Below are 72,089 nucleotides of genomic sequence, written 5' to 3' on the forward strand. Positions count from 1 at the left end.
ATATTACAATAATTTTGAATATGTTTTACAGATAGACGGGAGCCAAGAGAGAAGAAGAAAAAATACAGTCCTAGACCTTGAAACGATTTAATTGTAGACGCCTAGATGATGATGTATGTATTTTGTCGTTACAATTGTACTTAAACTGTTAATAGTTGTAAGGTGATAAAATCAGACTTTTCCCTGGAGAAACTGCTTGAAAATTTATTACAAATTAGTCCAAAATTTCTTTTTCAAATTTATACTCTAATGAAAAAAGTATACTTGTACTCCAATTTAGGATTTGAATTAAAACATGCATCACATTAATTTCTGAATTAATTTTAACAGCAAATAGTCTTTTAACATTGACAATTTAGAAACCCTGTCTCTAATAGTCTCACCTGAACGAAAGTAAAGTTTCCGATTGTCAATTTGGATATCTACATATTTAGTTGATTTTTTAAAAAGTAATTTGGAAAATATGACTTGATTTAGATTGTTTGAAATTCAGTTGAATGTTATTCATTTCTGTTCTAAATATATACATCAGATTGTTTTGGTTAGCCACCAACTTCTGATAATTTGACGTGCACATTAATTTCAGAAATAATGATTATATCAATAAACCGTCTTCATTACTGATTGAAATATAGATTTAAAATGAAAATAAGTTAATGATATACAGTCAAAAAGAGCAACTGACCAATGATGATGGCTGCCATTAATGCCAGTTTTTCTTTATAGGTATTTTGAAAGAAAAAAAATTAAAGTAGCAAATTTTTTAAGTTTTATATTTGGTTCAATATTTTTGAACTTATTTTGTTTTTGTTTCAGATACCAGCCCCAGGATATTTACGTCAGGACAGGTAACATATGCATCGGAAAGTAAGTATATTTTTTTTTTCATTCATTAATAGTTGTCTGATAGATATTACAATAATTTTGAATATGTTTTACAGATAGACGGGAGCCAAGAGAGAAGAAGAAAAAAATACAGTCCTAGACATTGAGACGATTTAATTGTAGACGCCTAGATGATGATGTATGTATTTTGTCATTACAATTGTACTTAAACTGTTAATACTTGTAAGGTGATAAAATCAGACTTTTCCCTGGAGAAACTGCTTGAAAATTTATTACAAATTAGTCCAAAATTTCTTTTTCAAATTTATACTCTAATGAAAAAAGTATACTTGTACTCCAATTTAGGATTTGAATTAAAACATGCATCACATTAATTTCTGAATTAATTTTAACAGCAAATAGTCTTTTAACATTGACAATTTGGAAACCCTTTCTCTAATAGTCTCACCTGAACGAAAGTAAAGTTTCCGATTGTCAATTTGGATATCTACATATTTAGTTGATTTTTTAAAAAGTAATTTGGAAAATATGACTTGATTTAGATTGTTTGAAATTCAGTTGAATTTTAATCATTTCTGTTCAAAATGTATACATCAGATTGTTTTGGTTAGCCACCAACTTCTGATAATTTGACGTGCACATTAATTTTCGGAAATAATGATTATATCAATAAACCGTCTTCATTACTGATTGAAATATAGATTTAAAATGAAAATAAGTTAATGATATACAGTCAAAAAGAGCAACTGACCAATGATGATGGCTGCCATTAATGCCAGTTTTTCTTTATAGGTATTTTGAAAGAAAAAAAATTAAAGTAGCAAATTTTTTAAGTTTTATATTTGGTTCAATATTTTTGAACTTATTTTGTTTTTGTTTCAGATACCAGCCCCAGGATATTTACGTCAGGACAGGTAACATATGCATCGGAAAGTAAGTATATTTTTTTTTCATTCATTAATAGTTGTCTGATAGATATTACAATAATTTTGAATATGTTTTACAGATAGACGGGAGCCAAGAGAGAAGAAGAAAAAAATACAGTCCTAGACATTGAGACGATTTAATTGTAGACGCCTAGATGATGATGTATGTATTTTGTCGTTACAATTGTACTTAAACTGTTAATACTTGTAAGGTGATAAAATCAGACTTTTCCCTGGAGAAACTGCTTGCAAATTTATTACAAATTAGTCCAAAATTTCTTTTTCAAATTTATACTCTAATGAAAAAAGTATACTTGTACTCCAATTTAGGATTTGAATTAAAACATGCATCACATAAATTTCTGAATTAATTTTAACAGCAAATAGTCTTTTAACATTGACAATTTGGAAACCCTTTCTCTAATAGTCTCACCTGAACGAAAGTAAAGTTTCCGATTGTCAATTTGGATATCTACATATTTAGTTGATTTTTTAAAAAGTAATTTGGAAAATATGACTTGATTTAGATTGTTTGAAATTCAGTTGAATTTTAATCATTTCTGTTCAAAATGTATACATCAGATTGTTTTGGTTAGCCACCAACTTCTGATAATTCGACGTGCACATTAATTTCGGAAATAATGATTATATCAATAAACCGTCTTCATTACTGATTGAAATATAGATTTAAAATGAAAATAAGTTAATGATATACAGTCAAAAAGAGCAACTGACCAATGAAGATGGCTGCCATTAATGCCAGTTTTTCTTTATAGGTATTTTGAAAGAAAGAAAAATTAAAGTAGCAAATTTTTTAAGTTTTATATTTGGTTCAATATTTTTGAACTTATTTTGTTTTTGTTTCAGATACCAGCCCCAGGATATTTACGTCAGGACAGGTAACATATGCATCGGAAAGTAAGTATATTTTTTTTTCATTTATTAATAGTTGTCTGATAGATATTACAATAATTTTGAATATGTTTTACAGATAGACGGGAGCCAAGAGAGAAGAAGAAAAAAATACAGTCCTAGACATTGAGACGATTTAATTGTAGACGCCTAGATGATGATGTATGTATTTTGTCGTTACAATTGTACTTAAACTGTTAATAGTTGTAAGGTGATAAAATCAGACTTTTCCCTGGAGAAACTGCTTGAAAATTTATTACAAATTAGTCCAAAATTTCTTTTTCAAATTTATACTCTAATGAAAAAAGTATACTTGTACTCCAATTTAGGATTTGAATTAAAACATGCATCACATTAATTTCTGAATTAATTTTAACAGCAAATAGTCTTTTAACATTGACAATTTGGAAACCCTTTCTCTAATAGTCTCACCTGAACGAAAGTAAAGTTTCCAATTGTCAATTTGGATATCTACATATTTAGTTGTTTTTTTAAAAAGTAATTTGGAAAATATGACTTGATTTAGATTGTTTGAAATTCAGTTGAATTTTAATCATTTCTGTTCAAAATGTATACATCAGATTGTTTTGGTTAGCCACCAACTTCTGATAATTTGACGTGCACATTAATTTCGGAAATAATGATTATATCAATAAACCGTCTTCATTACTGATTGAAATATAGATTTAAAATGAAAATAAGTTAATGATATACAGTCAAAAAGAGCAACTGACCAATGATGATGGCTGCCATTAATGCCAGTTTTTCTTTATAGGTATTTTGAAAGAAAAAAAATTAAAGTAGCAAATTTTTTAAGTTTTATATTTGGTTCAATATTTTTGAACTTATTTTGTTTTTGTTTCAGATACCAGCCCCAGGATATTTACGTCAGGACAGGTAACATATGCATCGGAAAGTAAGTATATTTTTTTTTCATTCATTAATAGTTGTCTGATAGATATTACAATAATTTTGAATATGTTTTACAGATAGACGGGAGCCAAGAGAGAAGAAGAAAAAAATACAGTCCTAGACATTGAGACGATTTAATTGTAGACGCCTAGATGATGATGTATGTATTTTGTCGTTACAATTGTACTTAAACTGTTAATACTTGTAAGGTGATAAAATCAGACTTTTCCCTGGAGAAACTGCTTGAAAATTTATTACAAATTAGTCCAAAATTTCTTTTTCAAATTTATACTCTAATGAAAAAAGTATACTTGTACTCCAATTTAGGATTTGAATTAAAACATGCATCACATTAATTTCTGAATTAATTTTAACAGCAAATAGTCTTTTAACATTGACAATTTGGAAACCCTTTCTCTAATAGTCTCACCTGAACGAAAGTAAAGTTTCCGATTGTCAATTTGGATATCTACATATTTAGTTGATTTTTTAAAAAGTAATTTGGAAAATATGACTTGATTTAGATTGTTTGAAATTCAGTTGAATTTTAATCATTTCTGTTCAAAATGTATACATCAGATTGTTTTGGTTAGCCACCAACTTCTGATAATTTGACGTGCACATTAATTTCGGAAATAATGATTATATCAATAAACCGTCTTCATTACTGATTGAAATATAGATTTAAAATGAAAATAAGTTAATGATATACAGTCAAAAAGAGCAACTGACCAATGATGATGGCTGCCATTAATGCCAGTTTTTCTTTATAGGTATTTTGAAAGAAAAAAAATTAAAGTAGCAAATTTTTTAAGTTTTATATTTGGTTCAATATTTTTGAACTTATTTTGTTTTTGTTTCAGATACCAGCCCCAGGATATTTACGTCAGGACAGGTAACATATGCATCGGAAAGTAAGTATATTTTTTTTTCATTCATTAATAGTTGTCTGATAGATATTACAATAATTTTGAATATGTTTTACAGATAGACGGGAGCCAAGAGAGAAGAAGAAAAAAATACAGTCCTAGACATTGAGACGATTTAATTGTAGACGCCTAGATGATGATGTATGTATTTTGTCGTTACAATTGTACTTAAACTGTTAATACTTGTAAGGTGATAAAATCAGACTTTTCCCTGGAGAAACTGCTTGCAAATTTATTACAAATTAGTCCAAAATTTCTTTTTCAAATTTATACTCTAATGAAAAAAGTATACTTGTACTCCAATTTAGGATTTGAATTAAAACATGCATCACATAAATTTCTGAATTAATTTTAACAGCAAATAGTCTTTTAACATTGACAATTTGGAAACCCTTTCTCTAATAGTCTCACCTGAACGAAAGTAAAGTTTCCGATTGTCAATTTGGATATCTACATATTTAGTTGATTTTTTAAAAAGTAATTTGGAAAATATGACTTGATTTAGATTGTTTGAAATTCAGTTGAATTTTAATCATTTCTGTTCAAAATGTATACATCAGATTGTTTTGGTTAGCCACCAACTTCTGATAATTTGACGTGCACATTAATTTCGGAAATAATGATTATATCAATAAACCGTCTTCATTACTGATTGAAATATAGATTTAAAATGAAAATAAGTTAATGATATACAGTCAAAAAGAGCAACTGACCAATGATGATGGCTGCCATTAATGCCAGTTTTTCTTTATAGGTATTTTGAAAGAAAAAAAATTAAAGTAGCAAATTTTTTAAGTTTTATATTTGGTTCAATATTTTTGAACTTATTTTGTTTTTGTTTCAGATACCAGCCCCAGGATATTTACGTCAGGACAGGTAACATATGCATCGGAAAGTAAGTATATTTTTTTTTCATTCATTAATAGTTGTCTGATAGATATTACAATAATTTTGAATATGTTTTACAGATAGACGGGAGCCAAGAGAGAAGAAGAAAAAAATACAGTCCTAGACATTGAGACGATTTAATTGTAGACGCCTAGATGATGATGTATGTATTTTGTCGTTACAATTGTACTTAAACTGTTAATACTTGTAAGGTGATAAAATCAGACTTTTCCCTGGAGAAACTGCTTGCAAATTTATTACAAATTAGTCCAAAATTTCTTTTTCAAATTTATACTCTAATGAAAAAAGTATACTTGTACTCCAATTTAGGATTTGAATTAAAACATGCATCACATAAATTTCTGAATTAATTTTAACAGCAAATAGTCTTTTAACATTGACAATTTGGAAACCCTTTCTCTAATAGTCTCACCTGAACGAAAGTAAAGTTTCCGATTGTCAATTTGGATATCTACATATTTAGTTGATTTTTTAAAAAGTAATTTGGAAAATATGACTTGATTTAGATTGTTTGAAATTCAGTTGAATTTTAATCATTTCTGTTCAAAATGTATACATCAGATTGTTTTGGTTAGCCACCAACTTCTGATAATTCGACGTGCACATTAATTTCGGAAATAATGATTATATCAATAAACCGTCTTCATTACTGATTGAAATATAGATTTAAAATGAAAATAAGTTAATGATATACAGTCAAAAAGAGCAACTGACCAATGAAGATGGCTGCCATTAATGCCAGTTTTTCTTTATAGGTATTTTGAAAGAAAGAAAAATTAAAGTAGCAAATTTTTTAAGTTTTATATTTGGTTCAATATTTTTGAACTTATTTTGTTTTTGTTTCAGATACCAGCCCCAGGATATTTACGTCAGGACAGGTAACATATGCATCGGAAAGTAAGTATATTTTTTTTTCATTTATTAATAGTTGTCTGATAGATATTACAATAATTTTGAATATGTTTTACAGATAGACGGGAGCCAAGAGAGAAGAAGAAAAAAATACAGTCCTAGACATTGAGACGATTTAATTGTAGACGCCTAGATGATGATGTATGTATTTTGTCGTTACAATTGTACTTAAACTGTTAATAGTTGTAAGGTGATAAAATCAGACTTTTCCCTGGAGAAACTGCTTGAAAATTTATTACAAATTAGTCCAAAATTTCTTTTTCAAATTTATACTCTAATGAAAAAAGTATACTTGTACTCCAATTTAGGATTTGAATTAAAACATGCATCACATTAATTTCTGAATTAATTTTAACAGCAAATAGTCTTTTAACATTGACAATTTGGAAACCCTTTCTCTAATAGTCTCACCTGAACGAAAGTAAAGTTTCCAATTGTCAATTTGGATATCTACATATTTAGTTGTTTTTTTAAAAAGTAATTTGGAAAATATGACTTGATTTAGATTGTTTGAAATTCAGTTGAATTTTAATCATTTCTGTTCAAAATGTATACATCAGATTGTTTTGGTTAGCCACCAACTTCTGATAATTTGACGTGCACATTAATTTCGGAAATAATGATTATATCAATAAACCGTCTTCATTACTGATTGAAATATAGATTTAAAATGAAAATAAGTTAATGATATACAGTCAAAAAGAGCAATTGACCAATGATGATGGCTGCCATTAATGCCAGTTTTTCTTTATAGGTATTTTGAAAGAAAGAAAAATTAAAGTAGCAAATTTTTTAAGTTTTATATTTGGTTCAATATTTTTGAACTTATTTTGTTTTTGTTTCAGATACCAGCCCCAGGATATTTACGTCAGGACAGGTAACATATGCATCGGAAAGTAAGTATATTTTTTTTTCATTTATTAATAGTTGTCTGATAGATATTACAATAATTTTGAATATGTTTTACAGATAGACGGGAGCCAAGAAAGAAGAAGAAAAAAATACAGTCCTAGACATTGAGACGATTTAATTGTAGACACCTAGATGATGATGTATGTATTTTGTCGTTACAATTGTACTTAAACTGTTAATAGTTGTAAGGTGATAAAATCAGACTTTTCCCTGGAGAAACTGCTTGAAAATTTATTACAAATTAGTCCAAAATTTCTTTTTCAAATTTATACTCTAATGAAAAAAGTATACTTGTACTCCAATTTAGGATTTGAATTAAAACATGCATCACATTAATTTCTGAATTAATTTTAACAGCAAATAGTCTTTTAACATTGACAATTTGGAAACCCTTTCTCTAATAGTCTCACCTGAACGAAAGTAAAGTTTCCGATTGTCAATTTGGATATCTACATATTTAGTTGATTTTTTAAAAAGTAATTTGGAAAATATGACTTGATTTAGATTGTTTGAAATTCAGTTGAATTTTAATCATTTCTGTTCAAAATGTATACATCAGATTGTTTTGGTTAGCCACCAACTTCTGATAATTTGACGTGCACATTAATTTCGGAAATAATGATTATATCAATAAACCGTCTTCATTACTGATTGAAATATAGATTTAAAATGAAAATAAGTTAATGATATACAGTCAAAAAGAGCAATTGACCAATGATGATGGCTGCCATTAATGCCAGTTTTTCTTTATAGGTATTTTGAAAGAAAAAAAAATTAAAGTAGCAAATTTTTTAAGTTTTATATTTGGTTCAATATTTTTGAACTTATTTTGTTTTTGTTTCAGATACCAGCCCCAGGATATTTTCGTCAGGACAGGTAACATATGCATCGGAAAGTAAGTATATTTTTTTTTCATTTATTAATAGTTGTCTGATAGATATTACAATAATTTTGAATATGTTTTACAGATAAACGGGTGCCAAGAAAGAAGAAGAAAAAAATACAGTCCTAGACATTGAGACGATTTAATTGTAGACACCTAGATGATGATGTATGTATTTTGTCATTACAATTGTACTTAAACTGTTAATAGTTGTAAGGTAATAAAATCAGACTTTTCCCTGGAGAAACTGCTTCAAAATTTATTACAAATTAGTCCAAAATTTCTTTTTCAAATTTATACTCTAATGAAAAAAGTATACTTGTACTCCAATTTAGGATTTGAATTAAAACATGCATCACATTAATTTCTGAATTAATTTTAACAGCAAATAGTCTTTTAACATTGACAATTTGGAAACCCTTTCTCTAATAGTCTCACCTGAACGAAAGTAAAGTTTCCGATTGTCAATTTGGATATCTACATATTTAGTTGATTTTTTAAAAAGTAATTTGGAAAATATGACTTGATTTAGATTTTTTGAAATTCAGTTGAATTTTAATCATTTCTGTTCAAAATGTATACATCAGATTGTTTTGGTTAGCCACCAACTTCTGATAATTTGACGTGCACATTAATTTCGGAAATAATGATTATATCAATAAACCGTCTTCATTACTGATTGAAATATAGATTTAAAATGAAAATAAGTTAATGATATACAGTCAAAAAGAGCAATTGACCAATGATGATGGCTGCCATTAATGCCAGTTTTTCTTTATAGGTATTTTGAAAGAAAAAAAAATTAAAGTAGCAAATTTTTTAAGTTTTATATTTGGTTCAATATTTTTGAACTTATTTTGTTTTTGTTTCAGATACCAGCCCCAGGATATTTTCGTCAGGACAGGTAACATATGCATCGGAAAGTAAGTATATTTTTTTTTCATTTATTAATAGTTGTCTGATAGATATTACAATAATTTTGAATATGTTTTACAGATAGACGGGAGCCAAGAGAGAAGAAGAAAAAAATACAGTCCTAGACATTGAGACGATTTAATTGTAGACGCCTAGATGATGATGTATGTATTTTGTCGTTACAATTGTACTTAAACTGTTAATAGTTGTAAGGTGATAAAATCAGACTTTTCCCTGGAGAAACTGCTTGAAAATTTATTACAAATTAGTCCAAAATTTCTTTTTCAAATTTATACTCTAATGAAAAAGTATACTTGTACTCCAATTTAGGATTTGAATTAAAACATGCATCACATTAATTTCTGAATTAATTTTTACAGCAAATAGTCTTTTAACATTGACAATTTGGAAACCCTTTCTCTAATAGTCTCACCTGAACGAAAGTAAAGTTTCCGATTGTCAATTTGGATATCTACATATTTAGTTGATTTTTTAAAAAGTAATTTGGAAAATATGACTTGATTTAGATTGTTTGAAATTCAGTTGAATTTTAATCATTTCTGTTCAAAATGTATACATCAGATTGTTTTGGTTAGCCACCAACTTCTGATAATTTGACGTGCACATTAATTTCGGAAATAATGATTATATCAATAAACCGTCTTCATTACTGATTGAAATATAGATTTAAAATGAAAATAAGTTAATGATATACAGTCAAAAAGAGCAATTGACCAATGATGATGGCTGCCATTAATGCCAGTTTTTCTTTATAGGTATTTTGAAAGAAAAAAAAATTAAAGTAGCAAATTTTTTAAGTTTTATATTTGGTTCAATATTTTTGAACTTATTTTGTTTTTGTTTCAGATACCAGCCCCAGGATATTTACGTCAGGACAGGTAACATATGCATCGGAAAGTAAGTATATTTTTTTTTTCATTTATTAATAGTTGTCTGATAGATATTACAATAATTTTGAATATGTTTTACAGATAGACGGGAGCCAAGAGAGAAGAAGAAAAAAATACAGTCCTAGACATTGAGACGATTTAATTGTAGACGCCTAGATGATGATGTATGTATTTTGTCGTTACAATTGTACTTAAACTGTTAATAGTTGTAAGGTGATAAAATCAGACTTTTCCCTGGAGAAACTGCTTGAAAATTTATTACAAATTAGTCCAAAATTTCTTTTTCAAATTTATACTCTAATGAAAAAGTATACTTGTACTCCAATTTAGGATTTGAATTAAAACATGCATCACATTAATTTCTGAATTAATTTTTACAGCAAATAGTCTTTTAACATTGACAATTTGGAAACCCTTTCTCTAATAGTCTCACCTGAACGAAAGTAAAGTTTCCGATTGTCAATTTGGATATCTACATATTTAGTTGATTTGTTAAAAAGTAATTTGGAAAATGTGACTTGATTTAGATTGTTTGAAATTCAGTTGAATTTTAATCATTTCTGTTCAAAATGTATACATCAGATTGTTTTGGTTAGCCACCAACTTCTGATAATTTGACGTGCACATTAATTTCGGAAATAATGATTATATCAATAAACCGTCTTCATTACTGATTGAAATATAGATTTAAAATGAAAATAAGTTAATGATATACAGTCAAAAAGAGCAATTGACCAATGATGATGGCTGCCATTAATGCCAGTTTTTCTTTATAGGTATTTTGAAAGAAAGAAAAATTAAAGTAGCAAATTTTTTAAGTTTTATATTTGGTTCAATATTTTTGAACTTATTTTGTTTTTGTTTCAGATACCAGCCCCAGGATATTTACGTCAGGACAGGTAACATATGCATCGGAAAGTAAGTATATTTTTTTTTCATTTATTAATAGTTGTCTGATAGATATTACAATAATTTTGAATATGTTTTACAGATAGACGGGAGCCAAGAGAGAAGAAGAAAAAAATACAGTCCTAGACATTGAGACGATTTAATTGTAGACGCCTAGATGATGATGTATGTATTTTGTCGTTACAATTGTACTTAAACTGTTAATAGTTGTAAGGTAATAAAATCAGACTTTTCCCTGGAGAAACTGCTTGAAAATTTATTACAAATTAGTCCAAAATTTCTTTTTCAAATTTATACTCTAATGAAAAAGTATACTTGTACTCCAATTTAGGATTTGAATTAAAACATGCATCACATTAATTTCTGAATTAATTTTTACAGCAAATAGTCTTTTAACATTGACAATTTGGAAACCCTTTCTCTAATAGTCTCACCTGAACGAAAGTAAAGTTTCCGATTGTCAATTTGGATATCTACATATTTAGTTGATTTTTTAAAAAGTAATTTGGAAAATATGACTTGATTTAGATTGTTTGAAATTCAGTTGAATTTTAATCATTTCTGTTCAAAATGTATACATCAGATTGTTTTGGTTAGCCACCAACTTCTGATAATTTGACGTGCACATTAATTTCGGAAATAATGATTATATCAATAAACCGTCTTCATTACTGATTGAAATATAGATTTAAAATGAAAATAAGTTAATGATATACAGTCAAAAAGAGCAATTGACCAATGATGATGGCTGCCATTAATGCCAGTTTTTCTTTATAGGTATTTTGAAAGAAAAAAAAATTAAAGTAGCAAATTTTTTAAGTTTTATATTTGGTTCAATACTTTTGAACTTATTTTGTTTTTGTTTCAGATACCAGCCCCAGGATATTTACGTCAGGACAGGTAACATATGCATCGGAAAGTAAGTATATTTTTTTTTTCATTTATTAATAGTTGTCTGATAGATATTACAATAATTTTGAATATGTTTTACAGATAGACGGGAGCCAAGAGAGAAGAAGAAAAAAATACAGTCCTAGACATTGAGACGATTTAATTGTAGACGCCTAGATGATGATGTATGTATTTTGTCGTTACAATTGTACTTAAACTGTTAATAGTTGTAAGGTGATAAAATCAGACTTTTCCCTGGAGAAACTGCTTGAAAATTTATTACAAATTAGTCCAAAATTTCTTTTTCAAATTTATACTCTAATGAAAAAGTATACTTGTACTCCAATTTAGGATTTGAATTAAAACATGCATCACATTAATTTCTGAATTAATTTTTACAGCAAATAGTCTTTTAACATTGACAATTTGGAAACCCTTTCTCTAATAGTCTCACCTGAACGAAAGTAAAGTTTCCAATTGTCAATTTGGATATCTACATATTAAGTTGATTTTTTAAAAAGTAATTTGGAAAATATGACTTGATTTAGATTGTTTGAAATTCAGTTGAATTTTAATCATTTCTGTTCAAAATGTATACATCAGATTGTTTTGGTTAGCCACCAACTTCTGATAATTTGACGTGCACATTAATTTCGGAAATAATGATTATATCAATAAACCGTCTTCATTACTGATTGAAATATAGATTTAAAATGAAAATAAGTTAATGATATACAGTCAAAAAGAGCAATTGACCAATGATGATGGCTGCCATTAATGCCAGTTTTTCTTTATAGATATTTTGAAAGAAAGAAAAATTAAAGTAGCAAATTTTTTAAGTTTTATATTTGGTTCAATACTTTTGAACTTATTTTGTTTTTGTTTCAGATACCAGCCCCAGGATATTTACGTCAGGACAGGTAACATATGCATCGGAAAGTAAGTATATTTTTTTTTTCATTTATTAATAGTTGTCTGATACATATTACAATAATTTTGAATATGTTTTACAGATAGACGGGAGCCAAGAGAGAAGAAGAAAAAAATACAGTCCTAGACATTGAGACGATTTAATTGTAGACGCCTAGATGATGATGTATGTATTTTGTCGTTACAATTGTACTTAAACTGTTAATAGTTGTAAGGTGATAAAATCAGACTTTTCCCTGGAGAAACTGCTTGAAAATTTATTACAAATTAGTCCAAAATTTCTTTTTCAAATTTATACTCTAATGAAAAAGTATACTTGTACTCCAATTTAGGATTTGAATTAAAACATGCATCACATTAATTTCTGAATTAATTTTTACAGCAAATAGTCTTTTAACATTGACAATTTGGAAACCCTTTCTCTAATAGTCTCACCTGAACGAAAGTAAAGTTTCCAATTGTCAATTTGGATATCTACATATTAAGTTGATTTTTTAAAAAGTAATTTGGAAAATATGACTTGATTTAGATTGTTTGAAATTCAGTTGAATTTTAATCATTTCTGTTCAAAATGTATACATCAGATTGTTTTGGTTAGCCACCAACTTCTGATAATTTGACGTGCACATTAATTTCGGAAATAATGATTATATCAATAAACCGTCTTCATTACTGATTGAAATATAGATTTAAAATGAAAATAAGTTAATGATATACAGTCAAAAAGAGCAATTGACCAATGATGATGGCTGCCATTAATGCCAGTTTTTCTTTATAGGTATTTTGAAAGAAAAAAAAATTAAAGTAGCAAATTTTTTAAGTTTTATATTTGGTTCAATACTTTTGAACTTATTTTGTTTTTGTTTCAGATACCAGCCCCAGGATATTTACGTCAGGACAGGTAACATATGCATCGGAAAGTAAGTATATTTTTTTTTTCATTTATTAATAGTTGTCTGATAGATATTACAATAATTTTGAATATGTTTTACAGATAGACGGGAGCCAAGAGAGAAGAAGAAAAAAATACAGTCCTAGACATTGAGACGATTTAATTGTAGACGCCTAGATGATGATGTATGTATTTTGTCGTTACAATTGTACTTAAACTGTTAATAGTTGTAAGGTGATAAAATCAGACTTTTCCCTGGAGAAACTGCTTGAAAATTTATTACAAATTAGTCCAAAATTTCTTTTTCAAATTTATACTCTAATGAAAAAGTATACTTGTACTCCAATTTAGGATTTGAATTAAAACATGCATCACATTAATTTCTGAATTAATTTTTACAGCAAATAGTCTTTTAACATTGACAATTTGGAAACCCTTTCTCTAATAGTCTCACCTGAACGAAAGTAAAGTTTCCAATTGTCAATTTGGATATCTACATATTAAGTTGATTTTTTAAAAAGTAATTTGGAAAATATGACTTGATTTAGATTGTTTGAAATTCAGTTGAATTTTAATCATTTCTGTTCAAAATGTATACATCAGATTGTTTTGGTTAGCCACCAACTTCTGATAATTTGACGTGCACATTAATTTCGGAAATAATGATTATATCAATAAACCGTCTTCATTACTGATTGAAATATAGATTTAAAATGAAAATAAGTTAATGATATACAGTCAAAAAGAGCAATTGACCAATGATGATGGCTGCCATTAATGCCAGTTTTTCTTTATAGGTATTTTGAAAGAAAAAAAAATTAAAGTAGCAAATTTTTTAAGTTTTATATTTGGTTCAATACTTTTGAACTTATTTTGTTTTTGTTTCAGATACCAGCCCCAGGATATTTACGTCAGGACAGGTAACATATGCATCGGAAAGTAAGTATATTTTTTTTCATTCATTAATAGTTGTCTGATAGATATTACAATAATTTTGAATATGTTTTACAGATAGACGGGAGCCAAGAGAGAAGAAGAAAAAAATACAGTCCTAGACATTGAGACGATTTAATTGTAGACGCCTAGATGATGATGTATGTATTTTGTCGTTACAATTGTACTTAAACTGTTAATAGTTGTAAGGTGATAAAATCAGACTTTTCCCTGGAGAAACTGCTTGAAAATTTATTACAAATTAGTCCAAAATTTCTTTTTCAAATTTATACTCTAATGAAAAAGTATACTTGTACTCCAATTTAGGATTTGAATTAAAACATGCATCACATTAATTTCTGAATTAATTTTTACAGCAAATAGTCTTTTAACATTGACAATTTGGAAACCCTTTCTCTAATAGTCTCACCTGAACGAAAGTAAAGTTTCCGATTGTCAATTTGGATATCTACATATTTAGTTGATTTTTTAAAAAGTAATTTGGAAAATGTGACTTGATTTAGATTGTTTGAAATTCAGTTGAATTTTAATCATTTCTGTTCAAAATGTATACATCAGATTGTTTTGGTTAGCCACCAACTTCTGATAATTTGTCGTGCACATTAATTTCGGAAATAATGATTATATCAATAAACCGTCTTCATTACTGATTGAAATATAGATTTAAAATGAAAATAAGTTAATGATATACAGTCAAAAAGAGCAATTGACCAATGATGATGGCTGCCATTAATGCCAGTTTTTCTTTATAGGTATTTTGAAAGAAGGAAAAATTAAAGTAGCAAATTTTTTAAGTTTTATATTTGGTTCAATATTTTTGAACTTATTTTGTTTTTGTTTCAGATACCAGCCCCAGGATATTTACGTCAGGACAGGTAACATATGCATCGGAAAGTAAGTATATTTTTTTTTCATTTATTAATAGTTGTCTGATAGATATTACAATAATTTTGAATATGTTTTACAGATAGACGGGAGCCAAGAGAGAAGAAGAAAAAAATACAGTCCTAGACCTTGAGACGATTTAATATAGACGCCTAGATGATGATGTATGTATTTTGTCGTTACAATTGTACTTAAACTGTTAATAGTTGTAAGGTGATAAAATCAGACTTTTCCCTGGAGAAACTGCTTGATAATTACAAATTAGTCCAAAATTTCTTTTTCAAATTTATACACTAATGAAAAGAGTATACTTGTACTCCAATTTAGGAATTGAATTAAAACATGCATCACATTAATTTCTGAATTAATTTTAACAGCAAATAGTCTTTTAACATTGACAATTTGGAAACCCTTTCTCTAATAGTCTCACCTGAACGAAAGTAAAGTTTCCGATTGTCAATTTGGATATCTACATATTTAGTTGATTTTTGTCGAGCCTTCGACTTTTGTCGAAAAAGCGAGACATAGCGATCCTACATTCCGTCGGCTTCCACAAATATTCACTCTGTGGTTAAAGTTTTTGAAATTTTAATAACTTTCTTAAACTATCCTGGATTTCTACCAAACTTTGACAGAAGCTTGTTTATGATCATAAGATAATATTCAAAAGTAAATTTTGTAAAAAAAAAATTCCATTTTTTCCGTATTTTACTTATAAATGGACTTAGTTTTTCTGCCAAGAAACATTACATTCACTCTGTGGTTAAAGTTTTTGAAATTTTAATAACTTTCTTAAACTATCCTGGATTTCTACCAAACTTGGAAAGAAGCTTGTTTATGATCATAAGATAGTATCCAGAAGTAAATTTTGTAAAAAAAAATCCATTTTTGCCGTATTTTACTTATAAATGGACTTAGTTTTTCTGCCAAGAAACATTACATTCACTCTGTGGTTAAAGTTTTTGAAATTTTAATAACTTTCTTAAACTATCCTGGATTTCTACCAAACATGGAAAGAAGCTTGTTTATGATCATAAGATAGTATCCAGAAGTAAATTTTGTAAAAAAAAAAATCCATTTTTTCCGTATTTTACTTATCAATGGACTTAGTTTTCCTGCCAGTTAACATTACATTCAATCAGTGGTTAAAGTTTTTAAAATTTTAACAACTTTCTTAAACTATCCTGGATTTGTACCAAACTTGGACAGAAGCTTGTTTATGATTAAAAGCTAGTATCTAGAAGGAAATTTTGTTAAAATTTTTTTTGATTTTTTCTGTATTTTACTTATAAATGGACTTTGTTTTTCTTCCAGTTAACATTACATACAGTCTGCAGTTTAAGTTTTTAAAACATTTATTAGATTCATAAACTATCCTGGATTTTTACCAAACTTGGACAGAAGCTACTTACAATCAAAAGATAGTATAGAGAGGAATATTTTTATTTATTTTTTTCCTCATTTTTGTTGAGCCTGCGATTAACAGCAAAAGTAGGCGAGACACTGGGTTCCGCTGAACCCTTACGAATTTTTTCAAAAGTAATTTGGAAAATATGACTTGATTTAGATTGTTTGAAATTCAGTTGAATTTTAATCATTTCTGTTCAAAATGTATACATCAGATTGTTTTGGTTAGCCACCAACTTCTGATAATTTGACGTGCACATTAATTTCGGAAATAATGATTATATCAATAAACCGTCTTCATTACTGATTGAAATATAGATTTAAAATGAAAATAAGTTAATGATATACAGTCAAAAAGAGCAACTGACCAATGATGATGGCTGCCATTAATGCCAGTTTTTCTTTATAGGTATTTTGAAAGAAAGAAAAATTAAAGTAGCAAATTTTTTAAGTTTTATATTTGGTTCAATATTTTTGAACTTATTTTGTTTTTGTTTCAGATACCAGCCCCAGGATATTTACGTCAGGACAGGTAACATATGCATAGGAAAGTAAGTATATTTTTTTTTCATTTATTAATAGTTGTCTGATAGATATTACAATAATTTTGAATATGTTTTACAGATAGACCGGAGCCAAGAGAGAAGAAGAAAAAATACAGTCCTAGACCTTGAGACGATTTAATTGTAGACGCCTAGATGATGATGTATGTATTTTGTCGTTACAATTGTACTTAAACTGTTAATAGTTGTAAGGTGATAAAATCAGACTTTTCCCTGGAGAAACTGCTTGAAAATTTATTACAAATTAGTCCAAAATTTCTTTTTCAAATTTATACTCTAATGAAAAAAGTATACTTGTACTCCAATTTAGGATTTGAATTAAAACATGCATCACATTAATTTCTGAATTAATTTTAACAGCAAATAGTCTTTTAACATTGACAATTTGGAAACTCTTTCTCTAATAGTCTCACCTGAATGAAAGTAAAGTTTCCGATTGTCAATTTGGATGTCTACATAAATGTATACATCAGATTGAATTGGTTAGCCACCAATTTCTGATAATTTGACACGCACATTAATTTCGATATAATGATTATATTATGAAAACTGTCTTCAATACTGAAGTCAAATACAGATATACCATAAGTTATATATATAAAGATATCCTACAATCTGTTCACATCACAAATTCATACTTTTGTGTTTCTCTTACCAAAGCAAACTACTGTAAATTCAGAAATTATTGTGTGCATTTATTATTGCGATTTTTACATTATGGACTAAAAGTAAGATTATTTTATTGAATTTCAGGAAAGTTTTTATACAGATATCGGAATAGGAGTTTCTTATTATTGCAAAACTCAACCTGTCACATTATTCAGATGAATAAAACCTCGCAATAGTGTTTCTGAATTAACGGTTAATTATTTGTGCCAGAAGTTATCCAACACATCACTCTTTTATAATTTTTGGTTTTGTTACAAATGCAGGCCTGAAAAGTTTCAGTGGTACAGCTTGAAGATGGTTCCATTGTACATAGAAGATGAAGATGAGTTAGGTTAAACCTTGTAAGGTAATAATAAAATCAGTTTCCCCTGGGAAAATTGCTTGGTTTTTTAATCACAACTGGGTTTAATATTTATAGCTTTCAAATTAATATTCTAATGATACATTCTTAAATAAAAATGTATTGTTATAATCTATTTTCATGTTACCGAATTGATTAGAGAGTATGGAACTTTTCGATAGGTAACTTACTCTGTGGTAGGATATTCTAGTACTCTGTGATGTAAGAAAGACTGAAAGAAGTAAAATCATGTAAGCTTACAGTCTGTGCAATTTGTCGAAAAAGTTGATTATTTTGGGTTTTTTTTGAGTCGTCTCATCTGTGTAAAAATTTTGACCGTTTGTGGCCTAAAAGTTTATTAGCCATTCATAAGGAGCAAACTTCAAAGACCGTGACACACCTTTCAATTCAAAGGAACACAGCATGGCTCCCTATAGCTTTAGATATGGCAGCCAAAAAAGTTGGAACTGAAGATAGTGACCAGACAACAGAATACTTGGGGGAATAAAAATAATTTGGTTTATAAATCCAGACAATAAAATTTCTTAAATGTCCAAAAACTCAGATGAGAATTAAGGAGAGCCCAAAGGATGATGTGAGATGCCCATCTGTCCTTTGATATATCAACACTAATATGAAATGCTTCAAAGACCTGTAGAATTAACAACTAAAACTGCATATGTGCAAAAGTAATATTTAAAAAAGTTAAATTGTAAATGTACAAACTGTTCAAGATTCAGTTTAACTTTGGTGAACATATTTAAGAGTAGTTGAAGAAATCATGATATATATGTAACACTCCCAAACGTTTCCATCCCCCCAAACATGTCTGATTCCCTAAAACGTGTCCTTAGAATCTTAAATCGCGCATACGTGACCGATTTCACTCCCCCAAACGTGTCTAATAATTGTTATTCGCCAAAACGTGTCCAGTTTAAAGCACCAGAACGTCTCAAAACTTTTAGCGCTTATATGTCTCCTGTGAAGTTTATGGCAATACAATGATGGGGGACATGATAGAAGACGTTGTGTTTGGGTTGGATTCTAAAAATAAATCGAAGCAGCTAACTAAGGACATCTGGAGGAAAGATATAGTAATCTGCATAGACAAATATCCAAGATATGGTACAATGTGCACAGGGACTTCTGCTTTCAAATAAACAGACACAGTGTAAGAAAAAGGATGACAAAATAAGCTATTTTTACTTACAGTGGTTTATTAATTTTTTATCAATAAAATTGTCATTGTTTTAAATTACAGTTGGAGGTACTTCATAATTAAGAAATCTAATACAATTTATATTGCATGTTTTCCCAGTGCTTCACTGTTAATACAGTGGTCATTTATTAGCATTAATTTGTCCAATGCCGGTTGTTTATATCAAGCATTATTGCAAGCTTAATTTAACTATTGACTGTTGATTGCTTAATGTCAGTGGCAAATATTTCAAGCATATTTAGAGCAAACAATTACACAGAAAACGCAATTAACTAGTTTTGAACAGTGTAAATCATCGTTTACTTAGTGAATTATTTTGTACTAATATACTCTGGTGATGCCTAAATATCTTTATAATGTATGAGGGTAATTGCACGACAGGCTTCCTGCAGAAGTTGTTTCTGGGCTTTTTAAAAGAACCCTTTGGTTCCATATAGACTGGATACGTTGGAGCTACATAAACAGAACACGTTTTGATAAACTTTAGCAACAAGTCATATTTTGCAGTTCATTGACGTCATATGGACACGTTTGGGGGAATCAGACACGTTTCTGATTGGTACATATATACAATAACTATCTGATTTCCATCTACATGCAGAGTGAAAAAACAAAACAAAGCAGTTCCAAGGAAAATGGTAACATATAGATCTTCAACTAACTCTGAGGCTCTGCCATGAAAAAAATAAAGAAGCAAGGACAGCAGCTCTAAGAAAGATTATTACATTGATAATCTTCCAAGTCTGATGTGTAGCCATTAAAGAAATAATGTAAGTACAATTAGGCAATACAATTTCTGTATATTCTCTAAAAATATGTGATAAAAGTACAGAAGGTAATATCTGTTTTCTTATTTTCCACATTTACAACACACAAAAAAAAAGAATTTATCAATTCAATATATGGTTTCCAGGAACATGAATAAAGCTTTCAAATCACGAAAAGTAAAATTCAGAGAGAATTTTTTCCTTCAAGGGGAGACTAGTACAACAAATGGCAAGACTGTTTTATTCATTGAGAGATTACTCATTGAAAATTTTAGGCTGGCAATTTCAACAAGATTTGTAAAATGTATAATTTATGTCTATTTTAATTCCTTTTTAGGTTATTTCTGAGTTTTACATATATACAATAACTATCTGATTTCCATCTACATGCAGAATGAAAAAAAAATAAAGCAGCAGGGATATAATAAGTAGTTCCAAGGAAAATGGTAACATAGATCTTAAATCAACTAACTCTGAGGCTCTGCCATGAAAAAAATAAAGATTAGCAAGGACAGCAGCTCTAAGAAAGATTATTACATTGATAATCTTCCAAGTCTGATGTGTAGCCATTAAAGAAATAATGTAAGTACAATTAGGCAATACAATTTCTGTATATTCTCTAAAAATATGTGATAAAAGTACAGAAGGCAATATCTGTTTTCTTATTTTCCACATTTACAACACACAAAAAAAAAGAATTTATCAATTCAATATATGGTTTCCAGGAACATGAATAAAGCTTTCAAATCACGAAAAGTAAAATTCAGAGAGAATTTTTCCTTCAAGGGGAGACTAGTACAACAAACGGCAAGACTGTTTCATTCATTGGGAGATTACTCATTGAAAATTTTAGGCTGGCAATTTCAACAAGATTTGTAAAATGTATAATTTATGTCTATTTTAATTCCTTTTTAGGTTATTTCTGAGTTTTACATATATACAATAACTATCTGATTTCCATCTACATGCAGAAAGAAAAAAAAATAAAGCAGCAGGGATAGTAGTTCCAAGGAAAATGGTAACATAGATCTTAAATCAACTAACTCTGAGGCTCTGCCATGAAAAAAATAAAGAAGCAAGGACAGCAGCTCTAAGAAAGATTATTACATTGATAATCTTCCAAGTCTGATGTGTAGCCATTAAAGAAATAATGTAAGTACAATTAGGCAATACAATTTCTGTATATTCTCTAAAAATATGTGATAAAAGTACAGAAGGCAATATCTGTTTTCTTATTTTCCACATTTACAACACACAAAAAAAAAGAATTTATCAATTCAATATATGGTTTCCAGGAACATGAATAAAGCTTTCAAATCACGAAAAGTAAAATTCAGAGAGAATTTTTCCTTCAAGGGGAGACTAGTACAACAAACGGCAAGACTGTTTTATTCATTGGGAGATTACTCATTGAAAATTTTAGGCTGGCAATTTCAACAAGATTTGTAAAATGTATAATTTATGTCTATTTTAATTCCTTTTTAGGTTATTTCTGAGTTTTACATATATACAATAACTATCTGATTTCCATCTACATGCAGAATGAAAAAAAAATAAAGCAGCAGGGATATAATAAGTAGTTCCAAGGAAAATGGTAACATAGATCTTAAATCAACTAACTCTGAGGCTCTGCCATGAAAAAAATAAAGATTAGCAAGGACAGCAGCTCTAAGAAAGATTATTACATTGATAATCTTCCAAGTCTGATGTGTAGCCATTAAAGAAATAATGTAAGTACAATTAGGCAATACAATTTCTGTATATTCTCTAAAAATATGTGATAAAAGTACAGAAGGCAATATCTGTTTTCTTATTTTCCACATTTACAACACACAAAAAAAAAGAATTTATCAATTCAATATATGGTTTCCAGGAACATGAATAAAGCTTTCAAATCACGAAAAGTAAAATTCAGAGAGAATTTTTCCTTCAAGGGGAGACTAGTACAACAAACGGCAAGACTGTTTCATTCATTGGGAGATTACTCATTGAAAATTTTAGGCTGGCAATTTCAACAAGATTTGTAAAATGTATAATTTATGTCTATTTTAATTCCTTTTTAGGTTATTTCTGAGTTTTACATATATACAATAACTATCTGATTTCCATCTACATGCAGAAAGAAAAAAAAATAAAGCAGCAGGGATAGTAGTTCCAAGGAAAATGGTAACATAGATCTTAAATCAACTAACTCTGAGGCTCTGCCATGAAAAAAATAAAGAAGCAAGGACAGCAGCTCTAAGAAAGATTATTACATTGATAATCTTCCAAGTCTGATGTGTAGCCATTAAAGAAATAATGTAAGTACAATTAGGCAATACAATTTCTGTATATTCTCTAAAAATATGTGATAAAAGTACAGAAGGCAATATCTGTTTTCTTATTTTCCACATTTACAACACACAAAAAAAAAGAATTTATCAATTCAATATATGGTTTCCAGGAACATGAATAAAGCTTTCAAATCACGAAAAGTAAAATTCAGAGAGAATTTTTCCTTCAAGGGGAGACTAGTACAACAAACGGCAAGACTGTTTTATTCATTGGGAGATTACTCATTGAAAATTTTAGGCTGGCAATTTCAACAAGATTTGTAAAATGTATAATTTATGTCTATTTTAATTCCTTTTTAGGTTATTTCTGAGTTTTACATATATACAATAGCTATCTGATTTCCATCTACATGCAGAATGAAAAAAAAATAAAGCAGCAGGGATATAATAAGTAGTTCCAAGGAAAATGGTAACATAGATCTTAAATCAACTAACTCTGAGGCTCTGCCATGAAAAAAATAAAGATTAGCAAGGACAGCAGCTCTTAGAAAGATTATTTCATTGATAATCTTCCAAGTCTGATGTGTGGCCATCAAAGAAATAATGTAAGTACAATTAGGCAATACAATTTCTGTATATTCTCTAAAAATATGTGATAAAAGTACACAAGGCAACAACCATTTTCTTATCTTTCACATTTACAACACAAAAAAAAAAAGAATTTATCAATTCAATATATGGTTTCCAGGAACATGCGCATGAATAAAGCTTTCAAATCATGAAAAGTAAAATTCAGAGACAATTTTTCCTTCAAGGGGAGACTAGTACAACAAACAGCAAGACTGTTTCATTCATTGGGAGATTACTCATTGAAAATTTTAGGCTGGCATTTTCAACAAGATTTGTAAAATGTATAATTTATGTCAATTTTAATTCCTTTCTAGGTGATTTCAGTGTTTAAATGGATGGGAGTAAGACTTGGTGGTATAATATTTCTAATATTGAAGTAGGTATATAATTCCTCTATTTAAACATGTTTTATTTTCATCATAAAATAAGTTTATAGGAAATAAAATATGCTCTATGCTTGAAGATGTAAGAGGTCAGAAGTTTGTTTTTTCATATCAGTACCAAAATTTGACCGTATGTTTTAAAGATTTTAATTAATTCTGTGGATGTCATATTTTTGTGTTGTTGGGATGTTGTCACATTGATGTATATAACTCATCTTCTGTTACTCACTTTTGTCGCGCCTTGACAGAGTCTAAAAGCGAGATATAGGTATGCTGTTTCCCGCGGCGGCAGGGTCAACAATGTATTAGTTTGTGATTAGGTCTAGTTCATGGTGAACCACTAGTGGTAGGTCAATGATATTTGGTATGCAGTTGTATTAGCATTGGCACATCTCATTATCATGGAGATTATTTGGCCCCGCCCCCTCAGTCAAGGTCTATTGACTTTGAAACTTTGCTTAGTTTACATGTATTAGTTTGTAATTAGGTCAGTTTATGGGGAACCACTAGTGGTAGGTCAATGATATTTGGTATGCAGTTGTATAAGCATTGGCATATCTCATTTCCATGGACAACATTTGGTCCCTACCCCTCAGTCATTGTCTATTGACTTTGAAACTTTTGCTAAGTTTACATGTATTAGTTTGTGATTAGGTCAGTTTAAGATTAACCACTTATGTTAAGTCAATGATATTCGGTATGCAATTGTATTGGCATTTGCAAGTTTCATTTCAATGGAGATTATATAACCCCACCCCCCTAATTATGGTTCATTGACTTTGAAACTTTTACATAGTTTACAAGTTGGTCCAAGTACACAGTTATTTCGTAGTGCATTTCTTTTAGACAATAAATGAAAATTAAAAAAATCCCACCTGCGCTTTATCAATAATATTTTTAGTGTGTTGTACTACTTTTGGGACAAATTATATCAAAATTATAGAAAACCTCATCGGCTCTAACTCAAAATATGGACAATTTTATGTTAAGGGGGTCTTCAAATCTTTTGACAGCTTCCGAAGTGCTAATTTTTAAAAAATTTCAGCTGGACCAAATCACTACTTTACTTTAAAATTCATAACCAAAATTTTTTACAGTGTCATTTCACCCCCTACTTGCTATTTGAGTCATAAAACATGGAGAAATAAATTTGGAAGGGGTATAAAAAAATTGGCAAGTAACACACTGTCCACACTAGGGACTATATTCGTGGACAAGGAAGGACGATAACTATGTACTCGGACTAGTTAATGTTTGTGTTTAGGTTTGTTTAAAGGGAACGACTTATGAAGTCAATGGTATTTGGTTTGCATTTGTATTAACATTGGCACATCTCAATTCCATGGAGATTGTTTAGCCCTGTACCTTCAGTCATGGTTCATTAACTTTGGATATTTGCATAACTTACATGATAATGTATTGCTATTTTAATTTCATCATTTGCATTATCAAAATAACAAATAGGCGAGACATATCTGTGTTAACAGTTTATGTCATATATAACCTATTTCCATATACTAGTACTCTGAATTTATTATCATTCTTTGGATACCAATTTTCGTGGATATAAAAGTGACCAACATATATAAATGTTCAATGTAGTACAAATTTTCTACCCCCCAAGGGTGACTGGGGAATAGAAGTATGGTCACCATTGGTCTTCCTCCGACCGGCAGTAAAACCCGTGCTAAAGTGGGGCGTCCGTTTGGCTGTGCGGGATGTACAAATTTGCAGCCACGTCCGGTCAGAATGGGGACGTTAAATCCGATGCCTCGTGTAAAGAGAGTGCCACGCTCTTTGCACGTTAAGAACCCTTGCAACAACTCTTTGAGGGGTCCGTAGGTGACCTGTTGCAAGGCTAAATTTCTGTCCCTATCCAATATACCCTCATTTCCCGTGGCAGTCTAAATTTCTCCGACCTTAATCCCTTAATCTATTACAGAACCTACCTATTGTATTTATTGTGAACTTGTTCTCGTCCTGAATATGCATGAAATATTTGCCACTGGACGTTAAGCAACCAACAATCAATCAATCAATCAAATTTTCTATAGGCTTGTATGCCAACTTTATCAAAACCCACAAAAATACAATTGTTCCTCAATCAACGAAAATGAAGAAATGTTCAGAATGTTGAGATCTACCTCCTGTACAATTACGTCAAAACTGTCAGACATTCTTAAAGGAGTTATTGCCCTTAAATGTAAAGTTTTACAATTTTTTTTCATTTTTATCCATTATTTTGAAAATAAAAATAGATGGAGAGAAATTTTAATACAAAAAAAAGCAAGACAATTTATGCACAAAAGTCAAATGACTGAAATCTTCTGAGGACTAGTTATTGGAGTTATTGATCTTCAATGACGATTTTTACCATTGATCAGCAAGTCAAGATTTACAAAAAAGCTGCCTTAGATTTTTACCAGGAAGTGGTTATTGTTGAAGATGAAGATGAGCGACACAGGCTCTTAAGAGCCTCTGTTTTGAACAATTTTGATTGCCATTTTACTTTTTACTTTCAGGTTAGCATTAGTTACTGCTTGTCAGTATGGATTGTTTAGAATCGTCATTGGAGCTGTCTTTTAAGGTAAGAACCATTGCATAGATTTATAAACTTGTCGATTAAAGATTATGTAAATGCACTTGAATTTTGCCTGTGACATTTTGTCGCAGAAGCCAGGCATAGCAATTCACATTACTTTGTTTTAGGCATCCAAATTTAGGTTCAGTATTATGGTCAAACATCAAAATCTTTATCAAACTTAGTAATTGTACATCAGAAGAATCCACAGCAAAATTTTGAAATTCAAATTGAAGGAACAAATGTGTGTAGGGTATGAGTTATTTAGTTATTATTGCTGTATATAAAATCAGAGAAGGGGAATTATCAATTTGTATTTAACTTGGAAATCAGTCCTTCATTGCACAGATGCAATAAATGGACTTTTTTCAAAGTTTTCACTAAGATAATTTTAAGGTTAAAATATTAGTTATCAATTACTTTGTCAAACCTTCATAGAATTGTATGAAAATACGACAAAAAACATTTATTTTCCACATTCAAAGTACCAAGAAAGTTATTTTATCAGTTTGATATTTGGTTTCCAGTAACATGAATAAAATAATATATCATTTGAAAAGTAAATTCTGAGATAGATTTTACCTTCAGGAGGAGACTAGTACAACAAACAGCAAGAATGTGTCATTCAATGGGAGATAACTCATAGATTATTGAGAAAAAAATTAATGTTAAAACAAAATCAAAACATGTTTTTTTTTCCGGTTTTATAGATATTAAACTGGTTTTGATGCTATGCGAAATCTTAAGTCAGAAAACTAATTTTTTGGCTGACAATTTAACACTTTCGTAAAATATATAATTTGCATCAATTTTAATTCCTTTTTAGGTTATTACAGTGACTGTTTTCATGGATGGGGAGTAAAACTTTGTGGTCTAATACTTCTCATAAATGAGTAGGTATATACTCTGTTGAAAACAAATTTTATTTTCATCTAAAAAAATAAAAATTGAGAGGAATATAATGTGCATTAGGCTTGATAGTTTTAAGAGATTGGTCAGAAGTTCTTTTTGTCTACTTTGCACCACAGGGGATATATGGTTATAGTCTTTGTCTAAGTGTCGTAAACACATTAATACTTAAAGATGGTCGCTCTTTTTTTTTTTTTTACTTTTTGCCAGATATTCAGAATCCTCTTGTTTTATCCATGAAGTGCCATTACAATTTTGCCCACTTACCCCTTCTTATCTTTTCATAATTTTATTACATATGGTTTAAAAACCCATGTTTGAAAATCTTATAAAATCCTTGTTATTTTTTCATAAATCTAATTTGCAATAATATAAATAAATGGAGAATGTTTCCATATAACATGTAAAAGTGACGCCATTTAAATTCAAAGCTGAACAGTGTTTTGTGGTAATTAGCATTGTGTATAAGTTTCAAAACATTTGGTCGAGGCAAACTAAAGTTAAAAACGGTAACCACTTTTTCGATGCACATACAGACAGACACTTGATGCCCCCTCAGCTTTGGTGCTGGCATAAAAAATGACCTATATGTTAACAACAAACAGAAACAAAAATTCTTTTTAAATCACACGCTATTGCCTTCATTTTGATACTAATTTTCAAAACCTACCTCAATTAAAATATGACCAATTGCCATGATTGCGGTTTGAATTCAGTTAAAATTAAAGAACCTTAGTGAGCGCGCTCACATACCCCACGTCCTCACATTGTCATTGGAGAAATAAAATATGTGTAAGAAAAAATAATTGAATCATAATTTCCTGTCAATATGCACATCTACATAGTATGTCCTTATTATCTACAAAGTTTCATGAAATTATGTTATGTGGTTTCAGAGGAGTTGCGATGAAAAACTGTTGCAGAAGACATTGAAGCAAATAAGTTCAAAGGGGCGTAACTCCTAGAAAAAATATTGAATCATAATTTCCTGTCGATATGCACATCTACATAGTATGTCCTTATTATCTAAAAAGGTTTCATGAAATTCTGTTGTGTGGTATCAGAGGAGTTGCGATGACAAACTGTTGCAGTAGTACATTAAAGTAAATAAGTTCAAAGGGGCGTAACTCCTAGAAAAAAAATTGAACCGTAATTTCCTGTCGATATGCACATCTACATAGTATGTCCTTATTATCTAAAAAGGTTTCATGAAATTCTGTTGTGTGGTATCAGAGGAGTTGCGATGACAAACTGTTGCATAGTACATTGAAGCAAATAAGTTCAAAGGGGCGTAACTCCTAGAAAAAAAATTGAACCGTAATTTCCTGTCGATATGCACATCTACATAGTATGTCCTTATTATCTAAAAAGGTTTCATGAAATTCTGTTGTGTGGTATCAGAGGAGTTGCGATGACAAACTGTTGCAGTAGTACATTAAAGTAAATAAGTTCAAAGGGGCGTAACTCCTAGAAAAAAAATTGAATCGCAATTTCCTGTCGATATGCACAACTACATAGTATGTCCTTATTATCTAAAAAGGTTTCGTGAAATTCTGTTGTGTGGTTTGAGAGGAGTTGCGATGACAAGAAACAGGACTGACGGACTGAGGTACTGACAGACGGACGGACAGAGGGGTCAAAAACATTATACCCTCCGCAACTCGTTGCGTGGGGTATAATGAAAATATATATGTGGTTCCAGTTACCAGACCCACCCTAGAACTTTTTTTTCATTCTGTAAAATAAATTTTGAATGATCCCATTTTATGGAATGTGAACTTCAATAATTAAATTCAAAGACTTCTGTCATATGAATTTCCAATAAAAGTATCCACTACGGCTAAAAATGCAACAAATTCTTAACAGAATGCAACAAAATTAACTAAAAACGTAACATGTCTGTTATTTCACAACCAAACATATAATATATGATATATAGTGTATAATACCAGAATCGGACTCCGTGAACACACCGACCCTATCTTTTTTTGAGAATGTAACTGGAACCACACATATATTTTAATTTGGACTTATGTTTTTTTTTATTATGCAGATGAAGATTTTGGATCCTTTTAGCTTGAAAGATTGTCAGGAACATGAAGAAACTGAATCCATAATAAACATGTGTACACAAACAGGTAGATATATATCTGTATATAGTTTTCAAATAAAACATGCTTCAGCAGTGTGCAAAATAACTGTTCCATTAATGTGTTATGTATTATAAGGAAAGATGGGGGGTACTTTTAACCACAATTTAAAAGCACTAATTTCTACTAATTCTAAATGTTTATGTATGATTTTTCAAGAGATTGCAAGAAAATACATGCAAGCCCAATTACATCCTAGTCAGTGCCCATGTGTGCCCTATATTAAAGTACATGTACACAAATATATGCACAGCTGCATGTGAATTGGGTTTGGAATGAAGCATTGCAGTTACAGTAAATATATCTAGAAAATTTACCTTTTTCATTACAGAAGAATCATTTATATGAGTTTTCAAAGGCCCATTCAATTAAATGAGAGAAATACTGTTTAACAAAATCGTGTTATAATGTAGTGTTCAGAGTCGAAAAATCATAAATGTCAACTGAATTGAACAGACCATCAGTATCAAAAACATCCAAAGATTTTTTTGACACTCCAAAAATAGTTAATTCCATTAATTTTGTATGCTTTGTTACACAAAATTGATAATAGTTCATTAACAGGGAACTAGTTAACAGCTAGTACAGAAAGATTAGTCGTAGAACACTTGCTATAAGTATATACTTTTATATTGATGTTCCTGATGATGGCCAACCCGGGTAAAACACTTCATACACCCCGTATTGACAAAGTGCTATTTTACAAACATACCACTTGGTTGTTGCCGCTGCTTATGAAATGTTAATCACGAGGTTGTCACAAGACCAAGTAGTCAATAACATTAGTTACTAGTACAACATTCATTTCTTTTTTCGTCGATCAATATTGAAATGATTAAGAAAATGAAGTTCAAATTTCCTTAGACAAAGTAAACCTTTATATACAAATACTAGTAAGGAGAGATGTGGTATGATTGCCAATGAGACAACTATTCATAGGAAACTAAAGAAATTTGATGTGATCAACAATAGATCATTGTACGGGCTTAAAAATATCGTGAAGTAAGCTATAAATGGTCCTGACATGACAAAGTGGAAACAGTTCAACGGAGGAAACTTACAGCTTCATTCATGCTGGATCAATAAACGAAAAAAATATGTCAGGCAGCAACCAACGACAACCACTGAGTTAGAGGCACCTGACGTGGAACATGCACGCAGAATTGGTATTTTGGATGATTTGTATATATATATATATATCCTTAACTTTCAAATATCTATTCTGAGCGTTCTTTGTGAAAATTAATCCCGACGCGCAATATACATTTTGTGTGCTCAATATAATTATATGGACTTTTTTCGTGTTTGTGAGTGAATTGGTTGAGTTTATACACCAATAAATTCCTTTAAAAAGGCGTTTAATCCTATAATATAAAATACTTCATTCTGACTGAACAGTATACATAAGAGCAGCATATCTCGTGAAAATTCTAAGAATTTGAGCGCACAATGTATTATATGGTGCGCATAATATAGCTATATCAAGCACACAATATGATATTAAATAGATCGCACAAAATAATTATTTGTGTGCACTATTTGTGCGTACAATATATTTGCATTGAGCACAAAAAATAAAAATTTATGCACACCATATAATTATATTGAGGACACAAAATGTATATTGAGCGTACAATATATTTTTTCTCTATACCGTACTTTGATAGGTATAAGAAAATAATGGCCGATAAGTTCAGGAACCACACTTTGATATGATTGGTCTGCCAGGTGAAATTACATTTTAGTTCATTTAAACCAGCCTGGCGTATTTGTTTAAACTTCTCCGTTTCACGACTGCCATTAGTAAGTGATATCCCGAGGAAGGAAGTTGTCTTGAAGTTACATCATGACCTTCCCTTTTCTTTGTTTTGATTCTTGTGCAGCTGATTGAGTCAACATTTTTCAGTTTTATTATACTTTTAATAGGTCGGGAACTCTAGATTTCCTGACGTCAGAATATATTTGCATAGTAATTTCCGAAATAGAAGGTAAACATGGCCTTGAAAAACTGACCAATTGACTCAATGAACTACAATGCATTGTGGGCTACTACAAGTTTACTACCGCTTAAAAACAAGTGAAGTTAGTGGAAAAACTGTCAACTAATATAGTGTCTGGGACTCACATAATAAATGTTTTTGTTCAGCGAATGTGTTTAATGTAAAATATATAACATAATCTTCAAATTGCATGCTCAGATTAAAAAAATATTGTTTACTGGCTTCACGATTCGACTTTCTTTTTCGCCTTGTAAAAGTAGTTGAACAGGCTTTGTCCATTGTTATGCATTGTACCTGTGGATTAATTTCACGTGAAACAGTGAAATTTCCAATGAAGTGACCGCTGTCCAGAATAGAAATATTTTGAGTCCTTATAAACCCGTCAAAACGGTTTGAATTAAGGAATGGGTTACATGTCTATCTCTATATAGATATAGGAAGATGTGGTATGAGTGCCAATGAGACAACTCTCCATCCAAGTGACAATTTATAAAAGTAAACCATTATAGGTCAAGGTACAACCTTCAACACGGAGCATTGGCTCACACCGAACAGCAAGCTATAAAGGGCCCCAAAAAATTACTAGTGTAAAACCATTCAAACGGAAAAACCAACGGTCTAATCTATATAAATACAAGAAACGTGTATGAACTACATAAACAGATGACAACTACTGTAATCAGATTCCTGACTTAGGACAGGTGCAAACATTTGCAGCGAGATTAAACGTTTTAATGGTACCAAACCTTCTCCCTTTTCTGAAACAATAGTATAACATCACAACATAGAAAAATACACTATAAAATATCAATCGGAAGGCTTAACTCAATCAAAAAACGTAAATTAACACATAATGAACGAATAAATTTGACCTGTGAGTGTGACATATATGCTTTGGGATTATTTTGTATCCTGTATAAGGGCATACAATACAGTTTTAATCTCACGGTAATTTTTTTACGAAAATTTGCATACAAGCTAATTTACACCTAGTCAATTCAAATATGTAATAAAAAATATACCTTCATGTGCTACTTTAAGAGATAAATAGGGTCAAAGTTTTAAACATTTGCACAAAATTTCGGTTTTGTGGACAATACTGTCAATACTATCCTTTTGAAAGGCATACCTAACTTTTTTTGTTTCAAAAGATAAACACAAGCGCATTTTTGTAAAAAAAAATAAACATTTGGAAAACCTTCTTTACATAAGTATGTTCTAAAATTGTATAACAATTCTTTGGAATTAATTAATTTTTATCAAAGTTTCAGGATTTTAGAAAAAAAAACGGATTTTTTTTTTGCTGTATATTTATCTTATTTTTAAAAATTTCATCGGTGACTTTTTCATAAAAATTAGTATAAATAATCTTAACACGTAATGATAGCACCATAAATGATTTTATTAAGATTGGCAAATATCCGAGTCCGTTAAAAATATAAAAAATTCCAATATCTACTTTAGAAGAAAACGAACTTTGCAAAGACGAAAACAAAACGAAACTACAGCTGCAATTGCGAGTTGCGATGACAAACTGTTGCAGTAGTACATTAAAGTAAATAAGTTCAAAGGGGCGTAACTCCTAGAAAAAAAATTGAATCGCAATTTCCTGTCGATATGCACAACTACATAGTATGTCCTTATTATCTAAAAAGGTTTCGTGAAATTCTGTTGTGTGGTTTGAGAGGAGTTGCGATGACAAGAAACAGGACTGACGGACTGAGGTACTGACAGACGGACGGACAGAGGGGTCAAAAACATTATACCCTCCGCAACTCGTTGCGTGGGGTATAATGAAAATATATATGTGGTTCCAGTTACCAGACCCACCCTAGAACTTTTTTTTCATTCTGTAAAATAAATTTTGAATGATCCCATTTTATGGAATGTGAACTTCAATAATTAAATTCAAAGACTTCTGTCATATGAATTTCCAATAAAAGTATCCACTACGGCTAAAAATGCAACAAATTCTTAACAGAATGCAACAAAATTAACTAAAAACGTAACATGTCTGTTATTTCACAACCAAACATATAATATATGATATATAGTGTATAATACCAGAATCGGACTCCGTGAACACACCGACCCTATCTTTTTTTGAGAATGTAACTGGAACCACACATATATTTTAATTTGGACTTATGTTTTTTTTTATTATGCAGATGAAGATTTTGGATCCTTTTAGCTTGAAAGATTGTCAGGAACATGAAGAAACTGAATCCATAATAAACATGTGTACACAAACAGGTAGATATATATCTGTATATAGTTTTCAAATAAAACATGCTTCAGCAGTGTGCAAAATAACTGTTCCATTAATGTGTTATGTATTATAAGGAAAGATGGGGGGTACTTTTAACCACAATTTAAAAGCACTAATTTCTACTAATTCTAAATGTTTATGTATGATTTTTCAAGAGATTGCAAGAAAATACATGCAAGCCCAATTACATCCTAGTCAGTGCCCATGTGTGCCCTATATTAAAGTACATGTACACAAATATATGCACAGCTGCATGTGAATTGGGTTTGGAATGAAGCATTGCAGTTACAGTAAATATATCTAGAAAATTTACCTTTTTCATTACAGAAGAATCATTTATATGAGTTTTCAAAGGCCCATTCAATTAAATGAGAGAAATACTGTTTAACAAAATCGTGTTATAATGTAGTGTTCAGAGTCGAAAAATCATAAATGTCAACTGAATTGAACAGACCATCAGTATCAAAAACATCCAAAGATTTTTTTGACACTCCAAAAATAGTTAATTCCATTAATTTTGTATGCTTTGTTACACAAAATTGATAATAGTTCATTAACAGGGAACTAGTTAACAGCTAGTACAGAAAGATTAGTCGTAGAACACTTGCTATAAGTATATACTTTTATATTGATGTTCCTGATGATGGCCAACCCGGGTAAAACACTTCATACACCCCGTATTGACAAAGTGCTATTTTACAAACATACCACTTGGTTGTTGCCGCTGCTTATGAAATGTTAATCACGAGGTTGTCACAAGACCAAGTAGTCAATAACATTAGTTACTAGTACAACATTCATTTCTTTTTTCGTCGATCAATATTGAAATGATTAAGAAAATGAAGTTCAAATTTCCTTAGACAAAGTAAACCTTTATATACAAATACTAGTAAGGAGAGATGTGGTATGATTGCCAATGAGACAACTATTCATAGGAAACTAAAGAAATTTGATGTGATCAACAATAGATCATTGTACGGGCTTAAAAATATCGTGAAGTAAGCTATAAATGGTCCTGACATGACAAAGTGGAAACAGTTCAACGGAGGAAACTTACAGCTTCATTCATGCTGGATCAATAAACGAAAAAAATATGTCAGGCAGCAACCAACGACAACCACTGAGTTAGAGGCACCTGACGTGGAACATGCACGCAGAATTGGTATTTTGGATGATTTGTATATATATATATATATCCTTAACTTTCAAATATCTATTCTGAGCGTTCTTTGTGAAAATTAATCCCGACGCGCAATATACATTTTGTGTGCTCAATATAATTATATGGACTTTTTTCGTGTTTGTGAGTGAATTGGTTGAGTTTATACACCAATAAATTCCTTTAAAAAGGCGTTTAATCCTATAATATAAAATACTTCATTCTGACTGAACAGTATACATAAGAGCAGCATATCTCGTGAAAATTCTAAGAATTTGAGCGCACAATGTATTATATGGTGCGCATAATATAGCTATATCAAGCACACAATATGATATTAAATAGATCGCACAAAATAATTATTTGTGTGCACTATTTGTGCGTACAATATATTTGCATTGAGCACAAAAAATAAAAATTTATGCACACCATATAATTATATTGAGGACACAAAATGTATATTGAGCGTACAATATATTTTTTCTCTATACCGTACTTTGATAGGTATAAGAAAATAATGGCCGATAAGTTCAGGAACCACACTTTGATATGATTGGTCTGCCAGGTGAAATTACATTTTAGTTCATTTAAACCAGCCTGGCGTATTTGTTTAAACTTCTCCGTTTCACGACTGCCATTAGTAAGTGATATCCCGAGGAAGGAAGTTGTCTTGAAGTTACATCATGACCTTCCCTTTTCTTTGTTTTGATTCTTGTGCAGCTGATTGAGTCAACATTTTTCAGTTTTATTATACTTTTAATAGGTCGGGAACTCTAGATTTCCTGACGTCAGAATATATTTGCATAGTAATTTCCGAAATAGAAGGTAAACATGGCCTTGAAAAACTGACCAATTGACTCAATGAACTACAATGCATTGTGGGCTACTACAAGTTTACTACCGCTTAAAAACAAGTGAAGTTAGTGGAAAAACTGTCAACTAATATAGTGTCTGGGACTCACATAATAAATGTTTTTGTTCAGCGAATGTGTTTAATGTAAAATATATAACATAATCTTCAAATTGCATGCTCAGATTAAAAAAATATTGTTTACTGGCTTCACGATTCGACTTTCTTTTTCGCCTTGTAAAAGTAGTTGAACAGGCTTTGTCCATTGTTATGCATTGTACCTGTGGATTAATTTCACGTGAAACAGTGAAATTTCCAATGAAGTGACCGCTGTCCAGAATAGAAATATTTTGAGTCCTTATAAACCCGTCAAAACGGTTTGAATTAAGGAATGGGTTACATGTCTATCTCTATATAGATATAGGAAGATGTGGTATGAGTGCCAATGAGACAACTCTCCATCCAAGTGACAATTTATAAAAGTAAACCATTATAGGTCAAGGTACAACCTTCAACACGGAGCATTGGCTCACACCGAACAGCAAGCTATAAAGGGCCCCAAAAAATTACTAGTGTAAAACCATTCAAACGGAAAAACCAACGGTCTAATCTATATAAATACAAGAAACGTGTATGAACTACATAAACAGATGACAACTACTGTAATCAGATTCCTGACTTAGGACAGGTGCAAACATTTGCAGCGAGATTAAACGTTTTAATGGTACCAAACCTTCTCCCTTTTCTGAAACAATAGTATAACATCACAACATAGAAAAATACACTATAAAATATCAATCGGAAGGCTTAACTCAATCAAAAAACGTAAATTAACACATAATGAACGAATAAATTTGACCTGTGAGTGTGACATATATGCTTTGGGATTATTTTGTATCCTGTATAAGGGCATACAATACAGTTTTAATCTCACGGTAATTTTTTTACGAAAATTTGCATACAAGCTAATTTACACCTAGTCAATTCAAATATGTAATAAAAAATATACCTTCATGTGCTACTTTAAGAGATAAATAGGGTCAAAGTTTTAAACATTTGCACAAAATTTCGGTTTTGTGGACAATACTGTCAATACTATCCTTTTGAAAGGCATACCTAACTTTTTTTGTTTCAAAAGATAAACACAAGCGCATTTTTGTAAAAAAAAATAAACATTTGGAAAACCTTCTTTACATAAGTATGTTCTAAAATTGTATAACAATTCTTTGGAATTAATTAATTTTTATCAAAGTTTCAGGATTTTAGAAAAAAAAACGGATTTTTTTTTTGCTGTATATTTATCTTATTTTTAAAAATTTCATCGGTGACTTTTTCATAAAAATTAGTATAAATAATCTTAACACGTAATGATAGCACCATAAATGATTTTATTAAGATTGGCAAATATCCGAGTCCGTTAAAAATATAAAAAATTCCAATATCTACTTTAGAAGAAAACGAACTTTGCAAAGACGAAAACAAAACGAAACTACAGCTGCTTGCATTGATTGAGGAAAATATTGCTTCATTACTTTCAGAACAAAGGGAACAGTTTGAAATAGAAAAAAGCCCCAAAAACTGAAATATGCCAAAAAATCAATACTTATAGATTTTGTTAACATTTTCAAAGAAGAATTAAGAAATGTCTTGAGTAGTTTTGATAAAATATGATAGATGATATAGGTTTTATACATGTTCTGTACCTGTCAAATTCTAAATATAAAAATATTAAACAGTATTCTATAGTAAATATCTCTTTTCAAGATAATGGAAAACCAATCAAGACATTCTGAAAGGTGTTAGTATATAAAAAAGAATAAGGAGGTGTGGTATGAATGCCAATGAGACAACTATCTACCAAAGTTCAAATGAAGTGGATATAAGCAATTATAGGCAACTACAATGAGAAAAACCCATACCGTATAGTCGGTTATAAATAGCCCCGATTGACAATTACACGTGTTTGTTTCTCAAAAACAAATTAATAAATAAATACCCTTCCTCGATTTAAATTTTTAATCATAAAAAAGGTACAATATCATAACATCAATTTTATGAAAAGTTTGGAAATTTTATTGACCCCAACAGATATTTGACACACAAAGGGTCTTCCTCTTTTTTACGAACCTAAACTTCAAGGATCCCTTATTTTTTTAACTATCTAAATGAAAGTTTGTCTTATGGGTAATTGTGTTTTTCACTGTTGTTTCGTTGTTGTCTTGTTGACGAATACCTGAAATCTTCGTGTAATTATTAATCATATAAATGGCTATATTTCGAGTAATTCAAACACTCGTTTCTTGGCATAAAAACAACTCTTTCTTAATCTGAGCATGGAACGAATACTTTATATCACGGACTATAAATGTGGATACAAAAAGTGAAAAACTAAGCGAAATTGTTAATCCCGCAATGCATGAAAAAATGTGTTGTATTTGAGTAAATAACACGTGTTCTCGGGTTGATCGTAAACACGTAGTAGTCCATCATGCATTGTTATTCATTTAATGGATTAGTCAAAAACGCATGAAAAAAAAATGCGTCATACGTAAATAAACAATTACATGTGAGAGGACATCAGTATGCTAATCTTTGCATATCCATATAAGGTAGTGTTCCCGACCTGTTTGAGAAAACCCTAAGTATATTAGATATTGTTTTTATTTCATGATTTTTTTTCAAATATAAAAACTGACAAATGCATGTAGAGATACATCTGTCTGTCTGTCCGGCCGAAAGACCTTGGATAGGAAACTTTTGTGAAAGTTATCTATAAAGGGGAATGGTTTAATACGTTTTTTATTTGGTAATCAGCTTGACAATGTTAAGTTAAATCGAGTAAGCAAATTTTACATCCACTTATAAAAAGAGTCGGAAGATACCAAAGGGACACTCAAAATGAGGGGGGGGGGGTCCAAAATGCATTAGTTGAAGAGAAACCGACAACACCATGGAAAAAAAGAAAAAATAACCAAAAGACAAACAAGATTCTATAAAACACTATATAGAAAACTTTAAAATTTATTTTGTTAAAAGTAACTTGTTAAATTAGTTTAGGAGCTACCTACAAAGGAGATATCAAAGAGTGGAAATAAAAAATAAACCATCTGTATTTAGTCATTTTTCTTAAAAGACTGAGCAACAATAATCCCATCGAACACTTGGGGTAATAGTAAGCAAATTCTGCTCTATATGTGACACTCGCTGTGATTTTCATGGTATTACTAAGTAACTTTTATATATCTAGTGGATGCCAGGCCTTAAGGAAAACTTTTCCAACTACATACGTTAGTTTTCAAGGTGTAAATACAGCCATTTTTGTCCATTTGTTATGGTGAACCGTCCGAATTCAAGCTTAATATAAAAATTTTATCATTTGCCACAAAACGTCGCTTTTCAGATAGTTTTTGTCTAAAATGGAAGTGGCCGCATTTGTGTTCAGTCTCAACCTTTATATATATGTTATGTATCATCATCAAATACAACATATATTTAAATGTTAAGATTGAACACAAGTGCGGTCACTTCCATTTTAGACAAAAAACCCGTCTAAAATAAGCACAAATGCTAAAATTGTAAAGATTTCAGTAATTTTGCATGAATTAATGATGCAAGTACCTGATGCATATATATGCATTGTTTTGTTAAAAACAGCCCATCTTTATTAAACACAATGATTCTTCTTTCCAAAAAAATAACTAAAAGTTTACATTTTTAACAACTTTTTGAAATGCTATATTTTGGGGCCAAAAAGGGGCCTTACCGGGCCTACTCCTAGTGAACATTGTAATGTCACAGACGATGTTAAACACTTTCTTTTTAAAACAATAAAATATATAAAAAAAAAACCTCTGTTCGATCTACAAATCATTAGTCTTATCATTAGTCTTCTTTAATGTAATAAATCAATAAATCATTTTTTCCAGACAAAATAACAACAACACTGGTTGATACAATTCTAGGAACCGGTGAAGAAGTTAAAAGTTTTACAATATACTGAAGACTTGCAATGGAAAATCCAGGAAACAGGTCTTTTACTAAACAGTATGAGAGAGCCAAGATGATTGTTGGATTTAAAATGCTTGGAAAATACAACCAAATGAAGACAAAAAATGCAGTGCATCAACAAACAAAACAACTACTGGAACGTTGGGGCACCAGTACTGAGTTCTGATTCTAAAAACAATTGTTCAAAATCTTCTACAAGTTTAAGAAGACTGTACATACATGTATATATATATTTATATAAAAAAGAAAAAAATAATGCATGTGCTTGAAACTTGTGTACATACCTGTAATGAATAGAAAAAATGAAAGAAAACAAAAATGAAAACAAAATGAAAAGAAAAAAAAAAGAAAAAAGAAAGAAAGAAAATTCAAAAAAAGAAAAAAAGAAAAGAAAAGAAAAGAAAAGAAAAGAAAAGAAAAGAAAAGAAAAGAAAAGAAAAGAAAAGAAATGAAAAGAAAAGAAATGAAAAGAAAAGAAAAGAAAGAATATTAAAAAAAAGAATAGAAAATTCAAAAAAAAAATGAAAGAAAAAGAAAAAAAAAAATTGAGGAGGGAGGTGGGTAATGCAGCCAAGTAATACTGTATTCACCAATTTTCATGCACCATAACACCCACAATCGTGATAGTACTCTTAGATTTGCCTACAAATTTTGTGATTAAATAATATAACCTCATTATGCAGGAAATCTTCTAGAGCAGACCCAAGTCTTTTATCATTTTCATTGATATAAGATACCCAAATTTTAATTTCTAAATAAAACCAAGGTGCTTATTATTATGAATACAGTACAACTTGCCAGTCACAAGCCTGGAATAAAGAGCCACATTAAAATATCAAGAATTAAGTTAGTTTAAACAGGACTGTTCACAACTTTTTTTGCCATTATATTCTTGTCACTCATATTTTTTTCGTTTCCTTTAAATTAGGTCGATATATTCTATAGCATGTTTAGTTACATGTACCTACCCTTTTTCATAGTCTCAATATACATTGCCTTCATGGTATTTCTTATATACAAATGTACTCCAGGTAAACAAAAAATTCTGGAACAAATTGTAAATTCTAGTTGTACAGTATGTGTCATACTAGTAAAAAAGGGGGGATACAAATTTAAACTTTTAACATATATTTAAATCATGGATTTATTGTGGCTTTTAATGCAGAGTGAATCACCATATAGTTTTAATTTTAGATTTATTGTGGCTTTTAATGCAGAGTGAACCATCGTATAGTTTTAATGATATTGTAGAACCAACTTGTAAAATTCAGAATCATACACCAATCAATACATAAGTAAAATTATATATTGTACTAGGAATACACAAATCATGATAACTCAATATAATCTATATGTAGTTTTTATTCTAGTCAAGACCATGCTCATTACAATAAAAATTGTTTTACAAATATCTTTAGTTCAGAGATAGTTTCTTTTCAGAGTCACAGTGTCCAATATTTTTTGTTCAACATACATGGTCACATACAAAAGTCATGGGAATAACGTCAGAAATCTAAAAAATGTTTGAATAAATCAATGTTGTCTGCATGAAAACATAAATATCAACATATTACGTTTGGTTTTTATCAGAGAGTCCTTGAAGATAATCTGCTGATCCTCACTATAGATTACATGTATATGTATGTTCTATTGAAAAACAACAAAATAGTCAGTCCTTTGAATATGGCGGTGGGCAAAACCTTCGGACCCACCACTTATTGAGAACTCTGCTGGACTACATTTCCTTAATACGCCTGTGTATAATAAACTGTTTTAACTAGAGGGGTGCATTGAAAAATGTCACGCATTAGATAAAAGAAAAAAGGTGCCAATGTTAAATGTATGAAAAATCTACAGAATCATTTCCTGTCAAATTTTAAATGGCTTGTAAACATCTTGAAAATCAGGACATAGACCCTTCATTTTTTTCTGCTTGAATTACAAGCTATCGGATAAGGACCGAATTAACAGCAAATCTATCCTTGTTTTAATAAATGCCTCCCCCCTTGAGATGCAAAATATGACACCCCGAGCGACACATTACCTGATGTTCAGTGGTTGTCGTTGTTGATGTGGTTCATAAGTGTTTCTCGTTTCTCGGTTTTTATATGATTAGAACATTTTTTTGTTTGAATGGTTTTACACTAGTCATTTTTGGGGCCCTTTATAACTTGCTGTTCGGTGTGAGCCAAGGCTACGTGTTGAAGGCCGTACTCTGACCTATAATGGTTTACTTTTTACAATTGTGACTTGGATGGAGAGTTGTCTCATTGGCACTCATACCACATCTTATATCTACTTATGGTTAGCTTTCATCATACATGTACATTTCTTATCAATTTTCCAGAATTCAAATTTATTTCAGATTCCAATAATTCTTTGTTTGCAGTTTAAAATGTATGACAATGAATCACATCAATCAGAGACATATATACATGTATATATGTCTATATACATGTATATATGTCTATATACATGTATATATGTCTCTGCTTTAATAAGAATAATTAAAAGAGTTAATCTTTAATTGTAATTTCCAGTTAATTGGTGTTTTCCTTTTTCAATTTTGATTTTGAATTATGTATGCATTGCAATAATAGTATTTATGAATATTTATATGATATAATCTGGCGACTCCAACGAGCATGACAGGCTGTCAGCAAAGTTAGATTATTGTTTGTGTTGTGTTATATTTGCCACAACTATGCAGTTAATGCACAAAAACATCTTTTGTTTTTCTCATTTCACTGGTAAGGTCCTACACTAGAGTTTTGCTGGCATAGACGTATTTACACTTGTATGCAAATTTGTCAGCAATTACGTAAAATCACACAGGTTCCCGTAAACTTTGACTTCATAATTCAAAACATTTGACGTCACAATTAAAAAGTGATTGTTGCCAGACGTCAAAAGGTGATTCGGAGTAGATCTAAGGTCATTCGGGGGCAAAATATAGCTAAATACCAAAAGTGTAAATACGTTTATTGACAAAAGGACTCAAGTTCCTAAAAGTGGGATTTTACCTGGTCAGCTAGAATCATTGGAATGTAGTTATTTAGTTTTTCAAAATGAAATACAAAAGGTTAAGATGAGATTATTTTTATAGTATGAGTTATTGAATTGATATTGTATAGTGTATAGTGTATATAATAATATACAGATATACACTATACACTATACAATATCAATTCAATATCTTTATATTATTTATTTGTCTTATTAAACCGGCAGCTCACAAAATGCAGTACTCGAGCTAGTCAAAAAACAAGAATGTGTCCATTATTATAAGTACATGGATGCTGACCACTCGCACTATCATTTTCTTTGTTCAGTGGATCAAAACTCTAATTTGGCATTATAATTAGAAAGATCATACCATAGGGAACATGTGTACTAAGTTTCAAGTTGATTGGACTTCCAACTTCATCAAAAACTACCTTGACCAAAAACTTTAACCTGAAGCAGGACTGACAAATGAACAAACAAACGAATGGACGCACAGACAAAAAAACGTAATGCCCCTCTAATATCGTAGGTAGGGCATAAAAATAAGTTTGTGTTGTGTTTTTCATCAAGTAGTTAGGTTTTTTTGTAAGACACTTTATATTTACATAGGACATATATCCTAAATTTTATCCTGTGACAAAATTCCCGAAACTTGAAACCCGATTAAATATATTGCTTAGTTTGTATCTGAATTTATATTTGTTTATGTGCGAGAGGTTTCCTACGTCAGTTTTCTAATTTTTTACCTCACATGTCCCATTAAGTTTCAAGTGAGCTTTTTTCCTCACTTGGCATTTGTTACAGTCCATTAACTTTTACACAAATAATATTCACCTCTGAAACTTTTAGGCCAAATTTGATTAATCATTATGGTGTCTAGTTTACAAAATGTGTCCGATGACCCCAACTGCCAACCAACAAGGGCAACATGGTTTAATATAGAACATAAGGATAAAGGAGAATTTGTCTATTATATTGAAAACCACTATAGATAGAGAAAATGACACCAATTATTTTCCATTATGCCTATTAGCCTGAAAACTATAATAGACAGAAAATTTATATACCAAAAATGATCAGCAAAACCAGATCCTTAAATAAGTTTACATGGTTTTATCTGTTTCTCAGGTACTATAAGCAAGAGGGTCACTATATTTGGTGTAAAGTGTACATGTCTGTCTGGCAGATTTCATCTGACCTTGACCTCGTCATAAATCTATGAAAAGACCACATCAAAAGATCAATGTTAATAATAATAAAATGCTCTGCTGGGTGCAGCTTGATACGACCGCAGAGGTCGAACCCTGAACAGTTGGGGCAAGTATGGACACAACATTCAAGCTTGATACAGCTCTGAATTTGGATTGTGATTAAATATTTGACACAGCATAGGTTTCTGACACAGAATGAATGTGGTCTAAGAACTTTAAAAATTTTAATTTACCTATTATGGTCCAATATCCAAAATTTAAATACATACACGGTTAGATTCAGCATATCAAAGAACCCCAAGAATTCAATTTTTGTTAAAATCAAACTAAGTTTAATTTTGGACCCTTTGGACCTTAATGTAGACCAATTTGAAAACGGGACCAAAAATTAAGAATCTAAATACACGGTTAAATTCAGCATATCAAAGAACCCCAATATTTCAATTTTTGATGAAATCAAACCATATCATCATTATTTGCTTTTATATATAAATAAAAAATAACCATCTTAAAATGGAAAATTTTAAAGAAAAAAAAAAGGAAAAAAAGGAACCCCCCCCCCCCCCCCACATTTTTCTTAACCCCCTTATGATTCATCACCCTCAAACTCAATCCCAGCCTTCCCTTTGTGGTAGGGTACCTTGCATTACAATTTCAGAGAGATCCATACACTTGAACACAAGTTATTGTCTGGAAACTAGAAAAATGCTTGTTTTTTTGCCCCTTTTTGGCCCCAAATTCCTAAACGTTTAAGGCAATTACCCCCAAACTCAAACCCAGCTTTCCCTTTGTGATATGGAACCTTGTAGTATAATTTCATAAAGATCCATACACTTACACACAAGTTGTTGTCCTGAAACTAGAAAAAAGGCTTGTTTTTTGCCCCTTTTTTGCCCCTTATTCCTAATATTTTGAGGCAATTACCCCCAAAATCAATCCCAGCCTTCCCTTTGTGGTATGGTACCTTGCAGTACAATTTCAGAGAGATCCATACACTTGAACACAAGTCATTGTCTGGAAACTAGAAAAATGCTTATTTTTAGCCCCTTTTTGGCCCCTTATTCCTAAACGTTTTGGGCAATTACCCCTAAACTCAATTCCAGCTTTTCCTTTGTGATATGGAACCTTGTAGTACAATTTCACTACGATCCATACACTTACACACAAGTTATTGTCATGAAACAAGAAAAATGCTTGTTTTTTGCCCCTTTTTTGGCCCCTATTTCCTAAAATTTTGAGACAATTACCCCCAAAATCAATCCAAGCATTTCCTTTGTGATATGGAACCTTGTGGTACAATGTCAGAGAGATCCATACACTAACACACAAGTTATTGTCTGGAAGTTACAAAAATGCTTATTTTTGGCCCCTTTTTGGCCCCTAATTCCTTAACTGTTGGTACCATAACCCCCAAAATCAATCCCAACCTTTCTTTTGTAATATTGAACCTTATGGTAAAATTTCATAGAGATCCATTCACTTAAACTAAAGTTATTGTGCGCAAACCAATGTGTCTTCGGACGACGACGCTGACGACAACGACGACGAATTCCCCCCTTCGTATTCTGAACTTAGAAAATATTTGTTGATTATAAGCAATGTGCATGTTATGAATGATCACATGAAATTGTAACAAATTGCCAATGTCAAACTGTACATTATAATAGAATCGTCAAACAAAAATAAACTCTTGAGCAGACCAATGATACACGTGTCCAAAGCCCCCCCCCTTTTGGAATTTTTGCCTGTTTTTCCAACCCATAAAAAAAATTAAAGCCAAAAATTAAGTAGACTAATTAAAAAAAACTCATATTTCATAAGATACAAATTAATTTTGACAAAAATCAGGTTTTCAGTAAAAAATTGTGGTTATTTTTTTTCTTCAAAGAAAAAAAATTAAAAATAGCAGAAATTGAAAACGCTGGTTTAAAGACAGGAAGACTGTGGAATCTAACCTCCAAAAATTTTGACAACCAATAAACATTGTTGTTTCAAATGAATAGCATAAGAATTATAAAAATTGAAGTTATCAATACAAACTCCATAAAAATACAATAATGAGAGAAGACAAATTAGATGGAGGATATAATGAAACAACAGAAACAGAATATAATTCAAGAGCAAATGTAATAGCTGATGATATTACAGATGATGAACCATTCTTTGTTTGTCCTGAGTGAAATTGCATAAAGGTTTACACAAAAACCTCACGTCTTAGAAAAATATCATATATGCATAGGCAAGGGTGTATATGCCAACAAAGAAAATAGTAACTACATAGTGAAACTTCTCTAGGCTAAGACATGTGTCATGAACACAAAGGTTTCTCTACAATCAGTTTTGACAACAAATTTGAATATTGCAGAATGATGGTCTTTTCCAGTTTCTATTAGCCATTGAAACGTTTTAATAGTGGGGCTATGGAATTTTTACATGATACATACATAGAATGCAGTGCTACAGAAAAAAGACCAATTTTTAATCAAACCTTTAATAATTTAAACTATTGAGGAACTAGAGGTCCAGCAAAGTCGTCATTAGTTAAAATTGAGAATTTGAATATAGTTGATGACAAAGATTTGAAAAGCAAAATGTCAAGTGATGACATACTGGTACATGCTGTTTCTACAGACTTGGCAACATATATTACTATACAGATAGCATAGACATTTCAACTTTATACTCATTCTTGTTGCAAAAACAGTACAGTGTAACTACAAAAAAATGCCACCGTCATTGTATTAGTTAATTTAGTGTTTTACTTTCCTGTACTAATTCCCTTGATACATGTATTTTGAATAAACATAAAATGAAAATGATTGAAACATGTTATTTAATGTGCACAAGAATCTGACAGTTAAAGTCTAAATGAAGTTAAAAACTGCTAAGGGGTCATTTTGAACTTGCTGTGAGCTTTTTGTACATGTTGAAAGCATCACTGTGACTTTAAGAGCAACAATAGCTCTGTTAATTTGCTGGGATTTTATCAAGTAAATATCATGAATATATACAACATATCCCTCCTTTTTACTTTAGAATCAAATATATATATTAAGGATGTTCGCTACTCTTGTTTTTGACTTTTTGTCAGATATTCGGAATCCTCTAGTTTTATCCATGAAGTGCCAATAGAAATTTTGCCCACTGACCCCTACTTTTCTTTTCATAATTTTATTGCATTTAGTTTTAAAAGTCATTTTTGAAAATTTTATAAAATCCTTGTTATTTTTTCATAGCTTTTGAAAGGAAAAAGGTGTCAATGTTAAATATATGAAAAATCTAGAGAGAACCATTTCCCGCCAAATTTTCAATTGATTATATCTCAAAAACTAGAACACGGTTTAAAAACCTTGAAATAGAGGAGCAAACATCCTTAATTGGTGATTTGATAAATTTTCTCTACATGTCTTATTCCATTGAAAAGATTCATACGCATATCCACAGTAGTGACAAAACCATATCCCCTAAGTGTTCTTTTTTTAATAAATTATTTAACAGGCCAGTAGGGCTAGCTTGACTAATTATTGGCTGTGCTGAATCCATTTGATCCTTTTGTAAAGAGACTTATTATACCCATGCTATTGATAGCTGGGGGATATATAATATTCATAATGTCGATTATAGACGGTCTGTCCGTCCGTCTGTTTGTAATATATCTACAATCCTTAAGTCCACTCAAAGAACAGAATGGATTTAAATCCAACTAATTAACAACTATAGGTCACCGTACGGCCTTCAACAATGAGCAAAGCCCATACCGCACAGTCAGCTATAAAAGGCCTCGAAATGACAATGTAAAACAATTCAAACGAGAAAACTAACGGCCTAATTTATGTACAAAAAATGAACGAAAAACAAATATGTAACACAATGATGATGATAAACAAACGACTATCACTGAATCACAGGCTCCTGACTTGGGACAGGCACATACATACAGAATGTGGCGGGGTTAAACATGTTAGCGGGATCCCAACCCTCCCCTAACCTCGACAGTGGTGTAACAGTACAACATAAGAATGAACTATATGGGTGGGTGGTGATCATTTGCCAAAGTTGGATTTTTTATATTTTGTAGATATATGATTAGGGTTTAAGAAAAAAACAAATGGCATTAAACATATTTTTGCCACTTTAGAAAATATAGACTTTAAAAATTAGCAAATTTCACCATTTTAACCGTTTCATAAAACTTCAGATATTTGGACCAGAATTGAGCAAATATAGGAAAAAAAAATTAACCTCAGGTATCAACATATTTGGCAGTTAAAATACAGTATTACACATCATATTATTACCAATTAAACAGTTCCATGCTGCGAAACACTGGTAATTTTCAGCTTAAAACTGCTGAAATTGGCTAATTTTCATCTTTATTTTGACCATAAATGGCTATTTATAGATGGAGCTCCATATAGAGAGTAACATAATAACATTGAATATTTTTTTTAAAATTTTGCACAGAAAGTAGTTGCTATGAAGGTATCATGTATGCAAAATTTCAGGTCAATATGACAACATTGCATTTGGAACCTTTTGCATTGTTTTCTGGCAGATTGGCTCTTAAATACACTCATTATGTAGAGAATAGATAAAAAAAAATAAGTCATTTTTGAACAGATATATCATGTTATGGAGGGGTATTTGCCAAAAATACCAGTCAATGGACGGTGAAATTAAGGGACGGTGAAATTTCCCAAGCCGCTAGGCGAGGGAAATTTGGTCCCAAGACTGGTATTTTTCGCAAATACCCCTCCATAACATGATATATCTGTTTAATTACACAGAATAGATTTTGATTGAAACTCTCTGTACAGGTGAAGGGAAATCGTAGTACCGCGGGAATTATACATGTACTTATATGCGTTAGTGCTGTCTTTTTGTAACGTCATGGTATCTATATGTGTAAACGTCATTGTTATTCCATCATTAAATCGTTCATTTGTATAGATATTTTTTTTCCCCTCTTTATATGTATATTTCTGACAGTTTTCGGTTTAACTCAATCAATAGTGCTTAACCATGTTGGCGGGATAAAGTGAGAAAGGTTCCGAAAAATTTTGGCGGGAACAGGCTCGTGAGGGTAAAAAAGGAATATCCAAAATGGCAAATACCATGGCAGAGAGGGAAATTTGAGGCAAATTCACCGGCAGTGGTGAACAAACAGGCAAATTCGTTTGAAATGAGGAAAAAATGTTAGAATATGCCAAAAATACACTGGCTAACAACAAATCAAAATCCGCATTCTTATATAAGGTGTAATTATTTCCTAAATATACATGGTTCAATGTTTTCTGCAAAGACGTACTATAGACCATGAATGCATTTGGTGTACTTTTTATACTTTAAGTTGTTTTTGTTTTATCGCTAATTCCAATTTCAACATATAACTGGGTATCGGTTTACACTAAATTTTCTTTGACATTTTTAGGCCGGCGTTCATTTCAAAACGGGTTATTTTCGGTTTTCGTTTCAGTGTTTTTAATTTTGTTTTAAGTAACAAGTACAAAAAGCAATATTCCAGCCATTTTTTTTTTACGTCCTGAGAAGATGGAAAAAAAAAAAATTAGATCTAATACACACAAAAATTGAACATTTACACACAGCAGATTTGTTGATTGAATTTTTGGTGTTTACTTTAATGCCACATTCAGGCCTATTGGCAATGTTACCGCATTTTCCAATAAGAGACACCAATATTGTGTGCATCATCTTTGTTATCTTCAAAATATTATCAAAATTATAAACACTACTGTGGTATAGTCATGGTGTAAGGTAGCAATACACAGTTAGAAATTTAGTTCCACATTTTGGCCATGGTGAATTTTTTAAATATGAAAGTTTTTGTACAATAAAATTTATTTTTAGATGGCATTTCAGCCATTTGCCTTGGCAGGGCACCTATTGACTAGAAATCATTAGGTTGTAAAATTTTTTATTTATTCATATTGGTGAATCAAAGTGCCGTAATTTGTGATGTGTGAATAATAATTTTTTTTGAATTAATATCTTTTAATATATCATCAAAGACATTATAAACTTTTATTTTATTCACTTTAACTAACTAATTTTATTTTAAAATTATATTTTTCATATCGTAAATATAAAAATATCCGCTTTTTCGGTTAAGTATTTAAAATTCTAATACTCATTCGATAAGTGGAGTGCTCTGATAAAACGGAGGAATATACCAGAACAGAACAGAACAGATGGTTGAAGAATAATATAGCCTTCTAAGTGGGTTTATATGAACATCAAGATTGTTTTTTGCATGTTTTATAGGTCATTTTTCTGTTTGACAGTCCGTATTTTCACATCCGTACCGCCCATAGATGAAGAAATTATTGTAGTACTGTTCAAACGTTTCAATTCAATCTACTTTTTTGGAAAAATGAGTAGAAATCATGCATATGATTTTCTTTTTGAACCTCTTGATAGATAAATGTCTATGTTTTCAGGAAAGGTATCACTTTAATGGATTGAAATTCTCCTTTGAACCAAATTTTGAGGACTTTTGGGACATTTTCACCCCCCTTTCTGCAATATTTTGTATCAAATAAATGCAGATTGTTTCCATGGTTACATCAAATTCACCATTATAACTATTGGAAATCAAATCTATGGAAGATGCTGATTCCAAATATATGCATAACAATAACACAAACATAAAGCCTTATTTGTTAGAAAGCAAGGGAAAAAGGGTGACACAGATTACAACTAAAAAAATGCAAGACCAAATTTTTCATCCTAGCCCCCCCCTCCCTAAAAATCAAATGGTAGCTCCCTTACTCTGGTTGACAATTTTGGATATTCACCGACACAATTGGCCATAACTGTTTTGTTATACCGAACAAACAATTAAGTGTAAAATATTGATTTACGGGAGAGAAAAAATTGTTAAAACAATAACGTTAGAACATTTTGTGTCTAAGAATTTCTGGTATGTACAACATTCAACAAAGGTAGACTCTTCCTTTAAAATATTGATGGCCCTGAAAATGACCGTTTAAGAGAGATATCCTCTGAACCATATGATTTACCAAGTCTTATTGTTTACATGTTAATCTTGTTTTCCTTGTCATTCGATGGGCTTCTTATCTGCTGGCCGTTGCCATTTTGTTTGCAGGCGTCACTGACGTCATTTTTTATGGAAGATAACTCGTGCAAAAACCAAGGGGCCGAAAAGATTATTCACCGGGGAATAATAGGATTGTTCAATGGAGGCTTTAACATGTCGGGGTTATTCACCGCCCCTGCAAATTTTTTAAAAAGTAAACTATAACGCGTTATTCCGTATTAGGGAGCTACCATTTGATTTTTATGGGGGGGGGGGGGGGGGGGGGGTCTAGGATGAAAAATTTTGTCCTGCCTATTTATTTTTACCTCTATTCGGTCCTGCCTTTTTATTTTTCACTCTATTCGGTCCTGCCTTTTTTTTTTTCACTCTATTCGGTCCTGACTTTTTTTTACATAAATTGTCATCCTGCCTTTTTATTTTGCAAATAATCGCATCCTGCCTTTTTTTTTTACTCAAAACTCCTGTCCTGCCTAGTTTTTTTCAAATTTCATCCTAGCCCCCCCCCCCCCATAAAAATCAAATGGTAGCTCCCTTAGCCAATCAAATATTTACTATATAATGTGAGGTATGATAATACAAAGTATTACCGACCGTGCGAGGGATGTATATCCAGTCAAGGTCGTTAAAAACTTCCATTTGTACAAAGTATTACTTCCAATTAATTAACCGTGACAATTCAGTTGGGTTTTCATAATCGATGTCCTTCTTTTTATGCTCTTCGGCTTTGTACTTGTTTGGCTTTATAACTATTGTGGTCTGAGCGTCACTGGTGGGTCTTGTGTGGACGGGACGCTCGTCTGGCGTGTTAAATTATAATCCTGGTACCTTTGATAACTAATTATATATATCTAGTCAGTACCCAAAATTTGAAAAAAATCGATCAAAATTCAGTGTTTTAGATTTTCTTTTGGCGTTTATGATAAGAAGTTCTCGTTAGAGATTTATAAGCTAAAAACAAAGTACACATTGGGCTATTATGATGCGAGTCAGATGTGGATACTAAAAAATTACAAAGATCTTTTAGAGTAGGCCTACATACAATCTAAGACTCTCATCTTTCAACAGTATAAAATTATTTGACTTTTCTACACTCTACCCAAGTATTCCCCATTTCAAACTAAAAGACAAATTGAAAGAGTTGGTATTGCTTTGTTTCATAAAAAAAGAATGGCCAACGTAGATACAAGTATCTTGTCTTAGGGAGGATCGATAAATCCTACTTTGTAAAAAATCACTCTGATTCAAACAAAAAATTCTCTGAAACTGACATTATCAAGATGCTTGATTTCTTGATTGACAACATATTTGTTACGTTTGGAGGACGTGTTTTCGACAAACTATCAGCATTCCCATGGGAACCAACTGTGCCCCTTTTCTTGCCGACTTGTTCCTTTATTCTTATGACGCTGACTTCATACAGGAATTTCTTAGGAAGAAAGAAAAGAAGTTAGCAGTATCCTTTAACTTTACTTTCCGATATATAGATGATGTTCTCTCACTAAATAATTCAAAATTTGGTGACTATATTGAACGCATCCCATCGAACTAGAGATAAAGAATACAACAGATAGATACAGTTAAGTCTGCCTCATATCTTGAATTACATCTAGATATTGACAATGAGGGTCGGTTTAAAACAAAACTTTACGACAAAAGAGATGATTTCAGCTTCCCAATTGTGAACTTTCCATTCTATGTAGCAACATTCCCGCAGCGCCTGCATACGGAGTATATATCTCCAAATTGATACGAAATTCCCGGGCTTGTATTTCCTATCATGATTTCCTTGATAGAGGGTTGCTGTTCACAAGGAAGCTATTAAACCAAGAGTTCCAAATGGTGAAGTTGAAATCATCCCTTCGTAAATTTTACGGACGCCATCACGAGTTGGTTGACCGTTATGGAATAACCGTTTCACAGATGATATCGGATATGTTCCTTATGTCGTAACTACAATACCCTTCCCTTTTCACGAATGTGACTTACCGAATTAAACTATTTACCGGGTTCGTACTAACATGAGCAACACGACGGGTGCCACATGTGATGCAGGATCTGCTTACCCTTCCGGAGCACCTGAGATCGCCCCCAGTTTTTGGTGGGGTTCGTGTTGCTTAGTCTTTGGTTTTCTATGTTGTGTTTTGTGAACTTTTGTTTGTCTGTTTGTTCTTTTTCCTTCAACAATGAACAAAACTCAAACTGCACAGTAAGCTATAAAGGTTCAAAAATGACACTTGTAAAACAATTCAAACAAGAAAACAGCAACAAAAGACAACCACTGAATTACATGCTCCGTGAATAGTTTCTATAAAGTGATTAAATGTGCCAAGTTATCACCCTCATATATAGTTGTGACACTAATGTAAGGATTTTTCTTATCCATTATACCATCAAAACAATACTCGTTTTCAAGTCAAAATATCATTATGCTGCTTCCATTTAGAATGAAAAGCGCAAGCATTGATTTATTATAACTAGTAGGTTAGCATAGTATCTTATTGAAAATGATATGTCGTTGCTACATGCAAAGTTGTTTTATTATCCAAAATTAAAATTTGTTTGGTTCTTTTTGAGAAAGTTTGAAATGCATCAATTGGAAGAAAGGAAGAAAACACAGAAACAAGACCAGAATGAATTCAAAGACAAAAGTCAGATCAGTTCTTGTATTGAATTGACGTTGTAAATAAATTGTAGACACGAAAAATAATGAAAACGACAATTATAATAATGTACTTTGCTGAATAGCCCAACGAGAAGAATCAATGAAAAGATAAACTACATATTACCAACAAACAATGCTGCATCACAGGAAAGACAACATATTAGCAACAAACAATGCTGCATCACAGGAAAGACAACATATTACCAACAAACAATGCTGCATCACAGGAAAGACAACATATTACCAATAAACAATGCTGCATCACAGGAAAGACAACATAAATTTATTAAATAAACAGAAGCATTTATTAACTCATGAAAAAACAATCTTTACATATCTTTATGCAATTTCTAATAATGAATCAAGATTAATAACAGTATGTTATTATAACAATACAAAACTTCAAGTATGAAGTCTTTAATAATATGATAAGTAGTATAAGGTGCAAGATATATATTCTTGTTAAGGATGGAATCCTCTATGGCATATGAAATGGCTCTAACACATAAATTTTAGAAAGTTACAACCTTGTTAGTTTGAAAATCTATTTAAATTTAACGGATTTTTAAACGGACTTTTCACAAATCTGTTGATACATAACATTTAATTTTGAAATTACATTGCAACTAACTGTCAAAAAGTCATTTTTACTTCGTTATTTATCAAAAACTATCAATAATCCATTAAAAACTTATTTTTAAGACATGAACTTGACTTAAGTTTTAGCATATAGTTTCGCCATGTTGGTAAATTGAAAAAAGATCAAATGTAGCTATTGGCAGAAATATTTTGAAAGGAGATATTAATATGCAATGTTTTAAAAATCAGAAATAAGTAATAGTTAACTTGAGTAAATTGACTTCCAATAGACTCCTTCAATCCTTTATACTGTAGTTTAGTGACTGGCATTTCTGATATTTCATCAACTATTTTATATTACAGTTTACTACCAAACAGAATTCATTTTAAACATACATGTTACTGTATATTTTCTATGATAATTTGAATCTCATGGGATTTTATTTTGTCCTATGGGATTTCATTTGTCCCATGGGATTTTATTTGTCCCATGGGATTTCTTTGGTCCCAAGGGACTGAAAAATATCACGTGGGATTTACTCAAAATCCCATCGGATAATGCAGATTCCCATGGGATTATGCTAAAACCCATGGGATTATAAAATCCCAGTTTTATTTAAATTCATATTGCAAAAGAACTTTATAGTCTAGAGCTTTAAAACTTGGTATTTAGTAAATCCCATGTCGTTCCGCACATTTTGGTTATTTACATGACACTGCAGGTTCAAGAAAGTGTGGCGCCGTATTTGCAAATGAGTGTTTTGCAAATTTAGTGTGTTCAGTGTAACAAGTTCACCCTTGGTTGCCTTGAATATTAAGACAAGTTGTTTTCTTTAAAAAAAGAAATGCAATAGTGAAAATAAATGCCTGTTTGGTATAATTATAAGATTATATCAATTGTTATATCAGATGCATGGTTTTACCTAATTTTATATATATAAGATGTAGAAAAACTGACATGGATTCTTAATGAAACTTCTGTTCAATATTGGGCATAATTTTTGTTAAAGAAATCATTTCTCCCATCCCTCTCTCTTCCAATAGATAATAACATTACAACATGCTAAATAGGGGGCAACCACTGTATACCGGGGTATTCCTTTCTGAGATGCTGTTTTGAAAACTAGAGATAGCTTCCTGGCTAAAGTTCACATGTAAATCACAAAACAGTCTTTGTTTTGAAGAAGTTTAAAGAAATGAATCATGATTATTTGTTTTTGTAGCAAATTTGAAATTAGTTCAAAATCCTAAGCTATATTCTTATTTGTTAATTTCGTACTAAAACCGTTCTGGAAAACCAATAACACTGATTTGTATGGTTTGGTCATTGACTTTCAAATTCAAGATATGCTTGATCTCAATTTACTTATATCCAAGGCAACAAACTTCAATCAGACTTTTAGAGTAGAAACAATTTGAAACATCAACTTTATACTTAAATTACATAGTAGTTTGTTCAAACAAATCTCACTTTTTCATTTCATAACTTGTCCTTTTGTAAATTAGCTAAAATGAAATGAAGTAGTTGATTTGTTGTTTTTATACGATTGCGTGACAGACAGAGGAAAGAAGGAATAACAGTGCCAATTCAGTATTGTTCATGTCCAGTACGCAATTTAAAAATCCCGTTTTTGCAATCGCATGTCCGTTGAATACGGGTATTGATTCTAAGAAAAATAATTTGTTATTAAGATGAGCTATTTTCCTAATTGTTAATGAATACAAGTTTTTGTATCGCCTAATTTGTAAAGATATCGTCATATTGTTTTGCCAAAAACGCTCTAGGCCTCTTAGTTGTTATGGATGAGGATCGATAAATACCCAGGTTAGGGGGAGGGTTGAGCGCACACACACTTTAAGATGTTTAACCCCGCCACATTCTTTTTGTGCCTGTTCCAAGTCAGGACTGACAGGAGCCTGCAGTTCAGTTGTTGTCGTTGGTTCATGTCTGTCATATTTGTTTTTTGGTAAATTGTATTGTTATAAGTTAGGCCGTTAGTTTTCTCAATTGAATTGTTTCATATTTTTCATATCGGGGCCTTTAATAGCCGACTATACGGTATGGGTTTTTCTCATTGTTGAAGGCCTTACGGTTGTCTATAATTGCTTACATCCACTTCTTTTTAACTTTGGTGGAGAGTTGTCTCCTTTGCAATCATACCACATCTCCTTATTTTTATATAATAATATCTTTATTGTCATATAAACATATAGATCGTCTAATATCGCTTATAAATACAGATTGCCTCTACTCCTTGAAAACAAATTGAGGGAATTCCCAGAAACTTGTACCGATACTAACTTCTTCATGTTGGACATGAAGTTGTGCACCTGCTACTTTTACTTTTAGTCTTATACCGGTATTTTGTGTATGTGTTGGGTGGGGGAGTCAAATACCACAAAGAATATCACTCAGTGTGTCTGCAAATCGTTCATTTTAATAGAAATATTCTAAGGACTCAAAAGCAGTCATTAATGGACTGTTTCGATAATTTATGTATTTAACACACCTCAAAGGTGCCTTGAAAATTTTGTTGCAATTTCCAGGATTAATTTGCATTTTTTTATAAGATTAAGTATGTTTTTATATATATATAAAAAGAGAAAGATGTGTTATGATTGCCAATGAAACAACTCTCCACCAGAGACCAAATGACGTAGAACTGAAGTAAACAACTATGTGTCACAGTACGGCCTTCATAAATGAGCAAAACCCATACCCTATAGTAAGCTATATAAGGCCGCGAATTGACAAATGTAAAGTAATTCATACTGCCTGATGTCATCGAATTGTCGTTTGTTATTGCTTTTGTTTCTTAATAAAAAATATAGAGCCTTTTAAATTACTATGATTAAAAGTTCATTATAGTATCTCTGACTGTATCTGTCATCACTCAGTCTCTATAAAATACTTTTGTTTTGTTTTTTTTTTTTTTATCTCTGACCCAAGATACAAGATACAAGATATTTTTTTAACCAATCTTGGTGCCCACAATTTGAGCTATACAATCAAATGAATTACAAAATAAAGCACAGTAAATGATTAGAGTGATTAAAGTACATCTAAACAAAAACATGTATACACATTTAAACAAAGTAAACATTCTTTATATGCCTGTCCCAAGTAAGAAGCCTGTAGATCAGTGGTTGTCGTTGGTTCATGTCTGTCATATTTGTTTTTCGTCAGTTGTTTTGTTATAAATTAGACCGTTAGTTTTCTCAATTGAATTGTTGCATATTTAATGTCGGGGCCTTTTCTAGCTGACCATACGGTATAGGTTTTCTCATTGGTGAAGGCCGTACGGTTGCCTATAATTGTTTACATCCACTTCATTTGAACTTTGGTGGATATTTGTCTCAATGGCAATCATACCACATCTCCTTATTTTTATAACATAATTAAAAACAATGTCATAAACAAAAGATTAAGTCATTGGTTTGGAGAAATAACGTTTCTTAATCAATTTATAGACCTAGGCCTATGGGAGACAACTCCTGATCAAATTTTTTATTTTCTATTTTTCAGACTACATTGATATTTTCTAGATGTTTAATTCTTAAAGACTTTCGTTCTTCAAATAGGGAGTGCAATAATTAAGTTAAGTTAGATGTAACAAACAAATCTTCAGATGAAAGAATCCAAACAAATTTCATTTCAACAAATAACGTTGGAATATTTTTTGAATTTAGAATTTAAATTAGACAGATGTTGAGATCTTGCATCTTTTAGAACAGGACATTTTAAAAGAAAATGTAGTTCATCTTCAACTGCGTTCTAACATAGCTTACACTTTTTGTCATCAGTTTTTATACCAAAATAAGAATAAAAATTAAAATAGTTCTAAATCTTGTAATTATTTACCTGTCTTTTTTTTAAATTTATTGTTAAATATGGTTCAAACATGAAAATATTTTTAAATTTTCTGTAAGTTCTTAATTCATTGCCTGCATGTGACTGTATATTTGTACTCTTCCCAGAATTGCTTTCTAAACTAGCGAGTCCACCCTGTATTATTATGTCACCACTAGTGTTGCATAGGCATGATATCAGACCTCACACCCAAACATTTAATCTTTCAGAATCGTCATCATACCGCTAAAAATATTTTTATAACTTAAAAATTTTCGTTGTAGCATCTAATATCTGCATTTTACACATCTCAGCGATTCAAAGTTCAGTTTGTTTTTCTTTAATCTATTTTCTATCTAATTTAATTTGTACTTTGATAACGATAAAGGAAAGTTTGTTCCGATATTTTACCAATTAAAGAAATGGACTTCTAATAATAATTCCATTTTTGCTATTTTAAATGAAAAAGGAACACTGTTAGAAACTCCTTGTTTGTTTGCATCTATCCTGGACCCCAAAATTTTTTCATCATATTTTATTCCCAAAATCATGAAATATGAATAACCAAAGGATTGATGTTCAAGAATGTTTGATTAGGGCTTTCGCCAAAGAAGTCACCACCATCGACGCTCTATATCACTACAATGCGGATCTGTCCTCGGTTTCGAGGCTGCAAAGGCTTGGGTTGGAGAGGTCTTCCTGACTATAGCGGGGCATACCACATGGCACTCCCTCTCCATTGTAAGCTACATGGTATTGCCCTAAGTCAGTACACCATACCAGTACAGGAGACAACTTCAAACTTTCGAGGACTTTCAATCATTTGGTTATTCATATTAATATCAAAACTAGGAAACCATACGGTCGGTAGATTAAGGAGCCATTTTTCCGACCTGGGTCGAGTGCAAGTGGCGATAGACTCCTTTGATATGAATAATTATTGGTTGGTCTTTTCACGTAAATTATGTATGATATATGCTTCGACAATATTGAGGTCTTTAATTCTTGCTACATTGGAGAATATAATCAAAGTATTGAAGTAATGGTCACAAGCACTTGTCTCAGAAAAAAAAAATCACATCTGTATACCTGAAAGTTCGTGCGTGGATAATGAATATATAAATGACAGGGAATTCAACGTCACCGTAATAACTATTATATCGTAGTGATACATATAGAATAATACATGGGAAAATCCGTATCGCATGCTGTATCACCACGAGAAACCAATATCAGTCCCGAGGGCCGAAGGTCCCGAGGGCTGATATTGGTCGAGTGGTGATACAGCATGCGATACGGATTTTGCCATGTATTATTCTGTTTATCATATATTTTAATAGAATCAGATTCATGGAATATCTATTTTTTTTTAAATCGTCCGAAATTATAAGCTAGAAAAGAACATTATGATTTTCCTGTATTTTTCCAGCTGACTTGTTTTTTTTTATAGACTTCCTTATTTGCTTTATATCCACATCGTAATGTCCCCTATAACCTTATTTCATTCTCAATATACGTTATAGACCATGTATTAAAATGCATCCACTAACGGTACTGTCCTATTATTTCAACTAAAATTAATATTTATCAAATAAATATCATAAGATGTAGAAATCTTTAAAGTTTTATTGTTTATTTGGCGATGATATTATTTATGATCATTTTAATTTTCTGACGAGGTGAACAGCAAGAAAAATATGTCTTGAAAAGTTTGCAATCTATTCTAACCAAATTAAAATCGTAAAAATGTGCATTTGTGTTTAATCCATCAGGTAATGAAAACAAACTTCACAAAAATTATGACCAAATAAGCAATAAAACTTCAGATATTTCTACATCTTATTGTGTCTTTTTTTTATGTATATAAGAATCGCTCGTAAAGTTACTGGATAATAATTTTTTGAAAAATATCGATTTTAGTTGAAATGATGGGACATTTGTTTTAGTGGGAACTCATTTTTTTCCTATGCCAGGAAATACAGCAACTGGACGTCATATGTCAAACGTTGACGTCATTCGAATTATGACGTCACGCCAGGTATGACCAGGTACGGTCATCGCGATGTAAAAAGGATGTCAATAATTTAATCTCTCTTCGTCTATTATTTGAAGGAAAAGGACGTATTTTAAGATCTCTCCAAGATGTATAATACTTGTCCAAATTGTGATGTGGAATTTTCGAGACAGGATGCTATGTTGAGACATTACAAGAATAGACACAAAATCAATCAACCATATCCATCGAGCAGTCATGCGTATCCACCATCACCACCGCCGCCGCCTCAAAATGTAGTTTTACAACACCCGTTTACCATGATGTTTGTTACTGAGACCTACAGGGTCATTGTAAGTCTCCGTTATCTATTGATAGGCCGGGAATTTCCACTTCTATGCAAAACCTCGCACAGAAAGGATATTTTGGCCTTATAATTATAGCTGCATAATTTTGATTTATTAATTTATACCAATTAGTTGTAACTGCATGGGGATTTTCATATGGATGAATAAATGAATACATTTTTTAACACTTAAGTGTCTTCTTCAACCGTTTCAATTAGTTTATGTAAAAGATTTGAACTGATATGGTCATTACGGTTCATCATAACACATGGACAAAAATGGCTGAATTTACTTCTACTCTGAGTACAGACTAACATGCCCAGTTGGAAAAGTTTTAAGGCCTGACATACACTAGATATATAAAAGTTAAATGCATTTTGTGTTTCAGAAAGATAAAGATAGAACTGAATTTTGAAAGGCATTCTTTTTTCGTTCCTTCAGAAGGTGTTAAAATAAACTTAGTTGGGATACAATCTCTCGGGTAACAACTGTATTGTATTGTATTGATTGTCCTTGAATGACATGGTGAACCATTTGGTTCAAAAGGTATTTTTATCGGTTAATTGCTATTTATATACCGGTTAACCGCTATTTTTACCGGTCAATCGCTATTTTATCGGTTAACCACTATTTTTACCGGTTATGAATATAAGGGAGATGTGGAGTGTACGTCGATAAGACACCAAATAAACTCAATTTCGGTATTTGGTCTAAATGTTTATGTTTTTATGGTTTTTCAACATATGTTGAAGGCCTCGTATTGACTTTAATATGAGAAACATGGATTAAACCGGCTTTACTACAGACATGTAGCTTATCCACTAAGACAGTGTCTCTACATTCAACAAGAAGCAGCCACACGAACATTTATAATAAGATATTCTCAGTGGCGGATGTAATAACATACATTGTTTTTATTTCCGTCGACAAATATTGAAATGATTACAAAAATAAAGTTCCAATTTCCTCAGACAAAGTAAACCTTATACACATAAGGAGAGATGTGGTATGATTGCCAATGAGACAACTATTCATCAGAAACCAAAGAAATTTGATGTGATCAACAATAGGTGTCACCAACATCACTGGCTTTGACAGATGCATTTTGTGTAAAAGACAGACGCGCCACATCTAGGTAATAACATAATATAAATCTACATATTTGGGCTTCAGTCATGTTAATACTGCCTAGCTGTAAAGTTTCAACCAATAAAATATCAAAATCACCTACTTTTTAACAAGGTCGAAATCAGTCCTATCCAGTTTGGTTAAAATTTGCTTATAGGTTTTAAACAGGATATAAATGTGAAAAAAACAACAAAAAATTGTGTTTTAAAGGGCAATATCGATGATTATGGATAATGTCAATGACATGTTTATCACTTCAATTCTGGCAGATTTGTTGCAGTTATATCCAGTCTTTTTATATTTTTATTAACGGAAACCCAAAGTTTTCACCTATTTCCTATTTCTAAAATAAAAAATAAGGAGACGTGGTATGATTGCCAATGAGACAACTACCCACCAGAGTTCAAATGAAGTAGATGTAAACAATGATAGGCAACTGTACGGCCTTCAACAATGAGAAAAACCCATACCTTATAGTCGGCTATTAAAGACCCCGACATGAAAAACGTGAAACAATACAAACGAGAAAACCAACGGCCTTATTTATAACAAAACAAAAACCAAAAAACAAATATGATAGACATGAAAAAAACAACAACCACTGAACTACAGGCTCCTGACTTGGGTCAGGCACATATAAAGTGTGTGTGGGCACTCAACCCTCCACAACCTGGGACGGCACGACACAAGAACAAACTGCAAAATCAGTAGCAATTGTCTTTACTCAACAGATCGGTACGAGGCACAAAAACAACTAACATAAAAACAATAGAAACAAATCATCGATAAATAAAGAGTACTCGCAGTTACTGAAAGCTAGTTCAAAGCAAATTACAACTAATAACTCAATCGTGTTCTCTCTGACTAAAAGGTCAATCAGTACACATCCAACGGATTTAGTGTAAAGAAACTTACCGAGTTCAACGCATGACCTTGTGCAATGCCAAAATATAAGTAAATAGTATCGACAGGATGTAGGATAATGAGTTCTCATAATTGTATATTTATAGCAATATATATTTAGTTAGGTTTTAATTTTTAAAAAACAAAATCAATGTTAGAACCAATAAAATCAGATTTAAGGACCCTACAACTATGTTAAATTGATAACCTTTGAGAAAATATTAATGCGAAGTATCAATTATTTAACATGGATAGTAGCTTAATTTCCGGGCTTTACAAACAACATCACCGTTAAACTTAGGATGTGATATCCCGTGTCTGATAAGAAGTCTACAGTCACAGCAAAACTTCCTAACCAAGTCGTTGTATCTATGAAAGAATTTGGTGAAGGTTTTTAATTAATTAGTGGTAACGAAATCCCTAACTTAATAATTATTTATTATTAATACATAAACTACGTTAATTGAAATCTAAAATGCGACAACAGACACTGGCATATAGCGAACAATTTGTGGAAAATACACACCGTAAGAAGGGTCCAAAGGAACATCAAGGGTCTTTGCATCGGCACTAAACACATTTATTTAAAAACCAGTTGTTGGCATGACACGGGTTATGTTCTTCTCATATATGTTATGATGGTATGATACTAAACCCCTAACGGGAAGGATTGTGCCTGATATTCATATGATGAAGACATAATCTTTCAATCAGTTTAATTGAAGTCTGGAACTGGCATGTCAGTTAACTGCTAGTAGTCTGTTGTTATTTATGTATTATTGTCATTTTGTTTATTTTCTTTGGTTACATCTTCTGACATCAGACTCGGACTTCTCTTGAACTGAATTTTAATGTGCGTATTGTTATGCGTTTACTTTTCTACATTGGCTAGAGGCATAGGGGGAGGGTTGAGATCTCATAAACATGTTTAACCCCGCCGCATTTTTGCGCCTGTCCCAAGTCAGGAGCCTCTAGCCTTTGTTAGTCTTGTATTATTTTTGTTTCTTGTGTACAATTTGGAGTTTAGTATGGCGTTCATTATCACTGAACTAGTATATATATATTTGTTTAGGGGCCAGCTGAAGGACGGCTCCGGGTGCGGGAATTTCTCGCTGCATTGAAGACCTGTTGGTGACCTTCTGCTGTTGTCTGTTCTGTGGTCGGGTTGTTGTCTCTTTGACACATTCCCCATTTCCATTCTCAATTTTATCAACGTCCACAAAAGGAAAATTAACAATTTAGAACAAAAAAATCGTCTCTTTTTATAGAGTTTCCCATGTGAAACTGAAATATGCAAACCTAGAAAAAGACCATCATTGCTGTCTGTATTAGATTTATTTTAAGCAAGTTCCTTTTGGTAAATTTCCGTCGAAAATACGAAAAGTCTAGATTATTTACAGCAGATTCCATTGAGTGTGTAGTGAAAGGTAATATCTTTGGTTAGCTTGCTTGTTAGCTGAACCGTGAAGTCATTATAGGGTCAGGTATACTACCCTCCTTTCAAAGTAGCATAGTCCAACAGACAGATCGATTGGTTTTCTGTCGGACTAGTCTATTCTTAAAGTAGGGTAGTTTACCTAACCTAACAATGACTTCACGGTTCAGCTAACAAGCAAGCTAACCAAAGATATTACCTTTGGCTACACACTCAATGGAATCTGCTGTAAAGCAAAAATATAATCAAGGTAACGGTAAGTGATTTTAAATTTATCAATTAAATATAATTTAGACGAATCTTTTGGCCTTAAACTGTGATTCATAACAATACAGGAACAATTCTGCTATTAAATGGGTGCAATTGGTGTCCGAAGAAATACCTACAACATATCGAAAAACTGTATTGCCGAAGCGTACATAAATGTTGTCAAGAAGAAAATGTAAAGCATTAATCCCCTCATCACAGTTACAGTAAATATATCTAGAAAATTTACCTTTTTCATTACATAAGAATGATTTATATGAGTTTTCAAAGGCCCATTCATTTAAATGAGAGAAATACTGTTTAACAAAATTGTGTGGTAATGTAGTGTTCAGAGTCGAAAAATCATAAATGTCAACTGAATTGAATTTACCATCAGTATCCAAAACATCCAAAGATTTTTTTGACACTCCAAAAATAGTTAATTCTATTAATTTTGTATGCTTTGTTACACAAAATTGATAATAGTTCATTAACAGGGAACTAGTTAACAGTACAGAAAGATTAGTCGTAGAACACTTGCTATAAGTATATACTTTTGTATTGATGCTCCTGATGATGGCCAACCCGGGTAAAACGCTTCGGATACCCCGTACTGACAAAGTGCTATTTTACAAACATACCACTTGGTCGTTGCCGCTGCTTATGAAATGTTAATCACGAGGTTGTCACAAGACCAAGTAGTCAGTAACATTAGTTACTAGTACAACATTCATTTTTTTTTCGTCGATCAATATTGAAATGATTAAGAAAATAAAGTTCCAATTTCCTTAGACAAAGTAAACCTTATACAAATACTAGTAAGGAGATATGTGGTATGATTGCCAATGAGACAACTATTCATAGGAAACTAAAGAAATTTGATGTGATCAACAATAGATCATCGTACGGGCTTAAAAATATCGTGAAGTAAGCTATAAATGGTCCCGACATGACATAGTGGAAACAGTTCAACGGAGGAAACTTGCAGCTTCATTCCTGCTGGATCAATAAACGAAAAAAATATGACAGGCAACAACCAACGACAACCACTGAGTTAGAGGCGCCTGACGTGGGACATGCACGCAGAATTGGTATTTTGGACGATTTGTATATATATATCCTTAACTTTCAAATATCTATTCTGAGCGTTCTTTGTGAAAATTAATCCAGACGCGCAATATACATTTTGTGTGCTCAATATAATTATATGGACTTTTATTTGTTTGTGAGTGAATTAGTCGAGATTATACACAAATAAATTCCTTTAAAAAGGCGTTTAATCCTATAATATAAAATACTTCATTCTGACTGAACAGTATACAAAAGAGCGGCATATCTCGTGAAAATTCTATGAATTTGAGCGCACAATGTATTATATAGTGCGCATAATATAGCTATATCAAGCACACGATATGATATTAGATAGATAGCACAAAATAATTATTTGTGCGCACTATTTGTGCGTACAATATATTTGCATTGAGCGCAAAAAATAAAAATTTATGCGCACCATATAATTATATTGAGCACACAAAATGTATATTGAGCGTACAATATATTTTTTCTCTATACCGTACTTTGATAGGTATAAGAAAATAATCTACATAATGGCCGATAAGTTCAGGAACCACACTTTGATATGATTGGTCTGCCAGGTGAAATTACATTTTAGTTCATTTAAACCAGCCTGGTGTATTTGTTTAAACTTCTCCGTTTCAAGACTGCCATTAGTAAGTGATATCCCGAGGAAGGAAGTTGTCTTGAAGTTACATCATGACCTTCCCTTTTCTTTGTTTTGATTCTTGTGCAGCTGATTGAGTCAACATTTTTCAGTTTTATTATACTTTTAACAGGTCGGGAACTCTAGATTTCCTGACGTCAGAATATATTTGCATAGTAATTTCCGAAATAGAAGGTAAACATGGCCTTGTGACTCAATGAACTACAATGCATTGTGGGCTACTACGAGTTTACTACCGCTTAAAAACACGTGAAGTTAGTGGAAAAACTGTCAACTAATATAGTGTCTAGGACTCTCATAATAAATGTTTTTGTTCGGCGAATGTGTTTAATGTAAAATATATAACATAATCTTCAAATTGCATGCTCAGAAATAAAATATTGTTTACTGGCTTCACGATTCGACTTTCTTTTTCCAATGAAGTGACTGCTGTCCAGAATAGAAATCTTTTGAGTCCTTATAAACCCGTCAAAACGGTTTGAAGGAATGGGTTACATGTCTATCTTTATATATGTTTTTGGATTATTTTGTATCCTGTATAAGGACATACGATACGGTAATTTTTTTACGAAAATCAAGTTGCATACAAGCTAATTTACACCTAGTCAATTCAAATATGTAATAAAAAACATACCTTCGTGTGCTACTTTAAGAGATAAAGAGGGTCAAAGTTTTAAACATTTACACAAAATTTCGGTTTTGTGGACAATACTATCCTTTGGAAAGACATACCTAACTTTTTTTGTTTCAAAAGATAAACACAAGCGCATTTTTGTAAAAAAAAACATTTGGTAAATCTTCTTTACAGAAGTATGTTCTAAAATTGTATAACAATTCTTTGGATGATTAATTAATTTTTATCAAAGTTTCAGGATTTTAGAAAAAAACGGATTTTTTTTGCTGTATATTTATCTCATTTTAAAAAATTTCATCGGTGACTTTTTCATAAAAATTAGTATAAATAATCTTCATACGTAATGATAGCACCATAAAGGCAAATATCCGAGTCCGTTAAAAATATAAAAAATTCCAATATCTACTTTAGAAGAAAACGAACTTTGAAAAGACGAAAACAAAACGAAACTACAGCTGCTTGCAATGATTGAGGAAAATATTGCATCATTACTTTCAGAACAAAGGGAACAGTTTGAAACAAAAAAAAGCCAAAAAAACTGAAATATGCCAAAAAATCAATACTTATAGATTTTGTTAACATTTTCAAAGAAGAATTAAGAAATGTCTTGAGCAGTTTTGATAAAATATGATAGATGATATAGGTTTTATACATGTTCTGTACCTGTCAAATTCTAAATATAAAAATATTACACAGTATTCTATTATACTAAATATCTCTTTTCAAGATAATGGAAAACCAATCAAGAAATTCTGAAAGGTGTTTGTATATAAAAAAAAAATAAGGAGGTGTAGTATGAATGTCAATAAGACAACTATCTACCAAAGTTCAAATGAAGTGGATATAAGCAATTATAGGCAAATACAATGAGAAAAACCCACACCGTATAGTCGGTTATAAATAGCCCCGATTGACGATTACACGTGTTTGTTTCTCAAAAACAAATTAATAAATAAAAACCCTTCCTCGATTTAAATTACTTTTTAAATAAAAAAGGTACAATATCATAACATCAATTTTATGAAAAGTTTGGAAATTTTATTGACCCCAATAGATATTTGACACACAAGAGTCTTCCTCTTTTTTACGAACCTAAACTTCAAGGATCCCTTGTTTTTTTAACTATCTGACTGAAAGTTTGTCTTACGGGTAATTGTGTTTTTCACTGTTGTTTCGTTGTTGTCTTGTTGACGAATACCTGAAATCTTCGTGTAATTATTAATCATATAAATGGCTATATTTCATTTAATTCAAACACTCGTTTCTTGACATAAAAACAACTCTTCGTTAATCTGAGCATGGAACGAATACTTATATCACGGACTATAAATGTGGATACAAAAAATGAAAAACTAAGCGAAATTGTTAATCCCGCAATGCATGAAAAAATGTGTTGTATTTAATGTGTTGTATTTCAGTAAATAACACGTGTTCTCGGGTTGATCGTAAACACGTAGTAGTCCATCATGCATTGTTATTCATTTAATGGATTAGTCAAAAACCCATGAAAAAAAATGCGTCATACGTAAATAAACAATTACATGTGCGAGGACATAAGTATGCTAATCTATGCATATCTATATAAGGTAGTGTCCCCGACCTGTTTAAGAAAACCCTAAGTATATTAGACATTGTTTTTATTTCATGATTTTTTTTTCAAATATAAAAACTGACAAATGCATGCAGAAATACATCTGTCTGTCTGTCCGGCCGAAAGACCTTGGATAGGAAACTTTTGTGAAAGTTATCTTGGCTTTTATAAAGGGGAATGGTTAATACATTTTTTATTTGGTAATCAGCTTGACAATATTGAGTTAAAGCGAGTAAGCAAGTTTTACATCCACTTATAAAAGAGTCGGAAGATACCAAAGGGACACTCAAAATGAGGGGGGGGGGGGTCCAAAATGCATTAGTCGAAGAGAAACCGACAACACAATGGAAAAAAAGAAAAAATAACCAACAAGATTCTATAAAACACTACATAGAAAACTTTTAAATTCATTTTGTTGAAAGTAATTTGTTAAATTAGTTTAGGAGCTACCTACAAAGGAAATATCAAAGAGTGGAAATAAAAAATAAACCATCTGTATTTAGTCATTTTTCTTAAAAGACTGAGCAACAACAATCCCATCGAACACTAGGGGTAATGGTAAGCAAATTCTGCTCTATATGTGACACTCGCTGTGATTTTCATGGTATTACTAAGTACAAGCTCGGTGATAATTGTCATTCTGAATTATGGCGCAAATTATATTCATGCATCTTTAAAATGACAATTAGCTCAAAAGGACTCCAGCCATATAATATGATCAATATATATGAGTGTTCCATTTAAGTGTCAAATGTTACAACTAAATGTTAATAATATATGACCTAGCAATTGGAATGTCCTGGCTATATAAAATAAAGTTTAGATCTGGAATAGTAAAATTAGAGACTACCATGTTTTAAATTGAAAAACAAAACATAAGCCATTTCCGTAACCATTCGTCCAGCTTACTCAAGTCATTATGATAGTCAACAACTGGTTTGATTGACAGTCTATTAAGACCGAGCAGCTGGTCGAAGTATCATCAGCAAAAAGTCTTCTAAGGAAAATCAACTATGTCATTAGTATATATACAAATGTATATGAAATATATAAGTCTAAGGTCCTTATTAATTCTTGAAGGACTTCAGCGGAAAAATGACTAAATACAGATAGTTTATTTTTTTTTATGTTTGCTTTTTAATATCTCCATTGTAGGTAGCCCCTACACCAATTTAACAAGTACGTTACTTTTAACTCCATGTGCTTTCATTTTTTTATAGAAGAATCTATGTCAAACGTTATCAAATGACTTAGAAAAATCACACAAAAACACAAAAAACGAAGCAGCTAAATTCTAATTCTACTGCATTATCAAGCACTTATACATTTCTGTGTGTTGACGCACAGTTCGACATTTTGGCGGAATCTTTACGAACATTCATAATACGTTTGTTTCTCGTTAAAACAATATATACTTTTTAATAAATAACTCTCTCCATTAATTTATACCACAACTTGTAACATATATCGGTCATAAATCGGAAGGGGATGCTGAATCCCCCCCCCCTTTTTTTTTTTAAATTGCAATAACATTTGCAATAATACAATTAAAAGGATAGTTACATTGTTCAAGTGATTTATTAAAAAATATTGAATCAAAACATTGAGTTTTTGAATAAAATCAACAATTTCAATCGATTATATCGAAAATGTATCATAGATTTCATGTCTGTGGGGGAAATATATTCCTTTTTTTAGTTTGGAAATAAGACTAACATACACGATTTGTTAAAGAAATCACATTTCTCGTCTTCATTATGCACGGTATCACCAATCGAATTCTCATTTATAAACTTTTGTATGAGTGGAATATATACAAGTACCTCTGTTTGATAAATGAACATTTTCATGTTTTTCCACTAAGTTTTGGAATTAGAAACATCGTCATAAATTGTATTATATTAATCCATGCAATCCAATACATTTTGTCATATTAAAAGTGTAAAATAAAATACATAAATAGCGATTAACAGATAAAAAAAAGCGGTTAACCGATAAAAATAGCGGATACCGACATATAAATAGTGATTACCGATAAAATAGTGGTTAACCGACATACAAATAGCGTTTAACCGATAAAATACCTTTTAGACCAAATGGTACACCATAGACAACAGACAGACAAGAGATATCTGCACAACTATAGGTGAGTTAAAGGGTGTAACAGAGTGGATAGTAACAATTGCAATTCAAGTGTTTGTTCATTTTTACAACAACAGCAGGAACGAAAAAAAATGCTCATCAAAATCCAAAAAAAGATTTTATCTTTCTGAAACACAAAATGCATTTAACTTTTATATATCTAGTGGATGCCAGGCCTTAAAACTTTTCCAACTACATACGTTAGTCTGTACTCAAGAGTAGTTTTCGAGGTGTAAATACAGCCATCTTTGTTATGGTGAAACGTCCGAATTCAAGCTTAATATGAAAATTCTATCATTTGCCACAAAACGTCGCTTTTCAGATAGTTTTTGTCTAAAATGGAAGTGGCCGCATTTGTGTTCAGTCTCAACCTTTATATATATGTTACGTATCATCATCAAATACAACATATATTTAAATGTTAAGATTGAACACAAGTGCGGTCACTTCCATTTTAGACAAAAAACCCGTCTAAAATAAGCACAAATGCTAAAATTGTAAAGATTTCAGTAATTTTGCATGAATTAATGATGCAAGTACCTGATGCATATGCATTGTTTTGTTAAAAACAGCCTATATTTGTTAAACACAATGATTCTTCTTTCCAAAAAAATAGCTAAAAGTTTACATTTTTAACAACTTTTTGAAATGCCATATTTTGGGGCCAAAAAGGGGATTTACCGGGCCTACTCCTTGTGAACATTGTGAACATTGTAAAGTCACAGACGATGTTAAACACTTTCTTTTAGTCTACTCAAAATATGATGCGCAAAGAAAACAGAAAAGCAAGGAGTCATAGATCTTTCATTGAAACACCTTCTTTCCGGATACACACATACTTTTAGTCCTGTGCATTACTATTTACAGGAAACTAATATACTTAGGAAGGCTCTCAAATAAGTATCATCAATATATTCATATGAATATATCCTTTAGATAAATTAATTATGTATTTGTAACCCGTGTGTACATGATGTATTTCTAAGGTAGTCTCTCATGTTCGATTATTTCTCCATTACAAAACAAGCACAATCAAAGAAAAAAACTCACCCGAATCTAAGCTTTTTTTAATATCCATAGAATTATGATAAGCAAGCATTGCACACTTCACCTTTGTGTCAGTCCACTGAACTTTATCAAATAGACTTTTTTTCTACCTGTGTTGTACATCAGTAAATCAATCTAAACACCTGTACGTAACTGACCACGCAATGCACGCAATCAATTTCAACAAGCCTGAAAAAATCATGCTAATCACTCTGGTCTATTGAAGAGTAGTAGTAAACTCCGAAACTGAATAATTTAACAGTATATGTTAAAAAGAATACAATATCACTTTTAGAGTCTCACAAACCGACAGTTACGGTCATATTATTAATCTGAGACTAATACAATAACACTTTAAGAGTCTCATCATAGGTACTTGGGAACAAGACAATTTTTTTTTGGCCTTCCCCCTTTTTTCCAAAATCCGTTTATTTTTTCGTTTTCTATTAATTTCAATTATTTTCTCGTTTTTCTGTATTATAAGAACATAAATATACTACAAATAACTTGTATTTGCTATTTACTATCAATTCCAAGTTAACTATCCACAGCGGTCATTCTAAATGCTCTTCAACTTCGTACTTTGTTTGGCCTTTTAATTTTTTTTTTATTCGAGCGTCACTTATGAGTCTTTTGTAGACGAAACGCGCGTCTGGCGCAAATACAAAATTTCAATCCTGGTATCTATGATGAGTTTATATATCAGTGACCGCTGTGGATAGTCACATGAAATTGTAATTAACTAAATATTACAATTTCTTCGCAGTAGCAGCTTGTGTATAACCATAGATATCTATGGTATAACTGACGTTTTCATGTTCTTTTTTTTTAGTTTGATTACAATTCTTATGTAATTATAAGACAGTGTAGTGAATTATATGTTTCTGATCA

General features: G+C 31.1%; 1 long non-coding RNA gene across 50 annotated transcripts; it reads left to right on the plus strand.

Annotated features, from left to right (window-relative positions):
* Positions 1 to 811: 811 nt before the first annotated feature.
* LOC127733046 (uncharacterized) lies at positions 812 to 39,697 on the plus strand. 50 transcript variants are annotated; one of them, XR_007996573.1, is made up of 18 exons: positions 814 to 1,024; positions 1,729 to 1,935; positions 3,550 to 3,756; positions 4,460 to 4,666; positions 5,370 to 5,576; positions 17,336 to 17,541; positions 18,331 to 18,413; positions 20,228 to 20,396; positions 20,787 to 20,975; positions 21,365 to 21,545; positions 21,935 to 22,123; positions 22,513 to 22,693; positions 23,083 to 23,271; positions 23,611 to 23,672; positions 26,202 to 26,266; positions 27,087 to 27,153; positions 29,223 to 29,307; positions 39,524 to 39,697. It is a non-coding gene; the product is annotated as an uncharacterized LOC127733046 (long non-coding RNA). The 50 variants fall into 50 exon arrangements; XR_007996571.1 differs by lacking the exon at positions 29,223 to 29,307 and adding an exon at positions 33,488 to 33,572; XR_007996617.1 differs by lacking the exons at positions 27,087 to 27,153; positions 29,223 to 29,307 and adding an exon at positions 33,488 to 33,572 and having other exon boundaries at positions 812 to 1,024; positions 23,027 to 23,271.
* The last annotated feature ends 32,392 nt before the right edge of the window (positions 39,698 to 72,089 follow it).

The sequence above is a fragment of the Mytilus californianus genome, unplaced genomic scaffold (genome assembly GCF_021869535.1).
Source record: "Mytilus californianus isolate M0D057914Y unplaced genomic scaffold, xbMytCali1.0.p SCAF_3, whole genome shotgun sequence".
NCBI lineage: Eukaryota > Metazoa > Mollusca > Bivalvia > Mytilida > Mytilidae > Mytilus > Mytilus californianus.